The sequence below is a fragment of the Cebidichthys violaceus genome, unplaced genomic scaffold (genome assembly GCF_023349555.1).
Source record: "Cebidichthys violaceus isolate CVI_PGR_0920_01 unplaced genomic scaffold, fCebVio1.0.p SCAF_6, whole genome shotgun sequence".
Lineage (NCBI taxonomy): Eukaryota > Metazoa > Chordata > Actinopteri > Perciformes > Stichaeidae > Cebidichthys > Cebidichthys violaceus.
Window position 1 is genome coordinate 14,657,520 of NW_027176816.1, and position 72,089 is coordinate 14,729,608.

At 42.3% G+C, this 72,089-nt stretch overlaps 2 protein-coding genes across 8 annotated transcripts in view; both read right to left on the reverse strand.

Moving 5' to 3' along the window:
- The window catches only part of LOC137889473 (protein-L-isoaspartate O-methyltransferase domain-containing protein 2-like), a 10,193-nt gene extending 10,189 nt beyond the window's left edge, over window positions 1–4 (reverse strand). Inside the window, exon 1 of the mRNA XM_068733350.1 lies at window positions 1–4. This exon is cut by the window's left edge and continues 112 nt beyond it. The gene's annotated coding sequence lies outside the window, so the exon portion shown is untranslated.
- A 6,584-nt stretch (window positions 5–6,588) lies between these two features.
- LOC137889832 (myelin transcription factor 1-like) lies at window positions 6,589–46,060 on the reverse strand. Of its 7 annotated transcripts, none has more exons than XM_068733896.1 (23): window positions 45,994–46,060; window positions 40,126–40,232; window positions 35,188–35,242; window positions 32,210–32,240; window positions 31,095–31,157; window positions 29,249–29,658; window positions 26,543–27,772; window positions 23,983–24,117; window positions 22,895–22,985; window positions 22,601–22,717; window positions 19,910–20,166; window positions 19,423–19,610; window positions 16,167–16,421; window positions 15,386–15,540; window positions 14,298–14,360; window positions 13,809–13,877; window positions 13,303–13,365; window positions 12,886–12,966; window positions 12,075–12,296; window positions 10,792–10,883; window positions 10,066–10,169; window positions 8,017–8,160; window positions 6,589–7,873 (listed from the first exon to the last, which is right to left on the reverse strand). In XM_068733896.1, the coding sequence occupies exons 2-23, from the start codon at window positions 40,126–40,128 to the stop codon at window positions 7,730–7,732; spliced, it is 3,972 nt and encodes a 1,323-aa protein (XP_068589997.1). In that variant the 5' UTR covers window positions 40,129–40,232; window positions 45,994–46,060; the 3' UTR covers window positions 6,589–7,729. The 7 variants fall into 7 exon arrangements, with proteins under 7 accessions (XP_068589997.1, XP_068590003.1, XP_068589999.1 ...); XM_068733902.1 differs by lacking the exon at window positions 45,994–46,060 and adding an exon at window positions 45,680–45,982 and having other exon boundaries at window positions 6,589–7,870; window positions 19,910–20,124; XM_068733898.1 differs by lacking the exon at window positions 45,994–46,060 and adding an exon at window positions 45,680–45,982 and having other exon boundaries at window positions 19,910–20,124.
- Between the last annotated feature and the right edge of the window lie 26,029 nt (window positions 46,061–72,089).

Genomic DNA, 72,089 nt, shown 5'->3' on the forward strand with positions numbered 1-72,089 from the left:
AGCTGACGCTCTGACGTCAGACGTAAATCAGCCTACGTAAAATGACGGCCGGAGGAGCGTGGCCTACATTCCGCCCTCAGAGCGGTAGAGCCGGAGCAGTTCATAATGTGATGAAAGACGCAGAGAGAGCACCAAAATGAACGGTTTCTATTCCGGCTATCAATAACTGAGTGTATAAGCAACAGAATAATAATATCACGTCAGGTTTGTGTGGATTTATTTTACCCATGCGACTCGTGTCTTCTATCTGCAGCCGAGCCGCTGTCTGCTCTTGAGAAGCTGCTCTTTCATTTAATTGAATAAGCTTTGGTTGCCATTGCGTTGTTCTAATGGGCTTCACTGGCCTCAGTGGCCTACTGTCAGTGGTGGAAAAGTAACTAAGTAGTACTTAAATACTGTACTTAAATACAAGTTATAGGTACTTTTTGTACCATTTACCATGTTATGCTACTTTATGCTTCTACTCCATTACATTTCAGAGATAAATATTATATAATACATTGCTGTTATTGCTAGTTAATTTACAGATTCGGATTCATAACAACATATGATTATGATGTATTATTATTGTTATTATCATTGATTAAAGCCTATACAAAGTAGTTCAAATTAGCTCCATTGCTTCAATAATTATAATACAATAATATAATATACATTATTTAGAAATGAGACATTTTGACTGTTCAGTACTTCTACTTTTGGTACTTTGACTTATTTGACTTATGACAGAGTATTTCTTCTCTGTACTTACTGAGGTAAAAGATCAGAGTACTTCCTACACCACTGCCTGCTGTAGGCACAGGTGTGCTGACCCTACTGGGACAGGATGAAGTAGAAAAGGCTTATTGACCAGGTTCCTAGAAACATAGAAACAACTGAAATTACATGAGGTGTAGTTTCAGCTATATGGTCATCTGAGGGTTTGTGTTGGATTGCATATTATAAGTACTATGTAACATTTCCGTTTGAAAGGTTATGAGTTCTTACACAATGATAATGGTGATGAACCCCTAAGAGAGTTATACAATTCAATAGAAGATTGGCGTCATTGATTTTGTCCACCAAGACTAAATGGACGCATCATTGTGTCAATGGAACGTATGTTAACATTTGGATTTAATGTTGTGAGACAAAGAGTATGTGACAATTTCTCACAGTGTTTTAAGGAGAACTGTGCCAAAGCAACTGAGTAAATATAAAGAGCTGCAGAGAGACATAGTGTTGCATGATAAGTACTCAAGAGTCCGTTTAGTGAACCTGCGGGTTCACTAAACGGTCCACCAGATGTCAGTGCTGTTCAACATACAAACTACATGTAACTGCATGTTAACACGGAGTCCCCCATTTTGTTTACCAGTCAGGAAGGCATTGTGTGTGTGTGTGTGTGTGTGTGTGTGTGTGTGTGTGTGTAAGAGTGTTTGACCGAGTACACTGTGTGTCAATACATCATACAGTATGTACAGTATACTTCACTTAGCTAGTCACAAGCCCCGATGTTACTGCTGTGCAAGATTAATAGTGCCTCTCCAACACAAAATACACACAGGTCTTGTTATACTTTGGAGGACCTCCATAATGACATAATGCATTTCATAGCCCCTTAAAGGGCCAGTGTGTAGGATTTAGTGGCATCTAGTGGTGAGGTTACAGAGTGCCCCCAGCTAAATACCCCTCTGCTCACCCCTCCCCTACAGTTGCCTTCAGGTGCCACCAAATTCAAGCCGCCAGTGTTTGGTTTGTGCATTTTGGGCTATTGTAGAAACATGATGGTGCATCAGGGCGGGAAGCCCCCAGGAAGATCGTTGGACTTTGAAGCAGACATTGTGGACAAACGGTGGATTTACAACTTCTGGGTCCATCACGTGATGTCATGGGGCCCCCAGAAGACTTTTCCCCATTGACTCACATTAGGAAAGAGACTGTAGCTCAACTTCCCAGTAACGCTATAGGGCTGGGCGATATGGAGAAAATCTAATATTTAGATATTTTTGACCAAATAACTCAATATCAATATTCCAACGATATTGTAAAGTTGACCAGTGGTGCTTTTACAAAATAAAAAAATAAAGATAAACGGCTACAACAGTCTTAATAGTTCAGAAACTGCCATCCCCTTATGGTAATGCAGCCTTTAACACCAGGAAAAGACTAAACTTATGCCATATTAAGATATCCAAAATAAGATGATAAGGCGCTTGCTCTATGAGCCCAGTGATGCAGAAGATCAACGGAAGATCTGGGTAATGTCATCACTCCATTATTGAGCCATTTTTTCTTTATGTGACATTGAGCAAGTACACACACTGGATCCAGTTCTCTCTATACATCCAAAAATAAAAAACAACGATTCTTGTTTTAGATGATTATACATTAATGACAACATAGGTATGAATATTATATTCCATTTCTGCCAATACATCTCCTAAATCCTACACACTGTTCCTTTAAGCTAACCTCAACGTAGAACTTTGCACAACTGTCCTTACTCCCAAGGCCTACACTCCAATTGATCCTCACAATAAAAGACATACACACACATATACACACACACACACACACACACACACACACACACACACACACACACACACACACACACACACACACACACACACACAGCCACATATAAGACAGAGTCATACTTGTCTATGATTCTTTATTTGCGTTTTTCATAGAGAACATTTAAAATGGTTCATACCCCCACAATAACTGACATCACTTCTCTGGCTTATAACACTGACACAGGAACAGGGGAACATGTACACAAGTACACAAACACACAGTCACAAGTTCGGCCCATCTACAGTGTTTTACTTCCCAAACAAAAAAAAACAAACATCATGAGACCCCGAGGACACACAGCCAAGGCCTGTCCCACTTTACAAAACGGTGCAGTAGTAAAGGAACGAGCACATCTACAAAAGTAACAAAAAGGACCATACAATCTATCGTTGTGGAAGTGCTTGTAATTTTGGAAGTTTTGTACTTTTTGAAAAGGATATCAATATTAATGCCTAGAAAATCACCAATAAAAATAGCTCATCTCTGTAAAAATGTGCTAGCAGGACAACCCTTGGCTGTGGATTTTTTTTTTTCTTTGTCACAAACATTTTTTTTTTTTTTTTTGCCATTTTAAACTTCTTCAATACAACAACAATAACACTGTTTCTTCTGAATACAAATATGTACAGAGACTTCCACTTGTTTCAAAATATTGCCCTGCACACTGATGCATTATCTAGGGATGATGATGATGATGACGATGTTCTTCAGATTACTGTCCGTGCAGTTTGGTACCTGAATCGACAGAATGAGATCACAGTTTCTTTAGCCTAACAGACGCTTGTTGTTTTGTATCTCATTTTGTCACAAAATGGCCTGTTTTATCTCCCTATACATACTGTAGTACCCCCCCCCCCCCCCCCCCCCACCCCCCCACCCCCCTCCCCTCAAGTTCCCCGACAGCATTGAGTAAAAGATCTAGACTGAATGTTTCTAGCACTATTTGAACCAGGTTTGCCAAGTGTAAACATACCCTATCTTGAGATGCGTGGAGTGAGAAAGGCACACATGATAAGACCACACGGCTTGTAACTACAGCAGAGGGTGAGGGTGGGGCTGGGGCTGGGGGGGGGGGTTGCTTTTGGTTTTGCTCAGCTTGATGAAAAGTGCCACTCAACCAGACATTCTTATCTTATCTCATGAGTCATTTCCCACGTGGTGTGTGCCACACATCTGTGCCTAACATGCAAAAGTCCCCCCCCCCCCCCCCCCCTCCTAAACACACAGCTGGATTTTGGTCTGGGCTGGTTTCCCTGAAAGTGTCAACATGTTTAACTCATTTTCGTTCCAGGTGCTTTAGGGAAACTGGGTTTGCTTTTTTAAATTCCTTTGCTATTTGGAATAATAAAACTCCTCACTCCATTACTCAGTACTTCTCTGTAAATAAGAAAACATACAGTGCGTGGGCGAAGAACCAACCGTAGGCTGCACTCGCTTCCTCAGCTGACTGTTTTTTTTTTTTAAATGCTATGCTTTCATGGCCTCAGTGTTATTCATTTACATACCTCAGTAGACAATTTCATCAAGCAGTTTAAAAGGGGTCATGCCATATCAAATAAGTTAGGAGAAGATTCACAGTCTTAACACTCTTGGGTAGTATTCTCGTGCATTTCAAGAGAGGAAGAATATACTACTTTGTTAACCAAATGCATCAAAAATGAACTTTCCTGAGGAAAGGTTACACAAGACATGAGGAAGGGGGTGGGGGTGGGTTTAAAAGTCATTAAAAGCTTCGACATTCTTTTGACTGATGGACACATATTTATGCAACAAACGCCTCCTCCTAAAACAAGGGGGAGATTGTGTAGCCCAGCAAATCAATTTCCCACTCCCACACGCTCATCTCATTTCACAGGAGGCCCCGATCCAGCCTCTAGCCTCGGCTGACTGGCTGACCTGTGGCAGCTCTCCCCGCTCACCTGAGAACCAAACTCTGCTTACTGTCAATCTCTTTTGGTTTTAGTTTGGAAAAGAAAGTAGCGCTTCCTTTTTTAATACATTTCTGAGCTCCGACAGCACGGGGCTGAACCCGCGGAATCAAAGACGCGTCTCTATCTGACATGACGTACGGCTTGTTTTCTATGGGAACAGCAACAGACAGGTGTGACAATGCTTTGCAGTGCGCCCTCCGGTGGAGCTGAATACTTGAATTGCTCGTGATCTATCAGGGTTTTCACAAGTCAGGACTCAAATGCTGGCATTTTCAACGGTTATTCAGAAAGTGCACAAAGGAGTGTCATTCTACATTGGCTAAGAGCACATTTACAACATGCCTTTGACATCAGAGTCACACAAGGGAATCATACTGTTACACCACAGTAGCTGCAACAAATCACTCAAAGGCAGGTCACACTACAAGTCTCCTACTTGCTTGTTTCAACATCAGAGAGAATGGGCTCATAGCAAGCAGGCCTCACTAGTAACAATACAACAACTGCACAATGTTGCCAAACACTATGTGCAGAACATTATCCAGAGGCATCATCTTTTTTTTAACTATACATGAAGTCACATGACACTTAGGAACAAAGAGCCAACCATCTAGTTATTTGTCAGATTCAGTAGTACAACATACAGTAGATGTTTTTTTTGACATTTCTGGATCAAGGACAGACAAATACAGGAAATGGAGGGGGGAGAAAAAAAAGGAAAGCTTTGAAAACACTAGTCTTGTACTGTATCGTCAATGACGCCTACTTAACCTTCAGTTTGAGTGAATGGTGTGTTTAAAGCCACAGTTGAGCAGGTCTTCGTGATATTAAATAAGGTGTAACTGCCTTCTATTGGTAACGCCCCTCCCATCTCTTCTAGACAGCTAGTGATCCTCTGTTAAGGTAATACAAGAGAAGAAGAAGAGCAAGTCAACAATTACACTGGAAAAATATATGTATGTTTATATTCATATATATAGCATCTTTAAAATCTATTTATACAGAATGTATATAGAGTGTACTAATGGCCATCTTGGCAGAGAAATAAAGGCATCTGAAACAATCACCGCTCTCTTGATGCCGTGGTCTTCCCGGGACCAGACATTGTTACATTGCAGAAATGCGAAGAATCAGGAAAGAAAGTTTTTTTTTTTCTTCTTTTTTTTTTTTTTTTAGTGGCACTTTGTGCATCTAAAAATTAAAATCTAGAGTAAGGCTACAAGGGTGTGTATGTTTATCTGATAGAAGTTTGTCAAAGGAGGCCATCCTACAGTATCCTCCACGGCTGGATGTGTTGCTGTGTGTGTTTTAGACCCATTCATCCAGCCTGAACCACAGCTGGAATACAGCTCTATATATGTACCATTGTGCTGATGAAAACAACACATAAGACAAAAAGAATCCAAAGCAGAACTTAAGCATCTCTGGTACATTACAGAGGTTTGGGGTGAGCCAGTGCTGGCCGCTACAAAGCGCTTAGGAGAGGTAATGTTTTAGAACTCAACATTTTTTTTTTTTTAAAAGTAACTTTTCCTGGTTTTCTTTTACCTGACAAAAGCAAACACACAGAGACCAGATAGCAACAGAACAGTGATTGCTTTTGTTGAGCTCTCTTTTTGTCTTTACAATCAGCTGCTGGTTTGTCTAAGTATAAGCCTAAGTAATCAAACAGTGTTTGTATTGATGTCGTTTTCTTTATTTAAATATTAGCAGTGGATTTTTAAGACTATTCGGACTCAACCGTCACATCACGCAAATAAATAACAAAATAAATATACAGCCATATCAGTCAATTTCTTTCATATTAAATAAATAATAAATACATACTTTCTTTTTTCCCCTCAGCAGTGGGTTTCTGAATGTAGCAGTAACAGAAAGAACACAAACAAAACGGAGAAAACAAGAACACCAAAAGATAACCGTTTTTGTGTAAAATTATCAAAAGATCTTGTCAGTTATAAAACATCTGCACTTAAAAAGGCTTTTAAAAAGTACTCAAAACAAAATATGCCTCGTCAGTTATCTATATAGATTCTTAAAATATTGACGTAAGACATCTGCAACTTGCTTTGACCATGATAATCAGTAAGGATGCTTTGTGTGTGTGTGTGTGTGTGTGTGTGTGTGTGTGTGTGTGTGTGTGTGTGTGTGTTACAAAACAAAGTCAATAAATAAATTGCTTCAAATAAATAAACCTCAATAACATAAATGGCAATAAGTTACAATTTAAGAGTTCACAAGTTTAAATAATTCATATATAACATTAATTATCGTACCACAAAACTATTCATTAAAATGAAGTGCAATTCCTATGTTAATAAATACTATTGATATGACTAACTGAATTTGAGCTGTGTGCACACTATTTCTATCATTTCAGGTAAAAAAATAAAAAAAAGGAATAAACGGATTCATCTGCTGCTTTTTAAAATCATCATATCAGCTGTCCCATGAAAATAAACAACCTGCACTGTTCCTGGGTCTGTCTTAAGACTTTACCCCTCCCCCATACTAAACTGAGTCAACATTGCACTGTTGACACCTTTGCCGCAGTAATACCACAAAGCAAACACAAATCCAGTGTAGTGCATGCTTCATATTGCCGGGGTGTGTGTGGTCATGAATCAAAGAGCTCCTGGAGTCGGTGAGCATGCACACACACACACACACACACACACACACACACACACACACATACACACACACACTGGCCACAGTGTATGCTACAGGGCAGCATGTCCAACTCATCTTTGTCCTCTTCATGTCTCTGAGCTCCTTTAAGCAATCCTGTGTTCACTATCCTCCGTGTTCCAGTTGATGTGAAGCGTGAAAAACTGATCAACCGCTCATCCAAAAACAGTTAAGGACACAAAAGAGACAACAGGTAAACATACAGCATATTAAACCCCCCACATACAGTTTCTTGTAGCAGTATTCTTCTCTTCCACCCGGTCTGACTGAAGGATCCGGTTCCTCCTCCTAATCCCAGCAGCAGCATGGTGTGGATTTTGGTCCGCGTCACTTTTCTTCTAACAGAGTGCTCCCTGGGTTGATTTTTTTTTTTTTAAGTTGCCGTTTATTTAAATAACCTGAATTCCCTTTTTGTTTTTGAATCATATTTCAATATATCGTAGAGTATTTCAACATCTCTCCTTCAGCTCCCCGTCCCTCCACCTCCCCTCCGTCACGTTCCGGCGCTTCAGGACAGTCTGTATTCTGTGTGAGCGCGTCGAGCCTCAGACTTTGATGCCTTTCACAGCTTTGTTGATGCTCTCCAGCAGAGCTTTGTTCTCGGGGCTCTGGAAGCAGTCCTTGTTGGTGTACATGTGGGTCAGGGTGCTCACATAGCTGTCGAAGTTCTGCTCGGTGATTGGCTCCTGCTGTGGTACAAACAACAACCAATCGCAACTGAGAAGAGCAGGGAAACCATGTGTGCCGGTCACCTCCAAACTTATACATTCAATCAATCGAAAAGGAGTGTGTGAGCGGGTCCAGCCCAGTGTGTGTGCGGACAACAACTCACCATGTGTGGCAGGCTGATATTAGCCAGGCTGCGGATCAGGGCACGGCTGAGGCCGGACAGCTCCATGAACAGAGCCTCGTTCTGCTCCTCGATCATCTTGTTCTCGTGCTCAATGCTCTTCAGGTTCATCTCCATGGAGGAGATCTGCAACACACAGCAGGAGTTCTACATTGGTACCACTTTAGGCATACGGTTGATTTGTCTATTAACTAGATAAGTTGTATTTGAAGAAATTTAAAGAGTAAGCCCCAAACATTTGTGTTTGTATCAAGGCCTGATATACGTATCTTCTTCCTCTGTGTCATAGAGCTCCATTGTTGCACTGACTTTCATGCCCCACGGAAGCAAGCTACCTGTCACTTATCACGAAAAACTCCTGGAAGTGTCATCTGACCGTGTCCTCCAGATGAAGCCACATCCACACTCACACAGTTTTGGGTGTGTGTGAAGCAGGAGCACCCTGACCAGGGACAGAAAGCTTTGGAGCAGCTACTACCCTTTGCCTCCACATATTTATGTGAGTCCTCCTTCTATGCAATGACTGTGATCAAAACAAAGCAAAGAAACAGACTGTGCCTGGAGAAGAGCTTGATCACAGCAGTTGCCTCCCTGCCACCAAGACTGACAAAGATCCTCAGTGAAGCACAAGCACAAGTTTCTCACTAAAATGTAAATGCAAAAGCCCTCAGTTCAATGCAACAATGCAATCTTCAGTGTTGACAGTTTATTAAAACAGACACTGATGTCACAGCGCTGTGTATTTTTTTTTCCCAACCAAAAATGTTTTGCGCTGGTTAGGGGGTACTTGGCTGAAATAATATTTCACAGGGGGTACATCACTGAAAAAAGGTTGAGAACCACTGCACTAGAGTATCAAATGTGGATTAATCCGCCGCTGGAAATAGTCCCAGCCATATAAAGAAATCAATGTTTTAAAAATGAAACAATATCTTTGTGAGGGATATGATTATTTAGGGATATGATTATTTAAAATCATATTGAGGATGCACTCACAGCTGATTCTGCAAAATATACATTACACTATGTCACCTGCCTTGTCTTTTAAAGGGGACATATCCTGAAAAGTCATTGTTTCACATACATATACATAATGTTATCTTACGTTTGCTAACATTAGCCAACATAAGCTACTGTTCATACCAGATCAAGTAAGGTTGTAGCACAAAAAACCTTGAGTTTATCAAGCAAGGCTTAAGGTTAACAGGCTCAAGTGAATTAAGTCGTTTAAAGGGATAGTTGTGATGTTTTAAAGAGTGGTTGTATGAGGTTCTTTTCCATAGTCGGTGTATTACTACAGTAGATGGAGTTTTAAACAGACAGGAGAACCATCATGGAAACAATGTACTGCTATAAACGGGGGCAGCAGCTAAACGTATTTTAGACACCTAAAATAATCTGTATCACTTTAAGTGTACGTTATAGAATATTTTCACTGCTATACCTTGCTGTCAGACAGCCTTTCTGATGGGGAACTGAAGCTGTTGTATCCGTCTATGCTCTCTTCAAAGCCACCAGACTTCTTTTCAAAAACAGTCTTTTTACCTTGTATAACGCAGGAGTTGCTGGTCTACTGTTGCCATGATCAGTTAGTTTATTTCTCTGTGTTATTGTGTGACTTTGGTATTTTAATGGGTTAATTAAGATACACCAAAGTCACACAGTAATACAGACATATTAACAAATCAAGGCAGTGGTAGACCAGCAACTCCTGTGTTATGTGAAGTAAAATTATGTTTTTGTCAATGAGTCTTGTGGCTTTGAAGGGAGCTTCAGTTCCCAATCAGAAAGGGCGGTCAGACAACAAGGTAAAGCAATGGAAATATTCTAAATCTAATGTACCATGTCTCTGATATACTGTAGATATCCATCACAATCATACAACCACACTTCTAAACATCCAAACTATCCCTTTAAATCTCAAATATGACTCTAAATTTTTCTAAACACATGAGCACTTCTGTCCAGTAAGAACTCATCCACTGGTCAGTGATTTACAGGTTAGATTGAAAAGAAAGAAAACACACATACCTGAGTCTGCAGGTTGACCATGTCAGCCTCCATTTCATTGTTAGATTCATTGAGGTCATTGATCTCTTTGTTGAGTTGCTTGATGTCGTCATCGTTGTCCAAAACTAAAAGAGAAGCCAGATACATTAGAATAGAAAAGAATAGAGTCTGGTCTGTATAGGTTTCTGTTGCCCTCTGCATTTTCCTTTTTAGATCCATCTTTGCTATTTTGTATGGAAGCCCAATTCTCGCCACTGTGATGAAAAAATAAAGATCCCGTAAGTCATTATAATGAGAAAACTCATAAAGAAGTTATAATTATAAGATAGTAATATGACTTAGTATCTCATAATTATGAGATATTAAGTCATTATTTTGAGAAAGTTTGTCATTATAATGACTCACAGGATCTTTATTTGTTCATCACAGTGGTGGGAATGGGCTTCCATAATTTTGAGATAAAGATCAGTTTGGTTAAAATGATATTGTGAGTTTCCTAACCTTCCATGAGCCTGGACTAGGCTCCATAGCTGAATGAACATTCTCTTCTGTAACTTAAGGATTTGTTCCAGTATGGACTGGTCACATGTAAGACACATTTCTACTTTTACTATTGACATCATTTCTTTGTATTTTGTCAAACATCTGCATTCACTGTTAAGTCAAGAGCTCTAGAAAACAAGGGGGATTGCTTCTTCACACACAGATATACAATCGTTCATAGATTTCTTTTTCATCACATCTTACCATCACTGGCTCTGAACTTGGTGCTCAGGTAGTCCTCTGTGGGGAACTTAGCCTTCTTCTTGGCGAACAAGGCTCTGGGGCATCCTGAGAGGCTGGAGACAAGTGACACACAGAGGGAAACATGTTATTTTTGCTTTAACTTTTCATTATGAAGTAATGTAATGGTTATTGAATAATGACAGTGTTTAAATTGGTTCCCCATAAGCCTCGCTTCCACTAAGCTGTTCTGTCTGCCACCAGGTACCAGAAAAGCAATGATCCATTTACGGCACTACCAAAACAAGAGGAGAATAGGTAGCTATTCTCCATTCCCAAAGAGTATCAGTGTAAGTTCTTTGCTGTCATTATCCTCAGTAGAGGAAATGGTGGACGGTGGAACGACTGACATAACTGTGGAAAACAAAATGCAGTGTTACCAACTCTTTTCCAATGAAAGTAGCTAGCACTAGCTCCAAAAGTTGGTAAAAGTCATCAGATGACATCATACACTAATTTGCATGACAGGGACAACATCACCCATTTATTTGCTTAAAGTGTAGTGGTTGTGTTGGTAGCAGCAAGGAGAGGCAGAGCCCCCTTAGTGTTAGTAGAGGAGCTGTGGACTGAGATTACACATAATATCCTTCAATATATTTCTTGCTTTCCCCCTAATGGTCTGAATAATACGCTACATTTGTCCCTTGTGGTAAAATGGGAAGTCATCAGGTTGTAAGTAAGGGAGATATACTGTATGTTCAAACCCAGCATTCAACCAGGAGTGTGTCAAATGAAGGAAACAGGAAGCTATAAGAACGTTGTTTTTTAGTGACTTAAAGAAATAATTCAATATTTTGGGAAAAATACGTAGCGCTCTTATGTTCGTAGATTAACTTTGAAGCTAGAACCAGCAGGTGGTTAGCTTAGTTTAACATAAAGACTGAAATCAGCTAGCCAAGACTCCAAAGTTAAAAAAACAAACAAATACTGAACAAAACCTCTAAAGCTCAGTGAGTAAGATGTTCTTGGACTGTATTGACTTCCTGGAGTTTCATCACAACGTAAAACCACAGATTGTCATCAAAAACAAGAAACTTAGTGAGCTTTCAAGGTGCTGGAAACCTTTAAGCGAAGGCATGCTTAAAGACATGAGAGAGGTATCCATATTCTCATCTTACTCTTGGCAACAACAACTACATAAATATTGTGTTCAAAACTATGTTAGCATTAAACCCGGTCTAATTTCACTCTACTACCTTCTCATGTGGAGACCCAAAAGTAGGCATTATAGTTGGTTAAAAGCTTACCTGCGGTGTGTGAGGAAGCTTCCGTTAGCGTGTCCGGAGCCGTCACAACCTGGGGTTGGACAAGAAGGCCCCTCTGTCTTGAAGGCCTTCCAGTTGAAGGGGGTGCCGTTCAGGAGACCTTCCTTCTGTCTGCGGGCCGCCAGCGGACAGCCGTAGGCGCTACGGTGTGTGGCGTACTTCCCACTGATGTGACCTAAACTGTCGCAGCCAGGCACCGGGCATCTGCAGGGAGCAGAGGACAGGAGGGAAACAAGAAAACAAAACAAAAACAAGGAGAGGGAGAAGAAGTGATGAAGCAAGGAAAGAAAAAAGAAAGAGAGTAAGAAGGCACAAAGGTTAGATAACAATAATCCGTTTATCATATAAACTGTAGAGAAAGTTGAGAATATTGCAATAAAGATTTACATTATATACTTTCTCTACTGGGCCAAATTTGTTTTCTTACATCTGGGTTTAAACATTGAATAATAGCATTGATGCAAGAGCTATTAAGGTTCAGCACATGCTCTTATCAACATGCTGTTACATTAACTGTTTTGTGTGCAAATGCAATATGAAGCCGATGTATTTCTTATGTATTGACAATCTCCTCTACGATACTCTAGCATGAACTACATTCAGAGTCAGTATCTGCAGTAAGTGTATTTTCCCATCAGTAAGAGCCTGATTCAATTTTGGGGGCAGGTCACTACCTCTGCATATGATTCACAGTGACTTTCCTCTCTCTCTGTCTTTTCCTTTTTTATTGCATTTTACTTTTACCGTCAGTCTCGCTAAAAGCAGACATTATGGCTTTCTGAGCGGTACGAACTTTAAAAGCTCGGAGTCCTCCTGGTTGTCCTTGGTAGGAGTTTTAATTCCACTTTTCTTGGCACGCGGGCACCCAGAGATACTGAAAACAGAAAGTATGGAGTTGATAACATAGGGTTGAAAAAAGGTCTGGTGAAGTGATTGCTTGTTAAAGGGAGAGCACATTATAAGGAAGAATAATTTTACAGAGGTTGTTCAACCAAATCACAAACCAAATCAACTCAAAAACGCCCAATATGGCCGGAAATAGGATAATGGATAGGTGTGGAAATGTGTGAGTATGTGATCCCTGTCTAATTCTACCATGAACTGTCACTAGGCCTCTCTGGCTGACTGTGTGTGTGTGTGTGGGGGGGGGGTGTGTGTCCATGTGTGTGTATGCATTTTTGTGTGTGCATTTGTGCATTTTGGTTGTTACCTTCTGTGGGAGGTGTAGTTTCCTGTGATGTGACCTGATCCGTCACATCCTGGAGTGGGGCATCTAGGAGAGGGCAGAGCGGGATTTAACATTTAATTCAAGGTTAGCAGAACAACAAACAACACTGTAGATGATTGAGAGTGGAAATAGGATTATGCAGATGAGAGGAATGTTCTGCTTATTCATTTTTGCTTATTTTCTTATTCGCTCTTGAGAGCAATGTCTGTTTTAGATTCAATAAAGCCTACTCTCTAGTAAAGAGCTATGTATGCTAAAGCATTACTGATTCAATTTACATTTACATGAACTGATGGAAGTGAAAGAAAGCATAGTCACAGCCAGAAAAAAAAGTGCCATGACAGATGCAGCAGCAGCAGCAGAGGCAGCAGCAGGCAACAAAAGATGAGTTAACGTCAGCAGAATGAAGCATTGTGGCGTTGGACGGCATCTGTAGCAGTGCATTGAAGTGGCAGTGAAAAGGCAGTGGAGGTGTAGAGCAGACATACTTGAGTTCAGGGGTGTGGGCCGCCATGAGGGACCGAAGGCTCTTATCAGCGAGAGGACACCCAGACAGACTGAGAGGAAGGAGAAAGAGTGAAGGACAGGCGGGAGGAGAGAAGGACGAAAAGAAGGGGGACGAGGAAAGCGAGTGTGAGGGGATTGAAAGGAGAGAGGAGAAAGAAGTGAGCGAAGGGAAATCAAGAATGCAAGGCATACCAAGGTCATTTAAGAGGAAGAGGACAGACGGCAAGAAGTAAATTACTGATGCATATCAAAGTCAATGACCATCTTTGCTTGCCAGGCTCACGCTACATTATTGCCTCTGGCATGTCGGTATCAAATAAAATATTTGAATTAGTCGTGGTGCGCCCGCTTTGGGCTCAGGCGCTGAGTGGGTGGCAGAAGAGTCTCAGCAGAGCTTATATTTCATAGAAGACTTCATATAGAGAGCACTAGCATACTGTTTCACCCACAGAGTCAGCAATGGTGCATACCTGCGATGGGACGCATAGTTTCCAGTGATGTGACCACTGCCGTCACAACCAGGTGTAGGGCACCTGGAGAGGGCGAGATACATAGAGAGAGCTGTTAGAAAGGACAGAGGGACTGTTTTTAGACACACTAGCGGTGTGGCTGAATGGATGGAAATGTCGATCGGCCCACCACTTTGGACTACTAGATGGATTGTCATGAAACAGTGTGGAGCGATTCATGATCCCCAGAGGATGACTTCAACTGACTTTAATGATCGATTGGCGTTTGTGGTTTTGATTATTCCCCTGTTGATGACTAGATAGCGCCAATTTTGTATTTCAGCTCTTTCCTTGGATGGTTGTGGCCTTGCTAATCTTTGAATATCGTCAAAATAATTTTACTGGTGGGATGAGTAAGACATTTGATGTAATATTGTGACAGTACAAAACAAGCCTCTGTCTTTTTTATGATACACATAGAAAAGTTTCGTTAACTGCTAATATGAGAATCATATTGAGGGTGATCCATTAGTTTGAACAAAAAGTAACAAAATCCTTTTTTGTAATATGTGAAAGTGTAAGAATAGGGGGCATCATTGCTAATGTTAGATATCTGAGAAAGTATGAACCCCATCATCTAACAGAATAACCTAAAAACTAACCAATGGTAGAAATGTAATATCATCTGACCAGCTAACTTTATGTTACAATAACTATGTTTTAGCCAGCAATATTAGCATGCGGTAGCACTGGTTAACTAGCTGAATTCTTCTGTGAGCATCTGTGGTGATGGTGTGTATTATGTAACACTTATGGTGCAGTTAAAGTAAGAGCAACGTCAAAACTTGTAATTTATAAGCTAATGTTATGCATAGATATCAAGTTTGTAAGAAGAAAATTATCCCCTTAACAATAATTTTTAGTTATATTGAATTACCCTATTAATGTGTTTACTTGAGCATACTTTGTACATATTAAATTGATATTCAAAATATATATGTTTTAAAAGAAAATTGCAGCCATTGTTCTTAAGGGGCCTTCTAATAGTGTTGTGGTTCACACGTTAGAATTTAGCTCAAAGCACAGTAGCCTAAAATAGTAAGACTTACGAGAGCAGTTCTTTCTTGCTATCCTTGGGCTGGAATTTGACCTTGAAGCTCGGAGTCGTGACCTCTCCGGGGTACGTCCTCTCCTCCAGACAGTCCTGCATCATGTCACAGTCCTCCGCGTCAGACGACACAAACGACTGGCCCGTGTGCTCCATCTGGAGAACGAGTCCAAAAAGATGAGCACATATGCGCTTGTAATTCCTCAGTGATCTTTTTATTATTTAAATTGTACTTATGTGTTATTGTGTGGATTGTATTAACTTTTTAAGACCATTTGAGTGTTGGCTTTCTTTACACATTTGTATACAAGCAAAGAAACTATGCAAACCACCATGTGCACACAAGTCTTCTGACCCTTTTCTATTTTTTTGTAGACAAATGACGTTTCCCCAAATGCAGTGTCCTCATGAAAAATTTACACTCAAAGCCCTTTATATTTCTTTTGAAAAAGTTCAAAGGAGTAAAAATTTGCATATGCCAAAGTCAGGATGGTGCAATGCACCTGACACACCACCTCTGTTACACAGTGCTATGTTTTAACTGTACTGTAACTCTATGATTTCCCTGAAATAAATGAATAGGAAGGAGGAGGAAAAGGAAAAAAGGCAAAGGGATTAGAGAAAGACAAAGTGATGTAAACAAGGAAGAGTTTCTTAGTCAAAAAGCTTAGGGGGATTTTGTCTGTTGTTATTTGTGTTGCAATACTTCCTCTGCGACTGCTATCACAGGGAAACACTGCGTGTTTGGAGCTTGTACTTTAGCTCAGTCTGATTGTACTGACCTCGTCCATTTCCTCCTCCCTTTGGCGGTTGGGTTTGGTGTAATCCAGGGGGCCCTCCCACTCCTCCTGCTTGTAGGCATGTAGGTTTGGTGATGTCATCCCGCTGCTTCCACCGTGATGGAGTGAGGAAGAGGAAGAGGAGGGGTCTGGGGACCGAACCCCGGGACTGGTGCCGGACAGGCTGCCCTCTCGTTTGATGGGCTTCTTCATACTCAGGTCCAGGGTGCCGTTCTCATCCACCTCAATGGCCAAATCCTAAAGAAGAGAGAGGCCATATCGCAACCTCTTCAGTTATGGAGTCCCAAAGTGTTCAACATTAAATCAATAAATAAGACCATTAAATAAATAACCACATGAACACGAACAGAGAGAGAGAAACATTCGTAAAATATGAAAACTCACACTATTACTCACATTATTATGACATTGTTATTTTAGGAGATCCTTTTAAATACTATTATATAAATAAAATAATGTTTTGTTTCATAATAGCATCCTTCCCCCTCTAGCAGGCTTAACAGCTGGCTTTGTGTGAAGAACATCTTTAGAACCACAACACTGCCAAAGTCACACTAACTTACACAGTCAGTAACACTTTAATGTTGCCCGCCTTGTTAAGCTACACAGGTTAGTCATTGGGCCTCATGCAGGAAGTGATAGAAGTACAGTGGCCATGATTTGTTCTTATTTTGTGAGTATCGATTTGCTTTCTGGGATTCACCAATGCTCTCTTGTCTTTGCTCCTCTCTTAAGAGAACATTTTAGTGGTCAAGAGCACTCTCACCAAAATAGTAAAACAACATTTTGTTATCGCAGTCCACTAATTGTTTGTCTAACACAAGGAAACAAGTTTAAGATAAAAAACGCATAAATATCATATAATCAAATTTAGATACATTTAAAAATATTTATAATGATTGGATAATTAAAGAAATACTATCGGTCCATTGATCCCAATGAGCCGATAAAACCCTTGGATGATGTTGGTGTGTTCATCTTCTGAATGGCTCACATTCTGTTCTTTGATGCTTGTGGATTTTCCTCCAACACCAGTACTGACACTCTAGAAAGTCACATGTTTACTAACTCTATTTAACAGAACCTCCGTTTCACTAATGCTGAAGTTCTTCTTCTTCCAGTCTTTTTTGGTGGCATCTCTGTAATTCTTGGCCATGTGCCAGAGCATTTGCACATGGCACACCACCCTCCCTTATATGTGTTTAAGGGATGTTAACTATGGTAATAATAAACAATCGGTCACATGCCTTCAATGTATGATAAAGTGAGATGTGAGATTCATCATTCAGAACACCTGGTGAGAGCAGGTTTAGTTAAAAGTGTTTGATGCATCTGGAGTTGACTTCTCTTATTTCTTCTCTTAACAGAAAATAATAGAAAATACAAGACATTTAAGAGAAGGTTGCTGCCCATTGCGTCTGTACATTCTATTTACTTTCTTTTATTTAACACTGGAAACTTTGGGACTCCGTACATAGTTGGTGACTGGGAGAAAAGGAAAAGAGAAACTTAGCTGATCCACTAATTACGTCTTCAGAAATGTAAATGACTAATGCCGTCTCCTCTGGTGCACTTCAGCATGAGAAGCAGTCCTGCGTGTTGATGATTGTGATTAATTTAATTACCCTCTTGAGCAGATTCGGTTACAGTGTGACACATACATTAACATACCTACATTTTCCTGAATCACAACTTCATATAATCCGCAGTTGCATTGAGGAGATTCAGACTGAACTAAACTTTCATGTGGTGAAATGATTGATTTTTTCCTGTTTCCGCCCCTCCGCCCTCAAGCTTGTAGCAAACAAGTATTTATCCAGCCACAAAGCAGTTTTCAGAGCGCTACATGTTGAAGTTCAGAACACCACATTCAGCACTTAAGCATGCTAGTAATGATATCTAATGCACCCTGGAAATACTTTGCCAACAGCACCAACACCACCGCTCCTCTCTCCATGCTCTATTATAGTGCTGGCAGGTGAACAGAAGCAGAGGGGTGAGATGAGCCGTGTTTTCAGTATTCATCTAAAATGGCGCTCATAAGAGCTGGTCAAGGGCCAGAAAAATCAAAGGGTTAGGAGGAGAGAGAAAACGGGAACAGTTCCCAGAAATGTCCCTGGTTGATGAGCTCAGTGTTCCAATGTTTCAATATTGGATTTCAACTGGCTCTGAGTCTGATTCCAGATCAGTCCCTGGTTGATCGGCGCTGTAATACTGCGCAGCTAAGGCGTGCTTCTGGATCGGTGCCTCGCTGAACAACACCTTGCTCTGCTGTGCTGCCAGAGACATTAATCTTCACTTTTATCTTTCTAACACCATGTCAGGAAAGCAAAAAATGATGAAGCAGTCACTTTCTCTCCTCTGTGAGGCAAAAAGGCTTTTAAAAATCACAATATGGGGGAAGTGGTGCTCCAATTACACCTCCTGTGCACAGAGAGGGGAGAGGAAGAGTGAGAGATAGAGCGGTACAGATGGAGACTAGAGAGAGAAACGCAGAGAGGCAGAGAGGAAGAGAGGGAGATAAAAGAGAGTAAAAAAGGATGTGAAAAGAAAATGAAAGAAAGAGTGGCGGGGGTGGAGAAAGAGAGTGGAAGATCCGTCCGGCAGATAATGAAAAAAGGCTACCTGGTGGCAAAGTAATCCAGGGAACTGGCAGTCAGCCAAATTCAATAACAACATGAAAAGTGTGTGGGATGGAGGGATGAAAGGATGCAAGAGGACGGGAGAGGTGATGCAACTGCATCTCAACACCATCCTGTAAGCCAATGCCTCCTGATGATATATTCATGCAGAGTTGATGGGGAGAGAATAAATGAGCGAAAGACAGGAGAGGAGAGAGGATGGGGAGAGGGAGAGGAGGGGAGAGATGAGGAGAGATGAGGAGGAAAGAGGAGAGGAGATGAGAGATGAGGAAAGATGAGGATGAGAGAGGAGAGGAGAGGAGAGGAGAGGAGAAAGGAAGAGGTGAGGAAGGGGAGAGGAAGAGGAGAAAAGAGAGGAGTGGGAGAGAGGAAGAGGACAGAGGAGGATGGGAGAGGAAGAGGAGAGGCACACTCACTGCCAGAGAAGAGAAGATGGTAACACTTTATGACTATGAAATCAAGTTATTTTTGATCTCCGACAAACTGGGCGATGAAGGACATATTTCCCATAGTGTTGTCTTTAATCATAGTTCTTAATAAGTGTTAATTAACATGAAACAAACATGGACATTTGTGGATGATGGTCATCTGTTTACCTTATTTTGTGGTTTGGTGCTGAGGTTCTCAGGCTTCTCCCAGCAGCGCGTGGACAGGTTCAGGATGGCAGTGGCAGCCATGTGAGCGGCCTCGGCATCATGGGAGTAGTCGTAGGCCAAGGAGGAGTTCTTCCCGTAACCGTGGAGACTGAGGCTCGGTGATGGAGACTTGGGGAATGAGGGTTTAGCTATAGGAGGACGAGAAGTAAACTTTAGATCAGGTGATCATATAAGTAGGATATAACAGACAAATAGTCAAAAAAAGCTATACTGCACATTATTCTCTTTCTGGGAGCGCAACCTTAAACGCTTGGTGTGGTAAAGTAATTAAAACTGATATTAGATAAAAGACAAATTGATCACACTCTCATGTCTGTAAGCTACATATGAAGCTAGAGCCAGCAGCTGATTAGCTTAGCTTAGTATAAACACTGGAAGCAGCTGCCTCTGTCACTCATATAAAAAACAACCAGCGGTCCTCTCTTACTTTTGAAGGCTTTAGGTGGCGTTTCGCTGGTGGGCATCTTTGGAGCAAGCATGCGCTTCCCGAACACCTGAGCGTCGAAGCTTGCATAATCGAAGGATACCTTGGAGTATTTCTCCAGCTCCTTGGCCAGGTTGGCGCGAGGCGTGGCGGGCCCCATGTTGGGCCCGTAGCTGCCGTACTGAGGCACCTCCAGCTGCTTCACAAAGCACATGGGCCTGCGAGGAGGAAAGGGAGAGCGAGAGGATGTCAGGGTAGGGCTGGTTTGGAGAGGGGGGGAGTTAAGAGGGAGGCAGGAGGGGGATTTGTACAAAATAAAGTAGAAAGTGGAATAGAATAGATAAGGAGAGATGGGATATAAAAGAGGATCGACGCCATAAAGAGTCACACAATTGACACAAAAAACAAATAAAAGGAGAAAAAAGAATAAGAAAAGGAGAGAGGGAGGTAGAGAGACATTGAGAGAGTAAAGATAGGGGCAACGGTGTACTTAGCAGGAGTGCAGCAGGATTAAAAGCTCTCTTATCAGCAGAGGGCACATTTGCATGTTGTACAGCATGGAATTTATGAGCTTTAAGCCATCTCGTTTTCCTGGAGAGCCTGGGCTTTTGTCAGACCTGTTGGCGTAAATCCACTGATAGACCGGGGAGAGGCAGAAGGGCGGGGGGAGAGAGAAAGTAGAGAGGAGGAGGAGGAGGAGGAGAGGGAGGAGGAGGAGGAGGAGGAGAGAGTGGGGATGAAAAGAGGAGGAGTGGCGACAGAGGGAGGCTCTACCCCCTCCAGCGCCTCTGGCCCAGCCCCTTTTTTTCTTCCTTTGCATCCTGTATCACTGACGCCCACATCTCAGTGTGTGTCCAACCATATGCCCATTAATAAACTCCAGTACATGACCGGGCCTGTAGTCACACTGCTGTCAGGGTGGCCTTCTCACAGTGGTACACCAATGATACATGCTCACATCTGAGGCAGTCCAAAAGAGGATTTTCATGACTGTAAAAACTTTCTACCACTGATCACAGGGGATTTCTTTTCTTTTTATTTATTCAACATGGATTCCATTAGAACATGGATCGCATGGAGAGTTCTTCAGCCCCATATACAACAGAACAAACAAGCTCAGTTTAATAACAATCTGAGGAGGAAAAACAAAGAAAGTCTTATTATGTTTTAATCCTCTACGCTTTGTCCGACCACTGATGAGGTTTTCCTCAAGGAAAGCAATTATTTTTCCTATCCGCCTCGCAATGCCCCTGTAACTTGCATAATTAGCTTATCGGCTGCGTTATTAATTAAAATACCAACGAGGAAGAGCGTGGACTTAGCATAGTACCAGTGTCTGGTTGGTGTTAATTATCATTCTTCAGGCCGTGATCACGGCGCCTGACCAGCTGGGGAGATGAATGGAGATAAAGAGATCTCAGTGTCTGAGGTGACAGTAATGATTCACACTGAATGCTTCAAGACTTCCTCGCTATATCGAGCCATTCACAGGCCAGCTTTACCTCTCGTCGTGAGGGGCCCACTACCCAAGGTCAGGATTGTCTCTGTGGTTTCCTTGTGGCTCAGTAGTGAAGGAGCTAACCTTGAGACGGACTCAACTGTGCGGGGCTTGGATTGGAGGAGACAGCTTTTATGTAAGTAAAAGGTTCATTATGCTCAGATGCGGTACGGATACATATGGTTCTTGTCATTCACCATCTTATCTACTAAGCCCCAAATCCAACAAATGACTATTAAGAAGTGCTTAGTTTATTTGACATAATGAGATTGGAGGTAAATCATACACATCTAAAAGAAAATGTAAATGACACAGCCTGGTCTCCTAAATATGTCGTCCCATACAACAAAATTGCATTGTTAATTACGTTTCCAGGAAGGGGTATTTTCAAGTGTAGTTTGTTTTTGACGTATCATAAACAAGTTGGTTATCTGCAGACGTCCACATAGGGAGGAGGTCGGGGTGGACGGATGGGTCAACGCATGACTTTAACCCAGGAAACCTCTGTTTCTGTGAAACTAAACGTTGACTTATTTTAATTTACGTCCGTAAGTTAAATAACATAACAAACGTTCTTATCTTACACCAATTCATGATGTTTTTTACTAAACCTAGCCATGTAATTTAGTTGCCTTTTAGTTTTGTTGCAATTTACAAAGTTAATCATGTGTTTAAAACTGCGTCTGCAATCTGGGAGGAAATGTGTTTCCCTCGAAACATAATTAAGAATGCAGCATAGTTGGTATGGAAACGTAATTTTGTAGGCGACAGGGTTGAAGGACAACACAATGTAGTCCAAGACATGTTTCCATTGTGGTTCCTGCTAAAGAGAAGAGAGTGTCCTTAAAAAGAAATACCTTCTATTGTACCTGTGGTACCAATCAAAGTTTCACTGTGGCCTGAACAGAAGGAGGTACAGCTGAGGTAAAGGACATTTTTAAAAGCCTTTTTCTTTTTATCCACTGATTGGAGGTATGGTTGAAGGGCAAGTATAACGCGTTATATTTCTTTTAACACTCCATTTTAATTATCTAATTAACAGTTTATTAATTCATGTATTCTGTTTTTGACTCGTCTGATAACTTTTTTTTTCGGCATTGGGGCTCCATACTTATCTAATGTAACAGGACAGGACTGTAAAAACAACTATTTAAAAAACCTTAAGTAGATAATAGGATACTTTTCTGATGGCCCACCTTAACACTCTGTCGTTAGGACTTCCTTTGAGGTGCTCGCTGCCGGGCTGAGAGAGATGCTGCTTATCATGGCCCTTGGACAGCTTTTCTGCAGCAGCAATGGGGCATCCAGAAAGACTGGAGGAGGAGACAAAAGATGTTGCTGACCATGTAAATCTGCATCACATTGATGTGGACTGACACATCCCTGCATATATGAATATATGAGCTTGGAAATACTCAAAAGGGAAATGCATAAACACACTTAACCACAAATACAGATCTGAACAGATACTGTAATGTATGCATGAATACCTGCGGTGTGTGTTACGGTTGCTGTTAACATGGCCCTGACCGGTGCAGCCAGGGGTTGGACACTTCAGTACATTCTCATGCATGGCCAGAACTGAGGAGAAAACAACGTACACACACACACACACACACACACACACACACACACACACACACACACACACACACACAGGGTTAGAGAAAAGCCAGAACCTAATCTGAACTATTTAAAACACCTTTTCATGTAAGGGACTGTATGTAAATAATTTGGTCGGGGTGAAGGGTTGAATCTTATTATTTCCTTTTATTAAAAGCCAAGACACACTCCAGCATTATAAATATTCCCCCTCCTCTCGACGATGGCCAACATAACTAAATGTTCAATGTTCAAGCTCCTGTCTATTTTTTTGAATAAAAAGCTGCCCAAAAGCAGTTATTAGTTCCAATGAATGAGTGAACCGCTCCACTCTAAAAAGAAAAATTAAATATAATAAAATATAAATCTGGAATGAGAAAAACATTAAGACCATGTCCTGCTCTCCCAAAAAACAATATGTTTATCCTCATCAGCAATAAGACCTCCCCTGCCCCTCCTAATAGGGTTAGGACGGTTCCTAGGTAAAAAATACCAGCAGGAATAGAAAGTGAACCTCAATCAGAGAATAGCAGGGAACTGGGCATCAAATGGACCTGTAGCCATGGCTACAGGAAGGTGGCCTCTGACATTAATGTGGAAAAAAACACTGTACCACTGCAGATTCCTATCTGCATAGCGTTAGAGAACCAAGTCAGTGAACCAAATCCAAACATGTCATTTGAATTTTGATAGCCTGTTAACCTTTTTTACCTGTCAACTTTGACATGGTTGTCACTCTAGCAGCAGTATGTACAATGCTGAAGACTGAAAAGCCTGGTTATATCAAAAGCCTCAAAGTGAGATATTTAGCAGAAAAACCTCATAAACCGTGATTAAACTGGTATTACAGTAATCAATGTCTAACTCCACAGTGAGGAGAGGTAGTGTGCTTCTGTCACCGTCACACCGCCCTTTCTTGTCACTTGTCTTCTCTCTGTGCTTATTTTCATCTGCTAAGCAGCTGAAGAACACTCACTCTCCGGGGGGATCCTGTCCTTGTGCGGACAGCCTGACAAGCTGCGGTGGTGGGGGTAAAGACCAGTCACGTGACCCGTCCCATCACACCCCGGGGTGGGACACTTGATCTCCCTCTTCTCTGGCCTACTGCTCTCTGGATAGAGGTGGAGAGGAGAGGAGAGGAGAGGAGAGGAGAGGAGAATGTGGGATGAATAAGGAGGACAAAGGCAAGTGTTTAATGCCATCAGACAGTCTGCTTGGCTGAGCATGAAATCTAGACATATTTCAGACAACTGTAGAAAACCGACACCATCTGTATCTGCTCCTTGTGTCTTACGTATCACGGTAAATGCAAGAGGGGTTTTGTGCCTTCGTCTAAATGTGATTTGAGTGTGTTTTTTTCTAAATGATCCCAAGGATGAAATCCTATCCAATGAAAGAAATATTACAGCTTTTTCAAAGTTAACCCGAAACAAAGTCAACCTACTTATCCTGTACGCTTTGATGATTTTCCACTCTTCCAAGGATCTTGTTGGGATCTCGGACAAAACAACACCTGAAAATCCATCTGGGGGAAATCATGCCTCTACGATTTACACATAATTAAAGATGCCTACTGCTCCCTGCTGCTATTTGTAGTGAGCAAGCCAGAATCAGCGGCACTGGAGAAAGGAGCAAGAGAATGGTGCGATGCTCTATTGGCCTTCAAATTGAATGTTAACGAGACATGCATCTCCTAATTAGCGTTGAGCAGAACAGGAACATCACCACGGGAGGGAGTTGAGGCCAAGGAGAGGGCAGCACTAGCAGGCATGTAATCACACTACTGCTATACTGCGAGGAGCATGACAAGTGGGCACCGTGCCAACTGTGAAATACAAGGCTCGAACACATTCAGCATGTAAACAAACAGTGACTGTGGAACAACCTGCGCTCCTCTCCTCTCTCTTCCTCTCTAACACGTGTTGTCATCTCTCTCGCTGTTGTCCCTTCTCACCCTCTCTTCAAGCACTTCCTCTCCGCTCTTCATGGAAGTCTATTCAGCTGGAACCACTTCATCCATATCACTACGGAGAGGGGAGGATCCGTGACTCATCCTCTGTTTATTTGGTACACTGTGTTTATTAGTGCGCTCTGCTCAAAACATTTAGTTCAGCACACGACACCTTGTGCTGGTTTAGAACATTGTTTTCTGTGCGCTCATCTACATGTGACCAAATGCGTGGCCCCATCGCTTCTGTGGACCGGACAGATGGTCTTGTGTATTCAGGCCTATTGATTACAAATGAACTTCAGGACTCCCGGTTTCTTAAAGTTTATAATACACCACTGCTCTCTATTCATGTCATTATTGTACAAAGATGACCTTTCCTGAGATAGGTAACCCATCACAGTGAACACTGTCTGTGCTCCATCGTCATCACATGCTAATGTAATGTAAGTGCATTACCTCTGGCTGTAAAACCTTTCAAAAGAATTAAGAGTAACACAAAATGCTTATTCCCTTTCTTGCTGAGAGTTCGATACACCTCTCATGCCTGCATGCTAAACATGAAGCTAAGGCCAGAGGACAATTAGCTTAGCTTAGCATAAAGACCAGAGGAGGAGAAAACAGCTAGCTGGCTCACTACATTTTCCATTTCTGCTAATATATCCCCTTACATCCTAAACACTTGTCCTTTAAAGGTATGGGATATGTCAAAACTTATTAAAACAGCTGCCGGTTACAATAGCTATTTAGTTTCCAATGTTGGGTTTTGGAAACACATGACACTGTAGAGTTTTTAAACTATTTCTTCAATGCTTTTAACACCACAAACACAATTCTATTCACCTCCATTTTATTAGGGTGGCTGCAAAAGTCTGAGGGGCTGATAACACAAACATTCCTGAGACAAAACCTTACTACATGACAGAATACCAGGTGAACTGGACCTTTAGGCAAAGAAGTTCACTCTCCAAGGAATAGGCAGTGATTTTGACAAGTTTAGTTCATTGACAACAAATCATGTTTACACATTTCTGATCAAGTTCAAATGCAGGTCATTCAATGATCAACACTGCTTTGAATGACAATACCCCTTAAAGAGAAGTTACGTGCTTTCAATCTTTCTTGTTTTTGTTTTTTTTCAGTCAGCAGTTGAGACAAAAAAAAAAAAAAAGACATGTTCATTAGTGAGCTTTAGACAGTTTACCTTTAGAAAGAGGCAGGGAAGCTATTTATCCCCCTGCTTCTTTATGCTTCCTATTTAGCGCACTCGATACAGGTATCAATCCTCCTGTCTAATTCTTGGTAAAAAAAAATGAAATAATAATACGCACATTTCCCAAAAGGAAGAGGGATTTCTGCTTTTATTGCAAGCAAAAAAACTACAATTCACTCTCTCTTAGGTTGACCTATTGCTATCAGCAGGTGAGTATCAAGCCTCAGATGTTGGAGCGTCCTTAAATTCACCATCACTACCACATAATGCTAACGTAGCTTTTAAAAGAAGACATAAATAAAGAGGACTAAATGTTCCTGCCTCAAGCCCCTCTCATGCGTACATGTCGTAGCTCTGCTCTTAGCTCGGCCCTACCTTTGCTGAAGTAGCTCTTGCGGATGACGTCCAGGTGCTTTGGCCTGTCATCCATGGTGAAGTATCGCTGGTGGTGGATATCTGGGGCACGGAGCAGCTCCCTGGGCCCGGCCGGCTTCACCTGCTCCGCCTTCAGGGCGATGGCTTGCTCCAGCAGGCCCAGGTTCCCTCGGGTTATGTCAAACATCTCCGACTCGTCCGTCACCGTGGAGCGCTGCGACAGGCTGTCTTCATCATCGCGCTCGTCGTCCCCATCCACGTCGTCAAAGTCTCTCTCCTCTGACCTATCTGATCGCACCTCGATAATGTCGGGAGAGGTGGAGGACACGGCTTTGTGGATCTTATAGTTCTCACCTCTGAGGTTGGGGAAGTAGTCCTCCATTGGACTGACTCTGTGCGAGCTGTAGCTTAAAGGAGGGCTGGCCTTGTAGTTCTGAAGCGGACTAGGTTTATGAAAGTCATATTTGTCAAGTGGACTGGCCCTGTTGGTGTTGTAGTTTTCTAGGGGACTGGCCCTGTGTGAGTTGTAGTCCTCCAGGGGACTGGCCCTGTGGTCCTCGGCCTTGATGTGTGTTCCCTGAGCTGCTGCAGTGCTGGTGATGTTGCGGATGGCGGTTGGCACATCAGAAATGGGCAGAATGTGGTTCACCTCTTCATCTTTCTCCTCCTCCTCCTCCTCCTCCTCCTCCTCCTCCTCTTCTTCTACTGGAGTGCCCCGGCTTTGCTGTGCTGACGCTGCCATCTCTTCCTCGTCTTCCTTCTCCTCCTCGTCATCTTTGATCTGTTCATGGCGAACATCTTCGGTCAGATATTGGTGGTTCTCTTGGATCACGTTGTTGCTCCTGTCTGGGCATTCTCCTTTCTCATCTTCTACCTCCTCCTCCAACTCCCCTTTCTCCACTTCAGCTGCCTCCTTCTGCAGAACAGATGCCTCTTCTGATGCTTGATCCCCACGTGCCACCTCGTCCTCCTCCTCTTCCCCCTCATTCATGCCCCCTTCCTGTCCGTCCTTTACTTCTTCCCCCCGTTCGGCTGCCACAGTGACATCCTCCTCAGTCTCCACGGCAACAGGCTGCTGAATGGCCACGGTCGGGGCATTGTTGTCGGAGAGGCAGCCGAGGTGGAGGAGAGAGTTGGCCACTTCCTCTGCACTCTGAGAGGGAGACTGGCACTCCTCGGTTGCAGGCGGCGCTGCTCCAAGCTCCGGCTCGATGATCACACACTCCGCCTCTGTGGAAGCAGATGAAGAGGTCAGAGCAGTGATACACAGGAAAAAGTGAGTCACGCAGTGAGCTAGAGCTATTGTCAGCAATGTCTTCACTGGCATCACCTCCCTGCCTGCTAAGTCATTCACTGAGAAATAAAAACACCTGCTGTGACAGTGTGGAGATGTAAAGCAGCTTGTAGAAGCAGAAAGACATTAACTCCCAAAGTTCCCTAGTGGTCAATAGGAGGAATGGCAACTCACCTCCTGTAATATTATACCTTATAATATTATATGCAGGTTATTTAAACACGTGATAACCCGCTTAAAATAGGTGATATATGTTAGCCTCCATATGTTTGCTGTTAGCTCCATTGTTTAGCCAAGCAGGACTGTGCTGCCCACCAGCTGCTAACAGCTCACAACTGATGTTAACTAGCTCTCCTCCTGATAATTTAAACACAGATTTGTTGTTCACGATGTAGCGTTATCAGGGAAAAAACACTTGCTACGTTATTGCACACTTCCTAAATGCTAACTGCATTGCATGTGATGTGGCTCAAGGACTTTCATGCCCTGGATGGAGAATCTCAGGCAGAGCCACACAACCACCAACAAAAGGTTTCACAAATAAAAAAGATTATGTTAAATCATACACAATAAAGGTAGAGATTAAACTCTATCCTAATTGTTAATCAAAGGAAACCGTAATCAAAGAACCTTCATCAAAGAACTGCAAATAATATTTTATCACTGATTAAAGGAGCACTAAAAGGAATTTAGCACTTCTGAGCACCACTCAGCTTGTGAAAACAGTTATGTCTCTGGAGAAGCTTTAAAAAATAAAAAATAAAAAAAACATACCCTGATGATGTCATAGTGATGTTATCAAGGATATCTTGGTTAAGGCTTGAAACTTCACGTTTTAACAGAAGGGCTGTATTACTAACTGGAGGACTGGAGTTTGAAAGAGATGGGCATTTCAGAAGCAGGGAGGATCTAAAGAGGGATGTTGAGTTGCTTTATGGGAAATGTAGGACCCAGCCTCAGGATATCTCAGGCCCCGCTGCTTCGATTTTGGACCATTCAAACAATATGCCTCGTGTGAGTTCCTTAACTTTATAGAAGTGCAATACTTAATCACTAGAGTACCCTTCAATCTCTCGATTATTTTTATGATCAATCCAGTTAATCTCTAAATGATGAAAAAAAACAACACCAGACGCCCAAAGGGGTGAGTTTATACGTCTTGTTTTGTTCGATTAACAGTCCAAAGCCCAAAGATATTTAATTTACGGTGCTGTAGAATGGAGAAAAAATAGCAAATGTTCAAAGCTGGAACCAGTTTGTCATTTTTTATAGTTGAATCATCTTTCATGGTTTATAGACATAGAGGATTGGTTGAAAAGCTGCTGAGTTTAGAGGTAGATTTTCCTCACCGGTGAAGAAGAGCAAAGATGTGGTTAATATGAGCTGGTTGGTCTCAAGGTGAAAAAGCTCACCGTCATCTGCAGTAAATGTGTTCTCCTCCTTCTGATATACTTCTTCTTCCCTCTCCTCTTCCTCCTCCATCTGTGTCTCCTCCACCTGTCTATTTGTCTGTCCATCCTGCATCAGGTCTTCTGTCATCTCCTCTGTCTCCTCCTCTATAGCTGCCCCCCTCTCTTCGTCTTCCTCCTCCTCCTCCTCCTCCTCCACCTCCTTGGTCTCTCCTGCTGTCTCTCCATCCTTTTCTCCCTCGCCCTCAGCCTCGCTGCTGGCGTCGCTCTCTGCGCTGAAGCCCTCGTCCAGGGCCATTTTCAGGGGGTGGGACTTCCTCTTGGAGGCAGGCCGTTCTGTGTCCTGTTCTAGCTCCTGCTCGGCCTCTGCTTCCTCTAGACGACGCTTTCTGGCTATAGGGCAGCCCAGAATGCTAATGGAGGGAAAAAGAAGAGAGAACAGTGAGAACAGGATCATGAATACCAAGCAGGGTTGTAATCGAAAGTCCCAAACACCCCAAATATCTAATAAAACTTCATGCACCTCATCATGTCCATGGGTGACTTCAAGCAGCATGACGGAGGGTGTTTGTGTGTTTTGACATGAAGAAGGATGGAGAGATGTTTTTGGAGAGTATGAGTCAACAAACGTGGTCTGGGGGGTCGGGGGGTGGGCTCACTCAGAAATCACAAGTGATCGCAGCCAATTGACTGGAACGTTTAATGAACAACTTGTATGGAAAGGCGGGCGGGCGAGGCAGTGGAGGGTGAAATCCAATAAACTCCCTCTTACTCTCACCTGGGAGATGCCGAGGGAGATTGGGGGACGATCTATAAACAAAGTGCATCTGAAATTGCCTGCTGAACGAATACACATGTAAACAGATAGCTAATATCTGCCCCTCAATAAAGAGGAGTCACAAGCCAGTGAGCTGCCCCGAGTCTCGCAAGGACTCTGAGGGTGAGCGACACAGACGAGGAGGGAGGGAGAATTACGCTCTAATAAAACCTGGAGAAATCACGTCTCACTGCTGTCCACTGAAAACTTTACTACTTAGGTTTAGATTTAGAGGCTCTGGGAGTTTCTGTGCAATCTCAAAAACAGATATTCTCTAATAGTCTAATCTCAAGCTTTAAAAAATGTGGATTCTATCCTTACGTCTTGTTTATTTTTTGCTAAAGAAACTAGTCCCCAATCACAACATAAACTTTAGGGGTACAAAGATAATTACCACTATAAATCAGCAAAAAAAATATTTCTGCTTTACAATGTTCTTTATCTTTTTTTAGATGTCCTCAAATTTTATAACTAAACACACTAAACATGAAACTGTTTTTATGACTGTGACTCTGCTTTACATTGGTCTCAGTCTTGACTTGAATTTAAGTCAAGACTTGCTCTCGATTACGTCCTATCTTATCTGAACATCAAGACTGGAACCGGGAACAGCTAGCCTGCAAGTGACTTCCTGGAGTCTTGCCGTAACTGTGAGTGATGTAATGAGGGAGGTCAGAGAGGGCGCTACACCTCGACAAGAAGTAGTACGGTACAAAACAAAGAGTTGTATTTGTCTTTGTGTGGTCCTGGTGGGTGGATTCTGTCACCTTTGGACAGTTTAATGCTGAGCTATGCTAACTGGCTGCAGCTTCATAATTAGCACAGACATGAGAGCGGTATCGCTCTTATCATCTAACACTCGGCATGAAAGCAAATAACCGCATTTCCCATAATGTTGAAGTGTTCCTTTTTAAAAAAATCAAGGCATCACGTTTGTATTTTCAACAAAGCAGATGTTGTGGGGCAGAGAGGACGAGGACAGACAGACAGAGAGGAAGGAAGGACAGAGGGTGGGGTTTTAATCTGCCCTACCTTCTGTGTCGTGAGTATCTCCCACTGATATGGCCAGAGCCATTGCATCCAGGGGTGGGGCAGCTGGATGGGATGGATGGAGGTTAGAGATATGTTTAAGACATGGTGCATTTTAGTCCCTATGCAGAGGTAATGATAACCACAGGCAATAAACAAAGCAAATCAAGAAAACAAAGCAAAGACATGCAAACTGAGCACACACATGCCCCCCCCCCCCCCGACCATCCAGCAAACACACATATGCATGAATGCAGGTGGCATCAAGCTGTGCAGAACATAATATTGTATGTCGTACATCAAGCCTGGCCTATATCCTGTTACTATGAGCGATAAGGATCAGCCGAGACCTGCTGTAATTTCCCCTGCTCTGCTCTCCTCACCAGTCATCATCATCAGGTCTCTCCCTCTCCTCTGATTCAGGTTGCCATGACCCCTCAGGACAGCTCATTTCAATTCTCATTAACTTCCCCCCAGCAATTGCCCTTTATTACTCCAATTATCCTTAATATTAATTTCACTTATTAAAAATTGCTGCATTTGCATTTTAAATGAGGCGCTCTCTGGCCTCCCTACTGTTTTTTTTCTTAATCCAGAAATCAAAAGGTTTTTTTTGGAGTGCTGAGCTCAGATCGATGCTCGGAGGTGAAGTGTGACAAAATGAGAGAGAATGAAAAAATCATTTAGAACGAGGCAGAGGAAGGAGGACAATGGCTCTCATGACTGGAGAGGCCCTGAAAGCTGCCGCCCGGGTAGGAGAGGGGAGGAGAAGAACTAGAAAGGTAAAGCAACAGAAAAACAGAATCATCGCCCTTCACTATCCTTCGATCGGATCGCAAAAAAGATCTTACGCCCCTTTCATTCTCTACTGTATGTGTTCATAGGAGGAAATGGAAAAAAGGCCGTGAGAAATCAATAGCAGCCTGTTGGAGGCACTGACCACGAGAAGTGCTGACGATGAGAAATAAAAGAAATATATATATATATATATATATATATACACTACATCATCTAAAGAAGCACTGATAGTGAGTCTACAAGTGCCGGGGGGTGCTCTATGGTGCACATAAAAGAACTTTGTGAAAGGGATTTGCACAAAGATGAAGGTGTTTCCTTACCTCAGCTCTTGTCCTACGAGCTCAATAGGAACTGAGGGGAGAGGGGGAGAGAGAGATGGGGGAGGAGAAGAAAGACACAGGGAGGGAGAACAAAGGTGAACGACTGCTCTGAAAGCTGCGCTGCTAAAAGAAACTCAGATCAATAAATCACAAATGCATACGAATCCCATGAGGCCTCCTCATAGAGGCGCACACACGGCTGACTGCATGATCAGGAGAAGAAGAAAAAACACCTACACTCATGAGCTCACACGCATATCTACATGCATACATACACACACAAACAAACACATGTTCACAAGAGTGAGCAGGAAACAAACGGCTGTAGCACCGGCCTGCACAAACATAGGCTCAACAAGGGTTGATGGAATCTAGAATTACTTCTAATCAGAGTTTAGCAAAGATAGGTTTACAATTAGTAAATCCAGAGCCCTGCACCATTACAAACTGATATTTGTTTAGTAAATTCCAGTTAATACAAATTTAAAATACATAAATAAATAAATGAGCGTGCTGTGAAGACCTATATATAGACTATAAAAGAGGGGGCTGATCTGTTTTCTTTAACAAAACGTCCCATCGTTTGCTAGCTAGCTAGCTAAAAAGTCAGTTAGTTAGTGCAGCGTTACTTATGATGACTCAGCAGAAAAGCTCCAATTTGTCCTCCTTTGAGAAAAACTTGCTGGCTGAATTAACGAGCAATATGGTCAAAAATAGAAGATAAAAAACAGAACAGAACAGTGAGGAGAAAACTTTTTTCACTGAAATGAAATAAAAGATGGCCTGTTGGTTTATGAGTCCGTCCCTTAACTTTCTTCTGGGAACTTGATTATTTTGCTCAATCTATGTGAAAAAGTTAAACCTCCGCAAGTCTAAAGTTAATACTGGACCACAGTTTCTTTATTTTAAGATAGTTTTAAAGTTTGTTTCAACATGATTTTAAGTTAAACCATCATTTAATCATGAATCCTTGTTGATGCAACCCAGCTATAATGTAGAATAACACACACACACACACACACACACACACACACACACACACACACACACAGGCCAACACAACAGCATACACACAGAGAAAATCTAGTTCAGCCAAATTGCATGGTGCTGTTCAGAAAAAAAATGCAGACTTCAGCAATAAAACATGATTAATTGTTGCACTTTAGTTATCATAATTGGCAAAATGAAATTAAAAGCGAAAACTGCCTTCATCAGTAGAAAAAACAGCACTCCTTCCAGGGACAACTTATAGTAATTGCCTTCAAAACATAAATCAAGCGCTGCTCACAAACAACACGCACACATGGCTCTCTGCTGGCTGCAGGCATCGATTGAGAGTTGAGCGATAGAATGAGTTTGGAGAAATATATCCTATTTTTATTTGGAGCAAACGAGAAAACAATATGATCCTGGAGAATTGAGTTTGGGCTCCGATATCACATGCATTAATCACACGTCAGAAAGACCGCTGGTGTCAAGATACACTAAGAGCATAAGAAATACACACAAGCTTGATAAGTGTGTGTGTGTCTGTGTGTGTGTGTGCAGTGGCTCAGTTTCTCTGTCTTTCATCATGCAGTTGGAGAGACTGGACGCCTTCCTGAACTGTTTCTCTAAACACACAAACACACTGGCACACATATAAATGCAAGGAGAAAGACACATGTATCAATATGTACATGTACACAAATACATATTCAAACACAAACATGCATACCATGTTTATTTTTGCATAAATATCTGTATTTAGACTACACAAGAGATGGTGAGAAATCATCTACTGCCTCATTTTGTGTGATAAATTGCTTTCTATAACCATTATTTTCTCCTTATGTGTATATGTGTGAGTGCAGCTACTCGTAAAGGAGCATAATGCTCAAACAATGTACCTAAATTAATCAGATAAAGCATGATTTGTAGTCTAATCTGAGTAAACTCTGTAAAATACTTGGAGGGAAAATTTGCCACCTTTTATGTCCAATCAGTGTTGATGGAAAATATAGTCAATTAACACAATAAATTCCTGTGTTCTCCTGCTGAAAAATCGGTTGTTCTTCCTGCATCCAGCGCCATCGTTTAAAGTCACATAGTTGGAGATATAGGAAGAACTTCAGGTTGTTTCAACAAGCCTCTATCTATCTGTTGGTAGCCAGGAGACACGTTAGAGATGCTGCTCAAAAACAGAACTTGTTCTCTTCTCTTGTAATGCAATAAAAATACGAGTACAAAAGACGTTCTGGATGAGGACACATTTTACAGTGTTTTAGCCGACTCAGATATTGAGCCAGATCTACTTGAGCCAGAATATACAGCCGAAGAAATGCAGCGCAGAGAGGCTGTGGCTGCATTAGCCGAACAATATCTCGTTCAGGAAAACCAGAAAACATAATGCCTCCAGCCACACTGTCACCGGCACGGAGGCAAGAAAATGGAGGAGGTCCAGATGAAAATCAAGTTGAGAGATTAACAAAAATCTGCAACGCCCTCTTGGCCATTCTGCATGCACTTTCAGGACGTCCCTAACTTGACAGGCTTCAATATAAGAGCTGCGGTAAGAATAACACGTGTGCAGCATTAGCGTTGTTATCCAGGATGAACTATCCACAATGTCTGCTGCAAAGATCTGGAGTCCTGTTTTCTTCCCCGATGACTTTCTGTGTGACTTTGTGACTGATGAAGCGGTGTGTGACATTTGGTGGCAAAAAGTGGCCAATCCTGTGAAAGCATCTGTTCTGTTGGACCTAAGCTGTTTATATTCACACTGAGAGACATTTCACAGCATATGTACACACATCTATATACACCTAAACACACAGCATTGTTGCTCAGGTACACATACTGATGTTAGGAGTAAAGTGTGTGTGTGTGTGTGTGTGTGTGTGTGTGTGTGTGTGTGTGTGTGTGGGGGGGGGGGGGGGGGCAAGGAAACACTTTTAGCAGACATGGCCTGACATGTAGGAGAGATGACAAACACTCACCTCTGATTCCCTTGGACCGAGTGCGAGTTCGCTTGGCGTCACCCTCCACACTCATCTGGGAAGGAAGGAAGAGGAGAAAGAGGAAGCCAGAGAGGGGGAGAGAGACAAGTGAGTAAAGGAGGAAACAGAGAAGATGGTGCAGAGGAGAAGAGGAGGGAGGAGAGGAAAGAGAGTGTGAGTGGTTATTTCACACAGCCACAGGTAATTGTCCTTCCTCTGCTTTAAAAGACCTGCTATAATAACCCTCACTCAGGATGTTCCAATTGAAACACACCAAAGGTAACGCTGACACAAAGAGACGATCATATCTTTAATTCTCGCAAAACATCGCTCCTCACCCGTTGTTAAAATAAAAAAAACACATACATTCTGAGTCTTTCGTCCTGCTCACTTCATCTGAAGAGAGACAGAAATAAAGAGTATGGAAAGGAAACAAACCCTGTTGTTCGAGCTACTTTTCAGATCCACTCCCCACCCTCGCCCCACACACGCCCCCCCATTACTCTCCCTGTAATTTCCTACACCTGAATGGTACACATGATTGTACACTGTAGCAGTCCCTCTGCTCACAAGGGCCATGGCCCTGACAATCCTGACTATGCTGAATATAATAATAAAGCAAAAACACACAGGCTGCTAAAAAGCCACTGTAATAACCCTTTTAAGAAGAGTTGTGTGTGTGTGTGTGTGTGTGTGTGTGTGTGTGTGTGTGTGTGTGTGTGTGTGTGCTGCCCGCTGCTTACTTCTGGCTCGGCTTTTAAGCCACAAAGGAGCAGGTGTTAACCCTGCTGCCTGGAACACACGAACACACACACACACACACACACACACACACATATTGACCCTGGGCCACACCTCCTCAGCACCACCTCTCCTCGCTCAGTGCTGCTCTCAGTGCACTCTGAAGCTATCAGATGCTTTTTAGACACAATGGAGCCGTTAGCTTTGATTACTGGACTATTTTTTTTTTTAATCGCAGGTCTCCCCTCTTTCTCTTTTTCTGTCTCACACTACCCCCTCAACCCCTAACTCCCCCTCCACCCCAGTTGCCTCTACACCTCCCCTCTCCTTGCCCAGGCACTTAGCGGCTTTGTTGCTTCTCTATAGTCAAGTTGGCACCGCCACAGTGGGATTGAAACACGGGGGCCCTGTTCCTCTCCTTCTTCTTTTTCCTCTGCCTCTCTCTATTTGGCAATGCTCCTTCCTGCTAATAGACTACTTATGAAAAGAAGGAGGGAAAGAGGGATGAGAGGAAGATGAAGCACGCTGTTGTTGTTGTTGTTAAGGCCCCCGAGGAGGGTGCGCTTCATTCATTAGTGTCTAGTGTTTGGCCGGAGGTACAGGTGCAGGCACAGGCCCCTCCCTTCCTGTTTGGGTCTCTTTCTTGCTCTCTCTCTCTCTCTCTCTCTCTCTCTCTCTCTCTCTCTCTCTCTCTCTCTCTCCACTCCTGCCTCAACTCTTTGGATCGGGCGCTGTTTGTAGAAGTCGAGTAACAAGTGGCAGCGTTGTGCCCTTCCTGAAGGGAGCAGTTTACTCCTTCCGAGCTCCTCCCACATGTGCTATGTGGGAAGAGGAGCAGATGAATGTGCAGTGAAGAGTTGTCTGCCAGTGTGTGTGTGTGTGTGTGTGTGTGTGTGTGTGCTCCCCTTTACACATGAGAGTTCAAAGTCCGTCTCCCTACACTCCGCTGTCTGCACTCGTTTGTGTTCATGTCCGGAAGAAGCAGCGGTGCTGTGATTTATCACAATTCTGAGGTGCCTGCACTTGTACATGTTTCCATTGAACTTTAACTATATAATATCATTTTACCTTTATATTGATTAGCTTCCCTTCCATTAAAATGCTGCTCACAAAAAGAGCATCCACTTTAAACATGACTCAGATGTGTTTTTTGTGTTTGTGCATTTAACTAGTATTGCACATTGTGTCTCCATATATACATATTGAGTCAGCTGTAAACGTCTGAACACCACGGGTTGAGAATGCATGAAAAAAAATAAACCAGCAGAAGAAGATGGCGGTGCTGTTGAAGGGCTCGTCTAATAGGTCTGTGGGGAAACATCTGACAAAAGAAAGTTGGGAACCATATGTTCCTGTGTACTTTTACTTAAAGCTACTACAAAAAACTTTCATTTTGTGTTGATTTTGGCGGCCCCTGTGGACAAAAGTAGTAGTATTTCCGAGCATTTTCTTGAGGTTTTCAGGTTCTGGTTCTGAGCTGAAAAAGTTTCAGGGGAACCTGCATGTCACAAATTGTTTTGTTTGAATAATTATTTAAACTTGATACTTTTACTTTTATAAAACATCTGCTTATTTCTTCCTCTAGTAAAGAGTGTGGGAGCGCATTGCAGAAGATTTAAATCACTACAATATGATCAGAGAGGGGTTTTCTTGTCTTTTCATCAGCTTCCCTCCTTCTGTAAAAACAGGAACCACGAAGGTGACACTGAACGCTCCCGAGCTGAACACTGACCTGTGAGAGGGATTGAGATATGAATTGAAGGCTAAACGTTGATGAATCAAATGGTTACATTGGTGGATTTGTATGTTGGTGAACCACTTTGAATTCTGACTCTAAGTGTGTGAGAGAGAAGTGTGTGTGTGTGTGTGTGTGTGTGTGTGGATGAGATAACCCCCCCCCCCCCCTTTATGAAAAGATGATCTACCATTCTGTTCCTCCTTTATTTTTTCATCCCCCTTCCTTTGCCTCCTCCTTAAATTCATAGTCATCACATGAATCAGAACCTGGACTGAAAAGGAGGGCCCCTATTGCTTTCATGTTTGCGTAACCATAGCTACACACATTTAAATAGGTAAGCACATCTGAGTTTCTCCTCTTTTTCCTGTCCCTTTTCTCAATTCCAGCTCATTAAATTTGTATGAACACAAAGTCACAGCGAGTGAATCGAGATGCAGCCAGGCAGGCATTCACCTGATCTTCATAATCTCTTTCAAAGGGCCTTTTTTAAAGTATGTTCCAAACTAGTCCTTTACCTTGTTGTCTTTTAATTAGACAACTGCTTGAACAGTGTATGTCGGTGGGCCTACACAGCACACAGAACAGAGAGAGACAGAGAGGGAAAAAGATGAGAAGGATGTCCGCATATGTGTGTGTGTGTGTGTGTGTGTGTGTGTGTGTGTGTGTGTGTGTGTGTGTGTGTGTGTGTGTGTGTGTTGGGGTTTAACTAGTATGAAATGTGGTGTGGAGCAGCAGCAGTAGAAGAATAAGGGGGAGGAGGAAGAGGAGGAGGAGGAGGACATGGCTCATCCCTACAGGCTGTGTTGTACATTATCAATTATGTACTTCTTTGTGTGCATCGGTCGGTGCAGGAGGGCCCCAGCTCTGCTCTGCATTCTGACAGCTCTATGTAAATGGCTGGCTGGGGGCAATGACTTCAGAGAGAAGGTCACCCTTCGTCCCCCGGTGCACATAAATGACTTCTTTATTCATTTTCAGGTTTACAAGAGTGAAGACAAGGAAAGGAGGAGGTTAAGGTGGGGCGGAGACACAGAGCGAGAAGCGTTCACAACTGGCGACGAAGACTGACATCTCCAAAAATTACCTGCAGACAGCAGCTGCCAATTAAGAGTTCCCTCGACAGGCGGACCACGCTGAGCAGCCTCCATGTTGGATGGCCGCGCGGCGAGCCCTTCCACAGTTTCACTTTAATAATTCACAAAAGCATAGCGGAGCGGTGAGAAGGGAGGGGGGGAGATGCTGTGCTTCTCACTCCATATGCAAAAAGACTGAGCATGTGTGACTGCATAATGGGTCAGATGTGAGTATGAGTGCTGTCAGAGGTTTGCCATTTACAGAGTGAGTCATCCTGATGTGATTTCAGCGTTCAAGACAAAACATCTTCTCATATTTAAGTCTGTTTCATTCACCTCCGCTTGCCACAAGTCTAAAAAAGATAATAAGGAGGTTGTGTGACGGCCAGGTATCATAAGTGCCGGGCCAAACAGACGAGGGCCGCTTCACATGATGCAGCGTTTGAAACCAACGCCTCTCTCTCTCTCTCTCTCTCTCTCTCTCTCTCTCTCTCTCTCTCTCTCTCTCTCCTCGGCCCCCTCAGCAGCAGAAATCAAACCAAATCAATAAAAGTCATCTCTTCAGATGAACCCGAGCCATCACGGGGAAGCAGAACTACTTTTACTGGGCCCAAGGGGAAACTACCCCCAACCCCCGCTCCTCTCTCTTTCAATCTCCCCTCAATCCCTCCATCTCTTTGTCGGGTGTCACACTCTCAGTTGTGATGCACAGGGAGAAAAAAGGGACCAGATGTTTACAGAATGGAGAAATAACCTTAAAATGGTGGCAATTTGTGTCAGAAGTATTAGAAGAAAGAGCGTATACAGGTTTAGGATGGCAGAGTGGGTTAGAGAGAGGAAAAGAGGTTTCTACTCTGCTGATAAGGAGGAATATCATGGACAAAAAAAAAGTATGAGCAGCTCAAGGACATCGTTTTGAGTTTCTTTTTTTTGATTGTGTTTCAATACAAAAAAAAATCCTGTGAAGTGAACTCAGCAGTGGGAAAACGCTGAGCTGTGTGCCACGCTGAGCTTTACTAAACTGAACTAAGCTGAGTGGGGCTGAGGCAGAGGATGGGCGGGGCCAAGCGGGAGATTTGATGTGCTGTTTGATTCATGTTTTTCTGTCCAGCGGGGCTATCAATCCCCCCCCCCTCCCCCCCTCCCAACACACACACACACACACACACACACACACACACACATACACACACACACACACAGACTGCCTCTTTTCTCCATCCTCCCCTCCCTCCGCCTCCACCCTTTTTGACTTTCCCCGCTGAGTTAGGGGATTGGGGAAATGCCCAGGAAGCAGAATCAGGTTGGAAGGGGTGTGTGTGTTGGGGGTGGGCGAAGAAGTGGTGGGGTGGGGAGGCAGAAGGATTGCGGGGCCTTGTCACTCACCATGATTGGTCGACGGCTTTGCAGTCTCTGGGAGGCCTGGCAGCGGCTGCTGGTCCTCTCGCCTCGTGTCCACCGCTGGTTCACCAGCTCGCCCCGGAACTCATTTTCTAGAGACAGAACCAACAGGGAGGTGGGACAAGACGGGAGGAAAAGAAAGAAGAGGAGAAAAGAGAGAGTTGTCATATGAAATCAACGACATCAGCACCAATGGACGGGGCAGCCGTTTGGATAAAGGGAGGGAGGGGAGGGTGGGGGTGCTACTTTGAGGGAAGGTCGGGGCACTGGAGCATGCTGCAGACACTCCTTTATTAACTAAAGGAACAGTGTGTATGCTTTACGCACACACACACACACATAGGCATGGCTAAGTGCCCCAGCTGGGGTCCCTGTCAGTCTGCTATTAGAATCAATCAAATTTGCGCATTTTTATCGAGCTTTTCAGGGTGCATATATAAGCAAATAGGGGGAAGGGCGACGTGAGATGAGAGGGGGTGAAGAATGGTCAGTAAATAATGAATCATACATAAATCAGGCCTTCTTTTTCTCTCCCCCTCTCTCTCCTTTTTTTCATCAAGGTAATAGCTCTTCACTTGGTATTCCTGATCGTCCAGAAGAAACACATTAAATCTACCACAGATTCCTTTTTCCATTCTGCCCTCTCTCTGGTTCTGTTGGAGGCGTTCGATACCAAACAGAGAGTCGTCTTAACCGTTGAGGGGGTCGTACCCCCCCCCCCCCTCCTACCACAGCTTCAAGTTCAGGGAGAGTGCAGATTATTTTTCTATGAATGCCCAAGGCTGAACTTTTCAACTAGTGTAGCTGTAAGACTCTTCATCTGTGAGACTCCAAAACAAGCGGCCGCTCTCGCTCTCTCTTCACTGAGCTGGTACAGTGAAATCTGATTCTTTTCCATATATGTGTATATATATATATATATATATATATATATATATATATATATATATATATATATATTAACACACACCCTTCTGGCTTTCACCTCTATAGAGATTGTGCGTCTTTGCAGAAGACAGCGGGACAGTGAAAGAGCAAGCACCCTTGAGTTTACAGTGACTTCTCTTCTGTATGGGCCACCCATCTGTCTATCCTCAACAACATCTTAGAGGAATCAGACTGACTACTGAACTGAAGCAGCAATATAGTGGAAGAGTAATCATGACACAAATCACGAATACTACAGTGGGAATTCAATCTATTCTAATTAGAATATTAAAACTGAAGGACGGTTTCAGATTTAAAAGGATTGCATAGATGTAGCTCCTGAGAGGCAACAAAATATCAACCTCTTTACACTTGAACTTGGTCTCTGTAGAGAGTAAGGCGAGATGTGTCCATCTCATTGTCTCCCATCAGGTATCTCTACCTTTTCATCTGTCTTCTTGCTGCTTTCAAAGACACAGCAAGAGTTATTTTCTCTGCTCGTGCTGTCCTGTACATGAACCCACAGTGCATGCAGAGTGCACACTAAAAGCAAGCGGTCTGTGAGACAACAAAAGGCTGCAGGTCCGTATCCGAGGGGTCCCCACGCAGAGCAGCCCCCCCTCTGTCAAACTCCCCGCTCACCCCCCTCTGCTCGCCCATCCCTACTTTGCCCGTTAAGTGCAAACCTCGGCAAAGCCCAGCCAGCACTCTTTGCAAAATGCTTGTTTGTCAACTTTCACTCCGCCCTCAGGAAAAAAGTGATTACAACAGCAATACTGTTCGTCTGCATCTCTATCTCTGTCTCTCTGTCTCCTCTGTCTCCAGCACCAAAATTCGCTGCTTCCTTTTTTCTCCCCTCCTCTTGGAGTAAAGGGAAGTGAGCATCCGTCCTGCATTGTTGGTTCGGAGGCCAAGAGGCTGAGAGAGCCCTCCCTAAATACCAAGCATAGAACAGCGCTCTATTAGGACACAGCGCCTCGGGCCATGTGTCAACATCCCTGCTCACTTCCCTCAGTCCTCTTCTACACACAGAGGAAACACATCTGGACAGTTTGAACCCGCGTCAGATATCGGAGGTTTATAGAATCAGGCAATTAATCACAGAAAAGGTGTCTGAATAGACCCTTCTATCTTTCATCTGTTGTTTGGTGTGAAACCTGAACACCTGGATCCCTCGCAGATGAAAAAACATAAACAGTAATTTGCCTTGTCTGCTCAGAATATGTGCTCTCTTATTCTTTGATCAGATTCGGCTCATTCCCACCTACAAGACTCGCAGCTCATTATTTGGAAGAGAAAATTGGAGTACGAGACAATTAGTTGTTCACCGGGGAGGTTTGGTTAATCAGAAGTAAGGGGGGGCTGAATACAGAATGAATGGATTAAATATCCTATTTTACTATCAAGATTCTGTGTCTTTATCAAAGCTTTTCTGTGAGGCAAAGTTAAGAAAATCTTTCCTATTTTCAGCACAAAAACCCTTTAATAAATCAACACATGTAGTATATGAATTGAAACAAAAAAACCTTTTACCAGAAAACAAAGTTTAGGTTTGAGTAATACCATTATAGGCAGGCGGCTTACTGTACAGGGACAATAGAGCAAAGAAGCCTAAATCCATAGTTAGATTAAATACCAGGGTGAACTGTCTGTAACAGTATTAGTGTACGTACGGGGCCAGGGCCAGCTGTACACCCCTGGTCCTGTTAAGCAGGATTTAGAGGCAACTTAGTGTGATTACAGCGAGCCGGGTAGAAGAGACAGAGAAATCAAAAGTTGTGGAGCGGGACGCTCTCGTATTACTCGCTGCTTTCTTGTGTGTCACAGGATGAGAAAAACTGACCAGATTATCTGTCAGATTTAGTTTTTGTGCTGTATAGATAACCAGAAAAATACAATTCAGATAAACCCTTCAGTCAGAACCCTCAGTTGTATTTCCCAGCCTGAAGCTGGAGTAACACAGAGCAGAATAACTACGAGAGGCCGGGATTTGGTCAGGGTGAGGTGGTTTTATCAGTTATGGGACGGGAGTTTAGGGCGGGGGTGTGGAAGGGGAAGGCGGCACCATGGTAACAGCCTTTGGAGGAGCTCCACTGAGGGCCAACCTGACCTCAGCATCAGAGAAACAACACAAGGCTAACTGTAGGGACCTGTGCACCTGGAAGTCCTCCGCTGAAGGCAGCACTTTATGATGCTCTAAACAGTTCTGCATGTCATGTTTTTATATCTGAGAATTTATGCACATTCTGCTTACTTTTTAATTAATTCTGTTTTTTTTTTACATTTTTTGTATTTATTTCCCTTTTAACACATGGCATGAAATTCATTATTTCCAGGCTTTCATTTTAAATGCCTCCTTTCCATTGAAAGCCTGGCCAACCCTGACCTTTGCTTGTATTGCTTAGATTTCTGATAGGCTTTGAATGACGAGGGTGCAATTTGGCCCCAGCTGCTCCTCCAACATGTTTATTGCTCTCCCTCCTCCGGCACCTGCTGTCCTCACCACAGGGCTATTCAGCCCTTCATAAATAGAGAGGGTTTGTCCTATCACGATAACTAAAGAAAAGACAGAAGCAACTTCAGATCGGGGCCTGTGCTGCTGCATGCAGCTCCATTCTCTGCTGTCAAAGCCGCCACTGACAACATAAGGCACCAATAACCTAATTCTGTAATCCCCAGAAACTAGGCTACATTTTCTCAGGAAAAGTAAACAGAAGAACAACAATAGGTGTTTTATCATGACATCTTTAGCTCGGTGTTCATCCTATACATCCAGCCCAACAACAGAGCATCTTTCCAAGTACATGCTCCTTCTGCACAATTCTATGGGCTTCACTTATAGATATCTCCTCTGTTGCTCTCCCTAAAGTTGCATCCTGTTTTTTCCCCTTAAAGGGATTTTTGGAGTTATTCCTGTACTGATGTGAGGGTCCCGGGACAGAGGATGTCGTATGTGTACAGATTGTAAAGCCCTCTGAGACAAATTTGTGATTTCGGGTGAAACAAAATAAATTTAATTTAATTTAATTTAATGAAATAGCTTTTACGCTTTAAACACAACTACAGACTTAAAAAAAAAAATCCCCACTGTCTAACAGAGGTCTGTCTTTACATTTGAAAAGCAGGTAAAGTCAGTCAAACATATTCTGTCACTATAAAAGCCAAACATCATTCCAGATGTATCAAACATTTTCCTTAAAAAGACAAACTGACATGATTTTTTCTAAAGATGGGTGATTTTCAAACAGCAATGCGGGGAAGTGAAGTACGTTTAGACGGTTTTTGCCTCTAACCTCCTGAAAGAAATCATCTAAACTAGCAGCTAAAGTTTGTCAGTGATCGAGCGACGTCGAGCCGCCTCACCACACCGGGGGATGGAGAGCAACTTAAGGAGCGGGTGACATAACACTGTGTATCATCATCCCTCATCTCTTTCCTCCATCTTAGGACGCAGGTGCTTTGACAGACCGCGAGGCGCACACACAGCACATTACGTGGCCATCTAAGCAAAGCAGGGGGGGGGGGGGGGGGGGGGGGGGGGGGGGGGGTAATGAAAAACACAACGCACAGGCTCACATTCTCGGGGTGAATCCGACTAGATGAGCGCTTCAAAAATCCGGCGAAATGTGTACTTTAAGCCCGCTGTTTATTTCTAGCGCTCTGACCACTTTTTATTTTATTTTATCTGCGCACCACTAAAGGCGGTTGACATTTGAAGAGAGCATCTCTGTTTTTTTGCTGCAGAGGATCAAATGGCAAACCCCTCCCTCCCTCTCAAACACACATTCACTCCATCCTTCCATCCATCCATCTGTCCGTGCATCCAGCCCCCCCCCCCGCACACACACACACACACACACACACACACACACACACACACACACACACACACGAGTCCTGCTCAACGCCCACTGTAAAATCGAAATAATAACACAATTCGGTACCGGACTCGAGACAGACATCACACATTACTGTAACAACCCAGAAAGAGAGAAAACGGCTCGCGGCTGTAACGCGCGGCGGGTCCAGTGAACGGGCTAATTTATTCCTGGAGATGTAGAAGGTGAAACTAGAGGACGGAGTGGAGAACACACTTCAGGTGTGTCTCAGTTCGGCCGGAGAGCATCCAGAGCAATACAACATAGAGAGTGATGAAGTGTCCGACAGAGAAGTGGCTGAAACGCGCTAAGGTTCTGAGAAAGCGCCATAGCTGCTTTAGTCCCACTTTTTCACACAATTACGATTATTATTCTTTTTTTGTTATTATTATTATAATGAGGCATCAATGTTAGGACAAACATTTGAGGGCAAAGCAGCATCTTCTCTAGTTCTGCAGTACTATCATCAACGATGCGTTTTGAAAATGAAAATAAATCAAACAAATATGCACTTTAAAAAAAATAGTAAACTGTTGAGAAACCGCAGCTGTGAGGAAGTTTGAATTAATATTTCGTCAAATATGAAAATATAAAAACACTAATACAAAATCACACAGACGGTGCGGCTATAAGATACTACAAGGGTGAGGAGGAATATCAAAGTTGCGCAAAAAAAGGCCTTGAGATGTCGAGATTTATAATGATAAATCATCAAAACATAAACATCTGATTACCTGTATTCAACAATATTTCCTCTGGGCTTCGGCGCTGCGTCCTTGTTGTGTTTTGAGAGTTGCGGTGTCGCTGTCAAGTAGTTTGCTAAAACGATATCCCGAGTAAAGGTCTTAAAAAAACGATCATCTATCCCGTTACAAATGTCCACATCTGATAAATAACAAGCGCGAGCGAAGGCTGTTCCGCGCGGCCTCTCCCACTCAGCGCACCGGTGCACGGCTCCGGATCAAGGCGTTGAGATGTTACTTGTTTGTAAGCAAAAACATGGCTTCATTTGCCTTTGTCAGCGAGAAAAAACGTAATATTGACTTACCTTTCCCTCATGAGCCATTGTACCCCCCCTCCATCCCCTCTCCACACCCCCACCCCCATCTCCTCCCTCCGCCCTTTGCCATGACATCACGGAAGCTGTAGTAAAACCTCCAGCATCAGATGGGCAGGGCTTGAGGTCCCCCTTACTACACACTCACTGAATGGACAGATGTACACACACACCCTCTCTCTCGCATACATATTCTGAACCACTAAGACTGAAAACTAGACTCTAGACATCGTCTCTGCACGATTTTCCCCCAATAGTAGAATAAGTTCCCCACACTTCTTCCCTATCCAAACATGTGTAACTTCATGACCCATCTGTACTTAGTCAGTGTGCGCCTCTGGGCTCTGCAGCACGCAGCCAACACTAAGTCACACACCACATTGAGCTCATGTTTCATACATTTCCTGGAGTTCCTGCTGTTTCACAAATGCATCACAGAGGTTATAGCTACTGTAATCCTTCACCCCCCACTCATCCTGGAAAATGGTCCCGTCCAATAATTCATTCAAGGGCTATTTTTCCCCCTCGGACTGGGAGTTGATGTAGTAGTTGTATGCAGAGTTATATGCGCGGTGCACCGACAGCATCTGATAATTCCTCCGGGTCTTAACGACATCAGAGGCAGAGAGCTCCACGGGAGCTTTACGAAAAATGTATTTATGTTCCGGGGAGGTGAGGGGATGGAAGTGCGATATCAATTTGGATTATCGCTGAGAAATAATACGCCGCAGAGAAATTGTTGTGACGCCCGCAGGAGTTTGAAGAAGAGTGATCACTGTCAGTAACAGATTTGTTGATGGTTTTTTTAAGGCTCATTGAGAGTAATGCCAACTGTCAGCGCAGCTCCAAACAACAGTCAGTCTTAATAGTGCAACTTGGAGTCACTCCCAAATGTTGTTCACACCGCGGCTCTGCTTTGCTGTTTTGAAACCATTAGTGGGAATGACAACCATTCATTACAAGCCATTTGAGAATAGTCCCCACAAATGCCATCCTTTATCTGCTGTCTCCACGCAGCGCACGCGGGGAATATTCAAAAAGCCCAACCTTCAGCTTTCAGAAATTCTATTAAATTCTTATCTCTTTGCAGCAGGCTCTTTTTGTGCAATCCCATTGTTATGCATTGGAGCTGAAATCAATCACCGGCCGTGCACGCCGCATCAGTATGATTTCAGACTGTGGGCGCGGAGAGAGAGGATTCACTCAACAACAGCATCGACAATCGAATAAACAAAAGGGAGAATATGAGAAACCCCAGGCCCGGATCCAGCAGAGGGGACCGTGTGGGAGAGTTGGTGCCCCCCCTCCTCTGAGTGACACATATTTCTGATTATGGAGAAGATAGTGAGTAGTTGTCTGGACACAAATCCACAATCCACATTAAAATGACTTATTTTTCCTGTGGTGAGATTTCAGGACGACGGACAGCTCCAAAGTGCCGCGTGTGTGTGTGTGTGTGTGTGTGTGTGTGTGTGTGTGTGTGTGTGTGTGTGTGTGTGCGTGTGTTCAGAACTGCGGACAGCTCCGGCCCGCTGAGGCTCTCAGGGCTGCATAATAGTTCACACGAGCTATTGTTGAGGTAACAAAGGCTTTTGTTTGAACTTCTTGAAAGTTATTTTATTCCGTCTATTTATATATTTATCTCCCCACTTATCTGAGTACTCTGAGTATCTGAGAATCTGAGTAGTACTTTATTCAAAGTTGTCCACCTTTAAGAACGGATAGGACATAACATTTAAAGTAAACTAACTTTACCCTCATTTTAGACTTGCATAATTATTTGTAACTAAACTAAACTGAAATAAACTAAACTTTTACAAGACTGAATTGTCACAACTAAAATAAATCACAATAACCTGAATTAAAGGAGTCATTTATTATTTAATGTCGTTTCACCTTTTATTCTGAAGGATAACACGTCATCAGCTGGTATATCAGCTGGTCTTTTCTTGCCCTTTATTGTTACAAAGTGTGTATTGTGTGGCCACTAAACTAACGTCAAATCAAACCATCCCCTTCTTTTTGTTCTAAGTTTGTGAGTCAGTTGGTGCTATTAAACTACAAAAACAATAGCCACGAACTTAACTATACTAATAGAAACCAAACTAATGTATTCTAAACCTCAGTATAAGTTTGAATACATGTTTGTTACCAAACTAAACTGAAACAAAAGAGACAAAATTCAATTTCGCAAGCCTGATTTGCTACTGAACTAAATATAACTAAACTGAAATAAACCAAACTTTTGTTTATATATATCTTATTTTGAAGGACAAGTCTCAAACGTCAGCTGGGAAAACTTTTCCTTCTATTGTAACAAAGTGTGTCTGCAGATGCAGATGGCACAAGAGGCCTCCAGCACTTTAATGCTCACGTCACTCTAGACTATGGTGGCTATATTGTGCAGCAGCCAGTATAAATATTACATGGGGCAGCAGCTGACTGAGCGCTGAGGTTGAGACCGGGGGAGGCCCCTATAGTCCCTCGACAGATGGAACAAGCCGACAGACTAACACAACAAAAAAAGTTTTTAATAAGCCCGCAGCTTGGCATTGTCCCCACGGTACCGGGGCCACACGGTCCCCTAGGGGACCAACTGTCCTTTGTCTGGCCAGTTTTTACCACGGGGGTCGAAGTTTAGTTGCACTTATAAGCTGGGGAGAAGTTTATTTAGATATGTTTGTGTCTGATGAATTGAGCCTGCGGTGTGTGGTTGGGAGTTTAAAAGTTACAGCTGGTGTGATTAGACAGAACTAAACCTCATTTAATCCTACACAGCGACGGTTCTTTTAAAAGCTTTTATTTATATAATTAGACATAAAGTAATATAAAGTTATAAAGTAATATAAAGTGCTGTTTGCATGACTCGGCCGCTCTGTGTGTGTATCTCTCTCTCGCTCTCTCTCTCTCTCTCTCTCTCTCTCTCTCTCTCTCTCTCTCTCTCTATATATATATATATATATATATATATATATATATATATATATATATATATATATATATATATATCAGAATAATGAGTATGAGTATATATGCGTAGAGCAGGGTTAAGACACAGGCGCTGAGACACACTGTAGAACGATACGTCGGTCTAAACAGAGACACAGATGCCGAAACACAGAGCTCGTTCTTAAAGTTCCCGCTGTGAAGTTAAAACAAGGGATACGAACCTAGAAAAGTGCGACACAGCTTCATGTTTGCGGTCCTCCTCTCCGTCTTTCTTCAGTCTCGCAGCGACCGCCAATTGCTGCTGGCAAGTTTACTTCTGCCGAACAAAGTTGCTCAAACTTTAGTTCAACTTCCCTGGTCGGGGAGGGGAGGGCCGCTGGGCGGGACGAGCGGCTGACTGACACTCCCGGAGAGCCAATAGGACGGCGCTATGTCCTCCTGCCGCCGGTAGCTGGACCCAATCCCGGTCTCCCAGTCTCAGCTTTCAACAACAATAGCCTGAACAGCAACAAAGAGCATCTGCTGCGCCGGGCAACTTCTCACACTAAGCTTCCCCAGCAATCTGATTTAAACTATATAAACACCCAACCACCAATTCATATAGCTTATTCACATGCGCACTATTTTTGGATCTGTACTATTTTATATCAAACCTGAGCATGATATACAAGAACAAACTATGACAAGAATATACCCTATAATGTAGGGTATTACATAAATGTCACAGAAAAACTATTTCAAAGAGGAAAGAAAACCAATGAAACTATAAAACTCCCTCACAAACTCCCTCACAAGACCACCTGGATATTATAAAGACGATATCCTGATTAGTAATACTTCCCCACTAACTTCGTTGTTAGTTGTTTTATTCTCTCAGTATATCCTAATCTACCCAACACTAATTTATATTATTTTCCAAATCTCTGCTCATGCTAACAACATTTTTGCATGTGATTGGTGTCTATTAGCTGCAGGTTTCAAGCACTCTCCCTGTTCACTGGTGTCCAAATATACCAGATGTAAATTAGAGGAACATTTTCACTCTGACTCCAGGCTTATTCAGAGTGTCTGTGTCTGGGACGGACAGACAGTTCCTCCCTCCCAATAGCAGATGGTCTGCCAGATAATGAGCTCTCCCATTGCTTGCTCCCATTACCCCCATCCCCATCTCTCCAACATGTAATGGGGGGGGGGGGGGGGGGGGGGGGGTAAAGCAACCTTAACACATTCTACTGCCTTTCTTCTACACTTCATTTCCAACACATTTAATAAGATTGGTTTTTGTTCAAGAGGGTTGCATATTACCAAACAAATGGTGTATGTATAGTGTGTATATCTAGAAATGTGTGATATTAAACCAGCACTAACTCGACTCAGATCAATTCAGCCCCCTTGAGCATTTACTATAACTTTAAATAACAGTTTGTGTGCTATTAACCTAAACTAATGACTATAAGCCAACAGAGCTAAATAAATGTGTGCTACTAAACTAAACCGCCTGAATAATTGTGTTATTACACTAAACTGAATTAAAATACACTAAACAGCACTTCCCTATTTATTTTTATAAGCTTGAGTAGATGAATATTTGTGCGATACCAAAGTAAACTGCTCTAAATGAAACTAAACTAAAGTAAAATAAACAAAACAAAATTAATTTAACCCAGTTATTCAAGCCTGAATTGTCCCACCTAAAGTAAACTAAACTAAACTAACTGAACTAAACTAAACTTATCTAAACTGAATTAAACTACACTAAACTAACTTAAAATAAAAATAAAAAATAAGCTTAGCTAAATTAAACTTAACTAAACCAAACTAAACTGAAATGACCCTGTATTATGAGCCAAAATGGTTTCTAGAAAACTAAGTTAAATACAATGATGTATGAATGAATAGCGGAATAACTGAGTCCAACTCACTGTATTCCTCATGTTAAGCTTGAATAATTGTTTTACCAAGCTAAGAAGGGAGACTGAACAAAACAAAATAAACCACTAAGCCCAAAACATGGTCATCACCAAATTACATAAAACTGAACCAAACTAAAATAAACTAAATGTTTGACCAAAATTATAAGCCCAAATTGTTAGTACTGAAATTAACTCAACTAAACTGAAAAAATATTTAAAAGAATTCACTTAGCTCGCTAACTGAAGCCTGCATTTTCACAACTAAAACCAAACTCTCTTTAATCCTCTAAACTCAACTTAGTTGTCTCAAAGCAACATCCATGATCCTTTATTATAAACTCCAAAAGCTAAATAATTGTGTCCTTACAAACTAATCTAAATCAAACATAACTAACCCAGTCTAAACTAAACTAAATTCACTTGACCCTTTTTATTTAAGTCAACTGAATTGTTACAACTAAACTAATTTGAGCTGAATTAAACTAAACCGAAATAATAAAAACTTTTATAAGTTCAAATTATTACTATAAAACTAAACTAAACACAACCTACTTCCCTGAGAGCTCAAAAATGTGCAACTGAACTAAACTAAACTAAAGTCATAAACTAAACTTAATTAAACCAGCAGACTCCCTGTTGTATGCATCTAATTAAACTAAATTAAATATGTTTTTGTTTGTACTACTAAATCCAGTTAAACTTTATCCTGCATTTAATTTGAAACACAGTATACCAGCCATTTAAACATCTGTTTTTATTATCTAGTGAACAACGATGACCTAATCTGAACTTCAAGCTATTAAAGATCTGAATGTTTCTTAAGTAAACAATTCTCCTCTCCATCTTCATTGCCTCCCCTGCTTCCATAGCAAAAAAAAAGCAGAGAGAAACACACATAAATAATAAATTCACTGCTTAATAAATTGTTTTTTGGTGTGTGCGTGGACAAAGAAGGTGTCCCTGTTAAGGAGGACTGCTGGGTGTCCACTAATGCCTCTAAAGTTTTTTATCTGAGGGTGCCAGACAGCCTCTTGTATTCTTCCTGAGCACGGTGCTCTCATTAGCCTATTAACTTCACTATTCACCCCCACCCTGCTGTTCCACTACCCTGATAGGACAAAATACACACGCACACGCACACACACACACACACACACACACACACACACACACACACACACACACACACACATACACACACACACACACTGAGCGTTCACAGGCATATGCAAACCAACAGAAATGAACGTGTGCACACAAATACACACAAACGCACAACCCCCCATTCCTCTTATTCTCTGCTGTGTATAACAAGCAGCTGAACTCTGACACAGCCTCCAGCTGTCCTGGAGACGGTGGTGACAATAAAGTTTAAACAAATACACACACACACACACACACACACACACACACACACACACACACAATAAAGAACAGTAACCAGGACCTTGTTGAGAAAATTATCCACGTGAGTTAATTAATGGAAATGTCTTCAACATCATCATTATTCAAAAGTCCTCTTAAAATGTTCACTCCTACGCTTTCATTATCATTATTCAGCATCTCGAATAGTAACAACCTTCGACTGAGCTGGTAGAAAAACAAAAGGGTCACCGCTTCGCTGGAAGGGAAAAGTTTGTTCCTTTAATAAATGTGCAGATTTGTGTTTGAAGCAAGACAAAAAGTGGAGGTTGTGTATAATTTGGGGAGACACTCTTGATCTGGGGATGTGTGTGAAAACGAAAAAGAGAAGAACTTTGATTTTGTAGCTTGATATTGGCCACTCACTCACATCCATGGGCTCATGCACAGATAGACATCTGACATCAGAGTCCTGCTCCCGGTCTCATGATAGCAATCAGGTTCATAACACCATGGCCTTATTGTCCTCTCTCCCTCTCTCACTTTCACACCCCCAACCTCACTCTCTCTTTCTCTCTAACATCCGTGCAGCATGATCACACCCATATCTGTCAACTCCCATTAGACACAGCCCAACACTTCACCTACAGCCATCTTTGTAGTTCTTTTAAACATCCATCCATGTTTGGTGAAGGACCACTTCACATTCTTTCAAGACTGTCTGAAAACAATGCTGACACAATGAAAGAGTTTGAGCCTGATGTATTCATTCCTCTTGCCCATATTGGCCCTTCCTAACATGGCTCCAATGGGAGTGATGGGGGACACATCCACAGTCCTCATTGTTTGGAAAACAATCTTCCATCTGAAGTTAATATTGGGTTTTAGCAGTCTTAGACAGACAACTCAATTGGGTGTCCAAATAGGGTTATAACTAATGATTATTTCCATTATCGGTTGATCTGCTGATTTCATTTTTTATCATTGGTCTATTCAACACTGTCTCCTACAAAACTATACGTTCCCACACAACTTTCATTCTCAATTACATTTTGAGGGAAACATTTTCTCTTGGATTACGGTCGCAGTTTTAAACTTGTAAATTGAAACAAAACAACAACAAAAAACACAACAAAACTTCTTGGTAATAAGTTAATAAAAATCATGGTTTGACTTAAAATGACTATGTCATTGAAACTACGGGTGTAGATTGAAATAAGTGAACGTCGACTTTTTCACACAGGACACAAACATACATCAAAGACAAACATAATTCACAATGCAGATTCGTTGCATGAGAATGTAATGTTTAAAACAATCTAGAAGTCTATGGATTGTCAAGAAATGCCCATAAAAACTTCCAGAGTCCAAGGTGACATCTTAAAATGTTTTTATTATGTTGTTGTTTTTTTAGCAAAAGTCCAACAACTAAAAATATTTAGATGACAAGATATATGACAAAGAAAAGTGGCAAATCACGTCATTTGAGAAGCTGGAACCAGTGTATGTTTGGCATTGAATGGTTGTTTTTGCTTAAAAAATTAAAATGTTCCAGTGATTTGGTAATTGTTTTTCTCTTGAGTTGATTAATCTACTGATCATTCAGCTCGACTTCCAAAGTTACAATTGCATTTGTCCAAAATCCCCCATTTCTGTTTCCCCCTGGCAATATCTCATTATTTTCCCTGTTGAGCTGCAGTGGAGGGATGTCAACACAAAGAGGGAAATCACTGTACATGTGGAAGATGCTACTTAATCTGAGGCCTCATGTTAACTTGTTTTACTGGAAAAATTAAAAATTGTGAACCAGTCCTCTGACACAATCAACTTTGGTGGTGTATAAAAATATACTGCTGCCTTTGAACATGACACAGACGGCCTCTGGCTCTTCATTACTCACTTATTGCACTTCCTCTCTCTTTTGTGGGAGTTATGAATGTTTAACACACACACACACACACACACACACACACACACACACACACACACACACACTAAGGGAAAGAAAAAGGCCAAGAGACAGACAAAGTTTGGTCTGGATGCCACTTTGGATGACCGTCATCTCTGGAGACGCCCCTTGTACCCAATGGGGTGTGTGTGTCTGTGTGTGTCTGTGTGTGTTGGGGGGGCTGGGGCACGTGGAATGGGGTCAGCTCTGCCAAAAGGCATCACGTCGCTCCTGTCCTCTGTGTCGTCTGCTCCTCTGTCTGTCCACTGTACCTCTCTGTCACTTCTCCTGTCAGTTACACTAATCTAGACTTTTCTTAGTTATCGTCAAGCGTGAACCTTCTCAACGCGCACGGCGACGCCTCCAGCCATGCTACATCTGAGAGAGTTGTAAATAAGCCGTCCTGTCACCCCCCACCCCGTGGTCCAGACTAGCATCGTAGTGCCCACACACTCCTCCCGTGTCCCACGCTGCCTGACCCCCCGGTCACCCCCAAAAGTCATTGAGTCACATTCTTAGAGGCCTCCCTTCTGCTGATTTCCTCACTTCCCTTTTTCCATCTTGAGTCGCTACACCATCTCTCCACACTTGACCCTCTGTCTCTCTGTTCATTCCCATCTCCTCTCCAGCACTAACTTTTCCAGTCTTTCGTCCTCTCTCTCCCTCCTGCGCTCAGCCGGCAGCAGCAGGCCGGGCAAATATGCACCCTGAGCAGCGGTAAATACAGGCAGCACTTCACATACAAGGCCTGATTACAATGACAAAGGCTGCCACACTTTAGGGAGGAGCTTGGAGCAATTTGGAGGCTGCGGGGGCCATTGAGCGAGTGGCATACTTAATGGGCTTTGTGTGCCAGAAGAAAAGGTTCTGAGCTTCTGGGCCCAGCTGTCACTATGGAAAATATCAGACTGACACAGCACCCGACGCTCTTTGGCTTGCTCTCTTTTCTTCTTTCAACCCCCCCCTCCACTCTTTTTTCTCTAGTTAGCGAGCACAAAAAAGTGAAAGCTGTCGGAAAGAAAGAAAAAAAACTAAATGAGAACTCCCTCTCTTGATCCCCCCCCCCCCCCTCCCCCCCCCCCTCCCCCCCCCCCCCCCCCCCTCTCTCTCTCTCTCTCACTCTCTCACACTCTCACACTCTCTCACACACACACACACACACACACACACACACACACACACACACACACACACAGAGAAGAAAGCCAGCTTGCAGCCGTGGTCATACACACACACACAAATATAATGCGCAGTAGGCTGACTCTGCAGCAATTATTCAAACCCTAAACCCAGAGGGATAAATGACATTATTACATTTCACTACTTAATTAAGTGTGTGGATAGTTACTAAGCGTTGGCCATCATGCATGCATAATGCAGTAAGATATAGTCACTCCGCTTCATAAAGCACCCTTTCGCCACCGAATGTATGGCAGAAGAGAAACAAATATGTGCTCTGTGCAGGAAAAATGCGTATGTGAGAGAAATAAATAGAATGAAAAACCCATTGAATGCAAAAAAAATGGTTAGGCTTCACATGGCAAAAATAACTCCAACATTTAGTGGATTTCCAGCAGTTTATTTTCTGGAGATGATTTCCCTCCAGTGATTACCAGGCTTGGCTAGCAAACAAAGATCCTCTGAAGCAGCTCTTTGGTTACGCTTTCTGAACCCTTGTACGCAGAGAAGCGCTCACACTCCAGATCCAACTGCATTACACCAGCCCTGTGACTTATGGCACTGTAACACCGAGCATAATACACACACCCACGCGTGCACGCAGCCAGCTTGTGCCCAGGCGAGCACGCACTGGAGGCAAAACAGGCACGAACACATGCGCGCAGTCGCACAGGGCTGCATTCATTGAAACGCAGTACAAAGCCGGAGTTGGATGTTGTTTCACCTAATCTCTTTGATACCACTGTGGTGCTGCTAAGCTCCAGAAAATCAGCTTAGCAGATGTCCTAAAGTGTAGGTGGCTTGTTTCGTGCGGCAAGAGAAGAAAATGTTACAAGAAAAAGAAGTAGAAGAAGAAGAAGAAGAAGAAGAAGTAGAAGAAGAAGAAGAAGAAGAAGAAGAAGAAGAAGAAGAAGAAGTGAGGGTGGGGGCAGGGCCACAGATTTGGAATGGGGCCCTGACGAGTTCAACTCAATCCCCTTTTTACTTCTGTCTGCCAGGCACAGTTGTTCCAGCAAACTAGAAGTGTTTTTTTTTCTCTCAATGCTTTCTTCATCTCACTTTTTAGAGCACTCACATTAATGCGTGAGGGTTTTATTTCCAGTTCCAAAGAAGTTGTCGTACTTGTGAAAATGATCATAATGAGGATTTTTTTTCAATGTTGCACGGCCCAGTTTATCTTCAAGCCCTAACCTATAGTCAGACGTCAGCTGATTACAGTGGCAGACACACACACACACACACACACACACACACACACATTGCATGCATTATCAGCACAAGTGAGACATCTGTATGCAAATGTCTTTATGTCGGGGGGGGGGGGTGCGGAGGCCCGGAGTGGGCCGGGTGTGAGTGATGTTATGGTAGTGAAGGAGGGACTGAAGAAGGTCAGGGCTCTGAAGGAGTGTGTGTGTCAAGAGCCGGTGCATATATGTATGGTATCCATAGTAACCCACTAATCCAACCCAAGATGGCTCACTGATGCTGTCATCTTTTATCTTTTTCCTCCAGCCGCATGCACTGCGCTGGTTTTACTTGCTCACACAGCTCATCTCTTGACATTGATAACACAATGCAAAAACACACACGTGCCACACAGTCATAAAACATCAAATCCTTCAATGAGATACTTGAATTCCACGACTAGATTAGAAAAAAAACGTAATATTGTGCGGCGCAGCAAGCCTCATCTATCTCATCTCAAGCATCTGAAAAATGTAGTTCATCCCACTCTAGTGAATGATGCATGCTTGGCCGTCTCCTCAGTTTCTTTCCAAGTGGCCGTGTGGTATGTGGCTCTTTAGTGTCTTACTAGCAGCGTCTCGGATGTTCATGGTGATGGGATGGAAAGAGGCAAAACTGAATGAAAAGTGATGGAGAGACAATCAAAAGCACAAATGACTCTACAGACAAACTGAGAATCCGTCTGGCCTAGACAGAATCACAAAGTTATAGCTATTTTATAATTAAATATTTTTTCTTAAATACATGCATTATAATTTCTAAAAATATTTTTCCCATTATTTTTTTTTCTCATTGCACAGCTACTGTCTTCCTCAGTTGCTCTGTTTCCAGCGCAGCTTGTTTTAAGTAGAGCTTGTATCCAATCAGATTTCAACCCTGTGTCTCTAGGTAAAAAGAGAGGCCCGAGGCCTTCAGACTCACAAATGAATCCCTTTGCAGTTAAAGTAAATGGGGACGATAATGTTGATTGTCATAGTCTTCAACCAATCAGATCTTTAGTTTGACATGTTGGGCGTATTCTTTGATGTGCCAGAGCCTTCTAGCTGGCCTACAAGTACGTCAGCATTAAGTGCAGCTCAGTTTCCAGGTGCAGCTCTGCAGTGAGGTGCAGCATGTGCTGTGATTGGTCAGTGGGCGAGCATGTGACTATTGGAAAATGAAATTTAACAGCAGAGCCTTAGTCGGAGTAGTAAGAGTTAAAATTGAAAGATATGGAAGAAATTATGATTTGTTTTGCATTTTGCTTGGTGTAGATTTTTATTTTTTTTTATCTAGCTTTGTTTTTTTAACACTCAATGGCTGAAGGAGGAGAAACAGAGTTGGGATTTAACCTGGGATTAAACTCTTCAACAAAGAAAGGAGGATGGAGTTTGTCTTTGATCAGCTTTTGGTAAGTCAACTGCCTACATCTGCAGTAGCTTTAATATGCTTGTTTATATATTGTTATTTGTACAACTTGTTTTTATGAAGATGGATTTTTGTTTGGTTTTATATGTGATAGGAACTATTGTTACGGGCTGGGGACATATTTAGCTGGTGCCAGTGTTGCCAATTTGGTGGCTTTCTCGCTGAATCTGGCGACTTTCCAAAACCCTCATGGCGAGGGTGATAAATCTAGCAACTTTTTCTGGTGTTGTGTGAAACTTTTCTGGTGTTTTGACTCTGACGTGAAAGCACGTACGTTCTGCACTGTTGTGAACCAGCAGTGGGAGCTGCCGTGAGCCCCTCCGCCGCCCCAAAGCACTCACAGGCTGTACTCTAACAGCAGCCTTGCGCAGCAGTCAGAGCGGAGAGAGGATGCACTCTCGGCGTATTCATGTATTTGCACTATGCAGCTAGTGTATTTATAGGTGCTGAGCTTCATTTTTAAACGAAACAAATAATAACCGTAGCTGTGTTTCAGCTACAGGACAGCAGTGAAGGCCCAAGTAAAAAATGCAAGGCCCGCCACTGCAAACAACACACAATGTTCCTTTTCAGTGTGCAAACTGAGACAAACCATAACATGATCTATGTTCTTCCAAAGATTTAGATTTTGTGGTTGGAAATTGAAAATGACAAATTCATTTAAAAAAATACTTTGTTCTATACCAATTAATTTATAATGTTTCTGAAAAAATGTTTTGTGCAAAGTAACATGCTTGCCTCACATTTCATTTTAAATTTCTGTGCATGTGCAGTAAAATGATAGTTGTCTCAAAGTGAAAATAAATATCAACCATAAGGATTGGAACAAAAAGCTGTTCCCATTTGACTGAGAGAAGCTCAGCACTGTTTGGATAAGAGTTTGAAGACGTGCCACGGAGCATGTAAGACAGAATTAAGCCAACGACAACTTCTCATAACACAGTTTTCCAGCCTCATGTCTTGGATTTGTGAGGAGCCACGCTAACGGGAGCAACAAGAGGAACATGGAGCTTCTGCAAAGTGAAGCGCAGCTGAGATTTATGAATACATGTGAGACAAAATGATGAGAGGTAGGTTTAAACTTGACACTATTTAACAATAACATAGGCAGTTTCTAATAATATTAACTTCAAGCTCCTTTTATTAGTATTTTCAAATACATTCAACATTTAATTTATCTGCTTTATCAGGAGTGTTGTTTGACCCCACAACTAGGGCTGCAATTAATTACTTTTTACAACAACAACAACTGAAACAATTCATCGATAATCAAGATAGTTGCAGACTAACTGTCAGCTGTCACGTATTTTCATTCAAATGTTGCCAAACTCTGGTGCACTGTAGCAAATCACATCCTGTTTCTGGCTAAGTCACGCCCACTTCACGACTGAGGAGACCTAGCAAATTTCTAGTTACCAAACATTGGCTTATTGCTGTTAGGCTGAATGAGGAAATAATGTTGCCAGGGTCTGTAAAGAGTTGCTGTTGAGGGTCCATCATCCACCTGTGGTTTCATCTGCATCTGTGATATCATACCAGTATCCTGCACGGTGATTTATTAGCCTGACATTGCCAGGCCAAACCTGCATATGCAAATTAGTCTGGAACCTCTCAGTTCATTTTCGATTTCCAAGAAAGGGTGTAGACCACAATGCCTGGATGCAAATGAATAGTCATATAACCAACTAGAAGGGCACTCGGAGAGTCTCCACTAAGACTCCAGTAAGACTCCACTAAGGCCGTATCCATAAGTGAAAAAAAAGTGTGTGATTCGGATACACACAATAATACGTGGTTAAGAAAAAATAATAACGTAACAACCTTTACAATGCAACTAGGGTAAATAAATAACAACAGCCCCTAGCAGACTTTCTTATGTAACAAGTGTAACAACGTCATGTATCAAGCGTAAGTCAACACGCGACACGAACAGCGGTCTCCTGGGGGAAGGTCCTGTTTATTTGACCCCTCCCACCCGTCCTTAGTGGACTGTTGTGTTATACTCATTATTACCACGTAACTTTTAATAATGGCCAGTTGCTCTGGATGTCGTTCGTTGACATTCAACATATCCATGGTTTGTAGAAACGTACAACAACAAACAGTGTGAGTTATTTCATACAGAAATCCTTATACAGTGAATGGTTATAGAAGCTGGTGAGTCGTAGTCTATGCACAACCAAGCCACTCTCAGTTGTTCCATCTTTTAAAGAGTTCATAAAAAAGTCAAATTTAAATGCATAGATTCCCTGTTATTGTATAATCCCAACATCAGAACTGCTGTTAGGAAATAAGGCTGAAACGCTGCTCTCTGAAGTCCACTTTGTGATATGGGAGGACAAAATGTCTGCACTTTCGACACAAACACAACCTTGTTTGCATCGAACTGACATATCAAACGTCTGAGCAGAGAACCGAGATGGGGGTAGTTAACAGAACCAAAATGACCAAGAGCTTATGGAGAAATCAACATGATGAGTTGTTTTTGTGCCATAAACTGCATGAATCGCAGAAATAATGGTTGGAACAAGTTCAAAATGTTAAGAAGGAAAGCTGCCTGTTAGCTATTAGCATCTCGTGACCTGGCCAGAGTCCTGGGTTTTATTGAGGTGCTGGTTCATGGAGAAACTGTTGAGGAAGAAACGCCTGTTTTAAGGAAACACAAAGCTCACACTGTTACAGTTCATGAAGCTCTATGAATAATGCTTCGCTCAGCCATTTGATGTGTTTCAGTGAGCAAGCTGGTGACAGCCAATAGAGGTGCAGACTGATGCCTTCAGATGGAAAAGTAATTACGATGTTACGCTCGTAATATTTCAAAGAAACAAAACAATCACAGACAGGTGTGCAGAATCTCTTTTCATGATCCCCTGCAGCTGATAAATAATACTTATTAAATCCTGTATCGACATACTTTGTTATGAGCTAAGCTTCCCCTGTATACACTGCATACATCTAAAACATTCAGTATGTATCCAGTGTCTGGTATAATTTGATGGCATTTAATTTCACATGCTAACATTATTAACATCTAGAATGAGGGAGCTTTGCTCTTAAATGCAAGATTTTGACATTTGGAGTACAAACAAAAGCTATGTTAAGTGTTACTCACTAAAACACATTGTGTATCCAGTGTTGGGGAGGAGAGAACTACATAAACTAGTAGTTTATCGACAGCTTACTGGTAGTTCTACTACATTCATATTTGCATAGTGAGTCAAGTAGTTAAATACATTTTTTTTGCCTTTTTTTTCTTTTAAAGTAATGTACCAAATCGACAAACACTTTTGGGCCATAAAAGGACAAGAATGACTCAGTATTTTTTTTTTTTAAACCAATGCTTCCCTACTGTAATGGAGCCCAGACCCTTTTTCTTTCACTGCATTGATCAGGCAGACCAGTGTTCAAGCTGTTCATACTGTCTAAAAAGATGAAAGTTGAAGGCTGTTTTAGAAGTTAAGATTGTATAAAACTGAGACAACAGGCCCATTTTGTCAGTCTAACAAGGTACAGTGAAATCATTTTGGTTAAGGTGTTTTATTGTTTTGGTTTATTTATATATATTTTAAATTAACTCATATACATTTTTGTGTTATACTTTGTTAAAATTTTTTATCACATGTACATTGTCAATTTGATCACTTATTCTAAGTAGCTTTATTGCCAAACTACATTTCTCCCTAGGGTAGTTTTGCTGTAGTTCAACTGCTTCCAGTGTTAAGTAACTGGTAGCTTGCAAAGCTATGCTTTCAAAGTAGCTTCCCCAACACTGTGTGTATCATTGAGGTCCAATTTCCTCACTCATAAAACATTTGTGAAGTATTTCAAAACCAGCACTGTCTGCATCCATGTTGACCAGCTCGCAGTCGTCTTCTTCCGTGGACTCACTCATAAAAACCCTGCTCCACAGCAGGTCAGGAACTCCACAGGGAACCTTTAATGCTAGCGTTACTTGTGTTAGCTCCTAAACCTCACTGCCTGTTGATGGTTTAGGTCCTTTCTCACTAACCTGCATAAGCTAGCTTTGTGTAGCTGTTATTAGGTCTTTTATTACTGTTAGCGGCTGCCATATCTGTCTGGAATTCCATCTGCCATGTTAAAGCTGACGTATGTCGAGAGACATGTAGTAAAATATGTTTGACTGGGTGCTAAATGGTAGTTGTACTGGTATTCACAAGCCGTCTTTTATCTTTATCGTCTTTTATGTGTTGACAACCCATATTTGCGTTTGTTGTTAGATTGCAACCTTTAGTGGCCGTAGTAATTATGGGTGGAGCAAAGAAGAGAGTCAGATGTAGTTTGATAAAGTTGGACAAAGGAGGTCTGTCTGGATGGATGAGTCAACCAAACACAGGAATTTCACCCAGGAGAACAGTGTGTGTCTCATGTGAGTCAACACATTGTGTTATTATAAGTTACGTAAGTAAATACATTAGTATGTACATAACTACATTAGTACATGTCACGTATACGTAACAGACTTATTTTGACCCAAACCATGATTTTCCAACCAAGCAGTTTAGTTGCCTAAATATAACCAAGCAAACCAATGCACGGTGACCATTTCACAATGTTAAATAGAACAGTCTCAGGGCCTTTACACAACAAGGACGGTTTTTTTGGTGCCATTAATTTGCACGTCAATATATATTTTCAAACTGTTTTTTATGTCATAAGTCCGTTCACATGCAACGTGAATATTACACGGTGAGAAAGCGACTGAATCTTTTCAAATATTTTATTCAAAACGTACACTATAGTGTACAACAACACAGAGACTCAGCAGTCTTAACCAGGACGCAGAACTGTACTACTTGTTACAACCTTGACAAAGGCAGCACAGACCAGATCCACTCATTTTGTTCTTACCTTTCACAATAAAAGCCCTAGACATATACAATGTATAACTGTTTACTAGAGGGAATTAAAATTCACTCAACATAGAAACTCAATAAACTATCGTACAGTAGCTTAGGCTATACAACAGTTTACATCAGACAGACGCATGGAGTTGGTCCTCTTTTCTTTTTTAAGTGTTGCAAATTCGCATCGCTGCCAGTATGAATAGTTTTGATATAAAATATTCACATGCAAGTATTTAGAATTTTTGTCTTGTTTATTCGTCACACTCCTGATGTGTGAAGGCCCATATATCTCATTTTGGTCATTGACAAACAATCTATTCTGTCATTTAGGTATGAGGAGGTCCTGCAAAAAACGAAAATGTCCACACATAAGCCATGATGACATGGAAGCAGTAAACGTTCTATTCCTTGCATCCCTCCTGTCTTTTTGTAGGTTTTTTTTCTGTCTGTTCAGCCATGGTAGATCACTACGTATACAAAAGTTCTTGTCCTGCTTGTTCCAAATGGGGTTTTTTTTTCTGCTGCTGCTGCTTGGCACGTAACATTTAACACCTTTTGTGAATTTCCCAGGAAGGGCTTCCTGACAGCAGGCTGGTGTGTTCTGAGAGTTTGAGACAGGAATCAGACGAATATCTGTTGTGGTGTATCAGAGCAATAGAAAATATGAAGAGAACTGGAGAGATAGGGTTTATGGAGAATACAGTGATAGGTAGTTTTGGGTTTAAGTGCCTGTGAAATGGCAGATGAGAACACAAGTGCACACTCCAAAACATGAGTGGAGATTTGGGAAATATTGGTTTGCAAGAGATAAAAGACACAAGAAATAAGGAATCATCCTTCCCTGTCTGTATCTCTCTCTCTCTCTCTCTCTCTCTCTCTCTCTCTCTCTCTCTCTCTCTCTCTCTCTCTCTCTCTCTCACAGGCTGATGGGTAATTGAGGCACTCACAACACAGATCGGGGCTGCAGTGTCATGCTGTGCCCTGGGTCTGGCTGGATGCCCCGTCCTTCTGGCAGCATGCTGCGACACGCTCTGGAGTGCACACACACACACACACACACACTCAGAAAAAAACAACAAATGGTTGCTTCTCACACACACACACAAATAAAAACACATGCTCGCTACGCCCGCTCACATACAGGGACACGTGCACACTTCACACACTGGCACTTCACAAATGCTCATTACGTACACAAACGCTAACAGGCTGTCTTTACACAAGTGTGTACAGTCACACAGACGGTCAGAGACAAGACCGCGCTTGCACACGCACACGAACACACACACATACACACACACACACGCACACACGCACACACAGACACATTCACACAAATCACTTGAAGTCACACTTCCATCCTTCTTCTTCCCGTCACACAGACTACAGCATGCTCCAGCAAGTCACTCTGTCTTTCTCTCATTTCCTTCTTCCTATCTCCTAACCTTCTCTTATTTCCTCTCCTCTCTTCCTCTTATTTTCTCTCTTGGTATCTCTATCTATCCTCCTCTCTCCTTTTTCTCTCTCCTTCCCTCTAATCCCCTACTCTCTCCCATTTGCTCCCCTCTACAAATCTTTTCTGTTCTTCTCTCATTTTCCCCTCTTCTCCTCTCTTCTTTACTCCTTTCTCCTCTCCTCTTTTTTACTCTCTTCTCTTCTCTACTCCTCATCCTCCTCTCCTCTCTCCTCCTCTCTTCTCTACTCCTCCTCTCTTCTCCACCTGTTTGTCAGACCTTAGGCAAACAGGCTTGGCCCTAGGCAACGCTGAAGCCTCTTATGCTCCTCTTTACTCTGCTCCCTCCCTCCCTAGCTCCCTCACTCTTTCCTGGCGATCCTCCAGTTTAAACAGAAGGCTGTGCTGGGAAGAGAGTGGGATACAGAGAGACAGAGAGAGAGAGGCCAGTTGCTAGTGTGAGTGCTGCATGATTCATGTTGCCCTGTAATGAAGCCGGTCCAGTCTTTCAAGTGTTTGGTGTATAATGGAGTTTCAGGGACAGGCCTATCATTTTCTCCTAATAGCGCTTTCTCCGCCGCACGCCATGACCCCTCTCTCCAAGCCCCCGCCCCACGCACCCCTACTGTGGTAACTGCACATTACCGCGGCACGCGCACACACATCCACACACGCAGCGATTACCGACAGCTGCGGGAGTTTCTGAACGCCAAAAGTGGCCAATTTTCTCTCCCTTCCATTTAAACAACAAACAGGGCGTCGTGTTAAAATGGGCAAGGAAAGAGAGAAGGGAAATTGGGCTGATAAGGGTTATTGTGAATCAGGAAGAGAGTGGGTTAGCTGCTGGGAAGTAGCAATGCGTGGCGAGCAGGGATTTTAATATTCTCAAGGTATACTTTGAGAGAAACAGCACTCACAACGAGAGACTGCGAAAGAAATCATGTTCATTGGATTTCAGCTTTTAGGGGGGAGGCTGCCTAGACGCACTGAATCTAAATACAAAACATGTGTTTTTAACTCTAATCTAAAACACAGATTTTACTTACATTTTGGAAAGTGATGGTTAACTGGTCCAATCCTCATTTTTTTTTACAAAGTAAAGTTTGGGGCTTTAACTTGAATTTAGGGTAAAAGTTGGAACCTTTTAGTGATCGATGGTCCTCATGAGGATAGATGTGCACAATACTATATATTTGAGAGAGTGTGTGTGTGTGTGTGTGTGTGTGTGTGTGTGTGTGTGTGTGTGTGTGTGTGTGTGCGTGTGTGTGTGTGTGTGGTTGGGTAGGGCCTGTTTTACCGGAGCAGATTGTGGAGTGTGTGTACAGACCAGACCTGAGATTACTGAACAGATTGCACAGCTGGCAAGCAGCCCTCTCTCCACATGCAAACAGACGTGCACACACACACGCACGCATGCACACAGACACACACACACACATGCAAAGCCACCAAAACAAATATTGACAAAGTATTGATCTTGGGTGTATTGGTCCACAATGCAGAGGCACTAATGCCAGGAATATCATTCTGGTCCACGTGTTAAATCACGAGTGGTCGCATTCCCTAATTACATGAGATGTGTTTGTGACAAAACAAATTCCACAGTTCAAATGACATAAAAGAAACACTGGTCACTTCCTTCAACTAATATTATCTATTTTTTTATGTGGTTCAAAGATTTAATACATTTGCAGTTGTAGTAATGTGAAATGTAAAAGTTCTTTGCTCCAAGTGAACAATAAGATAACTCACTCCTATGTACATGTAAGTGTAGGAGTAATCTAATGTCACATGATTAATAACATGCACTGTATGCTCAGAGCAGGAGTAGCCAATCAGAGACAAGGATTTATCCCACTGCTCACTCTTTAAAAAAATAAATCTTCTGTTTTTCTGCAAAGACATACATATTTAATTTGAAACAAACACCATGCTGTTCTCCAGTAGCAATTAATGTGGCATCATCTCATAGCGTATTTCTATAAGCCTTTACATAATTATCATAATCATTAATGATTAATGACTAGAGATTAAATATACCCTCCAGACATGTATAAGGTATATCAAATATCGGCTCCAAATTAGTTGTGACGTCACAAAAGAACTTTTTTCTTCAGCTGATAAATGTGAGAACCGTCTTCTAGTGTCAAACTCATCATCCTGCACGAGCCAGTGAAGTAAAAAAAAACCAACACATTTTCAAGGGGTGGGGACTTATAACAGCATAATAACAACACATTGGGTACAATTTAAACTAAAGTAGTAAAAAATCATATAATAAGGAGAATTCAGTAGCACACTGATGAGTGCAGACAATGAAAATGCAAAAAAAAAAAAATCAAACAAAATCAATTCTAGATTTATTCTTGAAAGAAAAAAAAGAACAAAAAAAATCTTATCAAATATTTAAATTAAATGCAAGTAGTCTAAACTACATTATTCTGATTGATACCTTTTGGTTCAGCTAACTTAATTTATTATGACTGCTGTCTCTGTACTGCAGCCATCACCAATTTAAGACGTCTCCGGAGCTCTTCTAAATTTAAAAGTATTTTGAAATCTTAAGAAATTTGATAAACAGATTTCCTTCTTAAGTTTGTAAGTAGGAATAAAGGGCAAGGATCTTTTTCCTTAATCCTTCACATAAGTCTAAAATTTGCCTTCAATTCAAGCACAGGTTGTGGTTTATTAAAAAGTTTGCCCTCTCACCATGACAAGCGGCAACAGTGCTAGCAGTACAGAGGCCTTATCTATCAATGTGTACTGGTTAATGGTTCACCTCTGCACTGACTGTGTCCTTCAACTTCAAGACAAGTAAAAATATAAGAGGAGAAAAGTTGGCTTCCAGTTTTCCATCCATGGAACACCTGCCATTCCATTCCATGCCATCCCTGACATGTGTAGCCCGGCTTTCTGGCTGCCAGGATGCAGAGGCCGTCCTGTCTTTGTGTGTCTGCTCTTTGTTTTCTCTGAGGGCTAAGAGAGAGGGGACTTCTCTATGAGTTGGACAAATAAACAGCAGAGAGCAGGAGAGACAAAGCCAGGGAGGGAGCACCTGCCGGGGGCTTTGTGTCTCTTAATAAGGCACACTACTGTCTGTGAGCGCACAGACTACACCCCCCCCTCCCACCACCACCCACAAAGCACACTGAGAGGAACTGCAGATAATCCAGATAAACACGCACACAGCTCAGCCAAAGTTTATACGAGACTTCTGCCATCTCAGTTCAACTAATTAAGTGGTTATCTTAGAAGGTTAGTGTTCTTAGTGTCAAATGTCGTCATACTAAAAAGTCAAGGTGGAAGAAACCTGCTCTGATGTTTGTGTCACGTATCCTTCAAATCACACTTTTGTTTCTAAAAAGGCATCGAAACGAGGGAGGAGGACTATAATGACGCAAAAACATGAAGCAAAAAGAGAGAAATAAGCTTCTTTCCATTTCTCCTTCATGGTGTTGTGAACTTTATTACATTCATTGTTTGTCAGATGAAGCTAAAGGAAGTCACCTGTTCATATGTGTAGGCAGCGTCTGTGTGTGTATGCGTTTCAACACATATGAAGGCAGTATAGCTTTATGGTTGAATGGGACTGTCAGTTGTAAAAGCGTGGCAGCACTCACGCGAGACATATAAATGGAGATGGTCTCCTTCTCTGACATGTTCTTTATGGAGGCCCCTGAGGGCCAAGGCCATGCAAACGTGTGCTATACCTGAAGAGGAGCACAACAAGAATGCTTTCTAGATCTCATCTCATTCACAGAGTGAAAAAAGACAGTGTTTACTCCACCACGGTTATGTGTGTGTCTTGTGTGTGTGTGTGTGTGTGTGTGTGTGTGTGTGTGTGTGTGTGTGTATGGGGGGTCGGGGACCCAAAGTTATAGCTAAATTATAATTTAATAATTTTTCATAAATGTATTCTAATTATTTTTCCCATTAGCTTATTTTCTCATTGCATAGCTACTGTCTTCCTCAGTTGCTCTGCTTCCAGCCTGCAGCACTGCTTCCAGCCTGCAGCTTGTTTTAAGTAGAGGTTTTATTCAATCAGATTTCACCTCTATGTCTCTAGGTAAGAAGAGAGGCCCAAGGCCTGCAGGAAACCCTTTGCAGTTTAAGTAAATGGGGACGATATTGTTGATTGTCATAGTCTTCAACCAATCAGATTTTTAGTTTGACATGTTGGGCGTTGTTCGAAAAATTCACTCGAGGCCGATGTAAAAATCATTAATCAAGACATTTATTCTTTCTTGCAAGAAGGAGACAGAGTTGAAACACATACAGGTCATGTATCAAGGATGCTCGAAGAACTGTCTCCGAGCACCCAATATATATACTAGATAACACACAAGTGCGCTGAGTAATTTGCATATGTTCTGGATCTCGTCACATGGGATAACAAACGTACTTCATCTTCACACAGTGTAGACTACACAGAGTGCCTGGAACATCACTTCACACTTTGTTCCAGTACAAAGGTTACTTTATTGTAATCAGGAAGTCAGGGTTGCAATTCAGCTCTGCGTAAGTATTTGACATCTTCTACAGGTTTATTATCATTCTTATTTACCCAGGTCGCAAGTAGCCTAAGACAACCAGCTGAAATACTCGTTTTAAGAAAGAAAGCTGTGATACATAATCAAAAGCACAGCTGAGACAGTTAGTGTGAACAAAGTTTCACACGAGGGCACAGACTTTATGGAGCCTTGTATTTTAAACAAAAAGAACAGATCATTCTAAAAGTTATTTTTCTCCAACAGCGTATTCTTTGATGTGCTCAGAGCTTCTGGGTGGCCTAGCTGAGTAAGTCAGCATTAACGTGCGGCGTGATTGGTCAGTGGGCTAGCGTGACTGTTGTGAAACTTAAGCTAGCTAGCAGAACTTAGTAGTAGTAGTAGTAAGAGTTCAAGTTTAAAGTTATGACATTTTAGCGTTTTGCTTGGTGTAGATATATATATTTTTTTTACCTAGCTTTGTTTTCAATGGCTGAAGGAGGAGGAGAAACAGATTTCTAGAGAAGGACATTTAAAAAAAAAAGCGGGACATCAGCCCTAACCCAACCAGGAAAAGGTTTTGTGCGCCACTTTCAGTCCAGCAACTACGAACGGTATTCCTGGCTAACAGAGTCGGAGAAATGTTGCACATTTTATGTCTAAGAATGCATTTTATTTGCGACTGAGCGTCTTGATGTTGGAGATATGCTGGATTTGCTAACCTGAGTTGGCTAACCAAGGCAGCAACAAGACACCATAGCACGACAGGACACTTACAAGCTACGGTGCTTTTGAAAACTTTTTCAAGTGAGTGGATCTACAACTCAATGAACACGTTTGCAGGAGGACCTCTTACTGGAACTGAACCGCACCAATGTTCTGACAACCGTGTCATTGAACTCTTTGTAATCAAAGAAAGGAGGATATACTTTGTCTTTAAATAGTGAAGAACAGCTTTGGTAAGTGAACTGCTTTTGTTTTTTTACATCTGCAGTAGCCTTACTACTGTGTTAATTGTGTCGTTTTTATGATGTGGTTAATATTGTTCCCTCTGATGTGAATAATATTTGAATGGCTCGTGCTCTTGAGTGTGTGGCAGAATGAGTGTTTTAGCGCAGGAAGTTTGCTGAATTGATTTGTTTTGCTTTGTTGTCAAATAAATACATGTGACTGGTTCTTGTGAGTTTGCTCTTGTCATTGTGTTAATTACATTGATTTTGACTATATGCATTGTCCGTTAATGACGAAGCATCCCGTCATGTGCGTATTCATGTATCTGCACTCTGCAGTTCAATCGGGAGAGACTTCTTTAGAATTTAACAATGATTTATTATAAAAGGATAAAATATGAATAGTGCAAAATCTTTGGCAATTGGACTCCATCCTGAAGTAATATCACCGAGGGTAGGGATACTGGGGTCCAATAGGCCTAATCCCCCCTGGAGTCTAGACACTGGTGGTGGTGGTGATGAAAGGAGTTGCTGCAATCTTAGAATGAATGAGGAGCATGACTGTGATGCCGACTGGAGGTGACTGGGGTGCTTAGAGCTGAAATGACAACTGACAGCAGCAGAGAGAACACTTTTTAAAGTTTGACAGCAATGATGTGATTGGCTTAAGGAAACTGTGTGCAGAATCTGGTTGGTTACTTTAAAGTGAACGCCCCCAATCAGCTGATAGAGTAATTACAAGGCGAGAGAGACAGAGATTATGAATGAAAAGGAGTGTAAAGATAGTCTTCCTGACTGAACTTGCGCTTAAGCTTAATTTAACGTTACTCTACTCTGATGACTCCGTCCTGGCAGCAGGTAACGATAGCCTACCGTTGTATAGCTACAGTAGCTAGCTAGCCATCAACCTTTTAACAGAGAAAATGCCGAAAGGTAAACGGTCAAAAGTGTGGCTGTATTTCGCACTAAAAGGCGTGCACCGTGTTCGACTGCCTGCGTGAGCGTGAGCCCATGCCAAGCACGTCAGCAGGCAGTGTGGGCCTCCCTGGTCCCGGGGATGGGGAGACTGGTCCCAACGCTGAACAAGTGGAGACCGATGACGACAACAGCAGCCTTACCTCAGGTTAGTAATGTAACGTTGATTGCAAATCTTGCATTTATAAAAGTAGGCCTAATAACAAATAATAAATGAAGCGTTATAACCATGTTTAAGTTAGCTAGCTAGCTACTAGCAAACGGTAGGCTACCTGCCGCCATCATAGCAAGTCAGTGTAATGTTAATGAAACTAGCGATGGCATGTGCATGTTGCCTGTAAAATATTTAACGTTATTTATGTTTATATGTACAGTTGTGGTCAAAAGTTTACATACACTTGTAAAGAACATAATGTCATGGCTCTCTTGAGTTTCCAGTTATTTCTACAACTCTGATTTTTCTCTGATAGAGTGATTGGAACAGATACTTCTTTGTCACAAAAAACATTCATGAAGTTTGGTTCTTTCATGACTTTATTATGGGTTAACAGAAAAAGTGACAAAATCTGCTGGGTCAAAAATATACATACAGCAACATGAATTAGCAATTTTGGTGACTTAGAAAGTTGTGTCAATGAAATGAGCTTCATAGCATGGCCTCTTAACTTCTTGTGAGTGATTATGAGTGACTACAGCTGGTGACTTCTCTGAGGCCATTTAAATAGGCCTCATTGGATACAATCGCCCACAAACGCTACAATGGGAAAGTCAAAGGAGCTCAGCGTGGATCTGAAAAAGCGAATCATTGACTTGAACAAGTCAGGAAAGTCACTTGGAGCCATTTCAAAGCAGCTGCAGGTCCCAAGAGCAACAGTGCAAACAATTGTTTGTAAGTATAAAGTGCATGGCACTGTTTTGTCACTGCCACGATCAGGAAGAAAACGCAAGCTATCACCTGCTGCTGAGAGAAAATTGGTCAGGAGGGTGAAGAGTCAACCGAGAACCACCAAAAAGCAGATCTGCCAAGAATTAGAAGCTGCTGGAACACAGGTGTCAGTGTCCACAGTCAAGCTTGTTTTGCATCTCCATGGACTGAGAGGCTGCCGTGCAAGAAGGAAGCCCTTGCTCCAAAAGTGGCACCTTAAGGCTCGACTGAAGTTTGCTGCTGATCACGTGGACAAAGATAAGACCTTCTGGAGGAAAGTTCTGTGGTCAGACAAAACAAAAATCGAGCTGTTTGGCCACAATGCCCAGCAATATGTTTGGAGGAGAAAAGGTGAGGCCTTTAACCCCAAGAACACCATGCCTACCGTCAAGCACGGTGGTGGTAGTATTATGCTGTGGGGCTGTTTTG

What these genes read in the sequence shown, in the direction of transcription:
- LOC137889832 (XM_068733896.1), bottom strand. An exon ending in AACTATGCGTCCCATCGCAG is followed by an intron (nt 13,878 to 14,297) that starts GTATGCACCATT and finishes CCTTCCTCTCAG; the next exon opens with TCTGTCTGGGTGTCCTCTCG. An exon ending in TGGTCAACCTGCAGACTCAG is followed by an intron (nt 8,161 to 10,065) that starts GTATGTGTGTTT and finishes TGTGTGTTGCAG; the next exon opens with ATCTCCTCCATGGAGATGAA.